The sequence below is a fragment of the Acinonyx jubatus genome, chromosome B4, assembly GCF_027475565.1.
Source record: "Acinonyx jubatus isolate Ajub_Pintada_27869175 chromosome B4, VMU_Ajub_asm_v1.0, whole genome shotgun sequence".
NCBI lineage: Eukaryota > Metazoa > Chordata > Mammalia > Carnivora > Felidae > Acinonyx > Acinonyx jubatus.
Window position 1 is genome coordinate 32,472,438 of NC_069387.1, and position 72,089 is coordinate 32,544,526.

The window sequence follows — 72,089 nt, forward strand, 5'->3', positions numbered from 1 at the left end:
ACTGTAGATTCATCCATGATGGTTCCATTGCCCTAATCTACTGGGGCCACTCCCTCTTTCTCCCACTGTTCTGCCTAGGAAAATGTTTGTTTTGAATTGTGGGACTGAAGTCTCATATTTAGCCCAAAAGAGTATATATTCTTTTGCAGACTCTTGTTCTGTGTCTTTCCCCCTACAAAGTCTAAAAGTCAAGTTTTGGGTATGCTTCATTCTGTTTTTAGAAGGACATGGAGTAGCTTTTTTTTTTTCTTCATTTTTTAGCATACACAAAACAGATGTTCTAGCAGATGCAAATATTAGGAAGTGGGACTTACTGGAATGACATTAGAGTTAAGAAATAGCTCTAAATTTGAAAAAGTAGTTTAAACATTTAAGTTTCAGGGGTTTTCAGAACATTCAAAGACTTGAGTATTTGAGCTATCATCTATCAGTTCAATTGATTGCCCCAAAAGACAATTAAATGAATCTGAAAATTACAACTTCATTCACTATAAAAAATTTGTCTGTGTTTTTGGGTATCCAGAATATGATTCTTGTTAGCTGTCTTTAATTTTATTAGCACCTTCCAAAGTATTGAAATCTGATCCATATTAATTAATTAATTTTAATTATAATACTCGATTGCAAATGAAATCTTTGCAGATAAAAAGGAACTCATACTAAAAAATGGCATGGAATCAATAGAGAAGTGCTTATTATAACTTAGAAAAAAAAAGCCATAGGGTTGCCTGATGAGTGTTTTAGTCTTGAACACAGTTTCTTTTCTTTCTGTAACTAGAGTTCATTAGACAGATGAATTTTCCCCCTGATTACAACACCCGCAAAAGGGCCAAAGCAGAGAGAAAATCCACCTTTGCTTGGTTTCAAATTAATCTGAAACACTTTAGGCCTCAGTAGGTGCCCAAGGCACATTCTGCACCCATGTTATTTTTAGTTTAACGCTATTCTTCTTTACTGGCAGCAAGATTGAAAACTGTCATGACTCTGAGCAAACCTGGTTATTTCAGAATACAGGCTTTCACAGCATTTCCCTCTAATGGCCCAGATTAGAAAAGAAAGGTTGTTTATACGTTTAAAAGGCCAAGGTCTCCTGCACCATCAAAGCAGTGGCTTGTGGTTTTAGAGCAATACAACTTCCTGCTGTGTGTAATGGGTGAGCGCCTATAGACTGCGCTTGAGCTGGGCTGCCACTGGGCACTGATGCTAATTGGCGTTCTGTGAGGGACACTCAAGCAGTGTATGAGCCTTAGCACTTTGTTTCATTTGGAGTGAAATATACTGTAAGTAACAAAGGACACACACACCTTCAATGACATCTATCTGGACTTTTTTTTCAGTGGATGGACTCATAGATCAAATGCCATTATGTCACCTCTCCCATTTCTGTATAAATGGCAACCGTTTATAATGTTTTAAGTAATAATAATAAAATAGTTCTTTGAGCTTCGCCCTTTGAAAAGTTTTATTAGAGAGAAAATATGTTGAATTTATTTTATTAATCAAAATTTCACTTTAAGAAACTGTAAACAGGAGAGCATATATAGGTATAAACACCTCCTCCCACTGTCTGATGACCTTTCTGACATTATGGGCAACCTGGTGCTCTATTATGGCAGTTCCTCAACCCCCACACCCTCTGACTCCTATGGTTTATTCACTAGTGGATAGGGTTAGTTACCTGTGTGTTTAGTTATTGCTCTGTAATTCATGCTCTGCTTATATCCTTAAAATAACCATGTGTTAATAATGATCTCATGCATATGGAATGAAATAAGAGTACCCTTCTCAATGAATGAGAGCATCCTGTGACATTCATGAAAGACTTTTGTCTGAAGAAAGGAGGTAAAATCATAAAACAAAAAAGATACTGTCATTAATGTGAATCTTAATCAACTCGTAGAGTTAAGGTGTTCCTTCTGTATGAGACAAGAGTAGAACTGAAAAAGCTATGATTGGAAACGAAAGCTGGGCTATAAATATAGCTTCACTTATGATATCATTAAAAATAATGATACTATAATATTAAAACAATTTATAGTCATTTATTTCACATTTAATACTAATAATTGATCTTTTTCTATGAAGTAGGACTCTGGGTAAGTGACTTACTCTTTCTGAGCCTTAACATCTTTATGTGCAAGAGACAGAATGGATTCTAAGGCACATTCCAATTAAAACGATTGTGATGGTTCTATCATTTGTGTGGTGTCAAAAATATTCCTCTAATATTGGAGTCTTATTAAAGCCAAGAATTATAATAATCTTTGAGACAAGGCAACAAAATAATTTAAGATTCACTTTTTTTCCACACCAGTGAGATAAACCCAGCTAATTACTCACCTAGTATCAATAAATTTGACCAATTTAAAAAGCTGTTGCTCCACTCATCTTTGCTTTCACATTTAAAAAAAAATTGAAGTGCTCACCTCAAATTAAAATTGCCTTAAATTCATACATATTTTAAATTAGTCATATAGCATTTTTTTAGGAAAATGAAGAAGCATGCCATTAAATTTAGAAATTGTTACTGTTGGGGAACACCTGAGTGGCCCAGTCCATTAAGCTTCAGACTTTGGCTTGGGTCATGATCCCATGGTTCATGAGTTTGAGCCCCACGACAGGCTCTGTGCTGACAGCTCAGAGCTTGGAGCCTGCTTTGGATTCTGTGTCTCCCTCTCTCTCTGCCTCTCCCCAACTCACGCTTTCTCTCTCTCTCTCTCTCTCTCTCTCTCTTTCTCTCTCTCAAAATGAATAAACATTAAAAGAAGAGAAATTGTTACTCTCAGGATTAAATCTATAATGTTTACAAAACGTTTTGCATAATTATTATAATAGCAATAACTTTTCATCATTTTCCATCTGGGCTTTCCATTCTAGAAATTTAAAAACTGACCCATTCAATTCCCTGCTTTTTCCCTGCATTCTAAGTGTGATTAGGATTGGGAGACTTCAGCACTGATTGCAGCGTTTGTCCTGTATGATCTGCATTTTCAGCAAGTTTCCTTCCCTGTCCTCTACTTTCTACCAATGAACAAATGATTTTAAGATATACAGATTTCTGGGGCACCTGGGTGTTTCAGCTGCTTAAGCATCCAATTTCGGCTCTGGTCATGCTCTCATGTTTAGTGGGTTAGAGCCCCTCCCCCCCCCCCAAAAGTCAGGCTCTGTGCTGATAGCTCAGAGCCTGGAGCCTGCTTTGGATTCTGTGTCTCCCAATTTCTCTCTGCTGCGCCCATGCTCATGGCTTCTCTCTCTGTCTCTGTCTCTCTCTCTTTTTCAGAAATAAATAAACATTAAAAACATTTAAAAAAAGACATAGATTTCCTTATGGAAAATTTCTGGGCATATATTAATAAGGATTATATATAGTGTATCTTGGGGGCAAGTTAAGGCTGGGTAATTAAACAGAAGTAAAAAGAGGTTAAGTAACTCCATTAGTGGCACACAGATACTAAGTGGTGGGGTATGGATTTAAACTCCACTCTGGGTACTGGTCTATAACTTAAGATCCTCTTAGATTCCATTTTGATTTAGATATCAAAGTAAGAAGAGTATTTAGACATCATATTTATTACTGCATAGCCTCATGTATCTGTGCATATGTGTATCTTGAAGTAAGCTCACTACAAATTATAAAGATTCCTGATTGCCATTCAGGAATCTACATGAATATACATAACTCACTCACCAGAAAAGATGTGTGTGTGCACTATACATGGATACAACCCATGTCACTAAGTCACTCTGTGTCATGATAAAATCCCAGCTCCTTATGATGCTTTTCCAGTAAATATGGGATGCCCTGTCACCTCCCATATACACAGATTGCTCCAGTGTTCCCCAACTCTCCCTATCTTCCTATGTAACCTTATCTCTCTTACCCTTAAATTTTAAAAAGTTCTACGCATTACTAGTTTCATTTTCCTGTTTTTGCACTGATACCAACCACTGTTGTCTGACTTAGCCCTTACTCTTCCACTGAAAATGCTCTCAAGAAGATCAAAAGAATGTACAGTTGTCTTCTCTAACTCCATCTCTTTTAACATTTGACACTCTTGACTTTGCTCCCCATGCTTTCAAATGTGAATTTGGTGACATAATTCTCCATTTGTTTAGCCTTTACCTTTCTGGGCCCTCCTTCTTATTCTACCCAGTACATTCATATCTCAGTGCTAAAGAGAACAAAGACTGATTTTTCAGTTAGGTTGTATAATCATTGTGTTGTCTCATTCTCTTCTGGTTGCCTGGCAGTCAGGGCAGTCTCTCTGAAGCATGCAGGTCACAGTGGCAGAGGGAAAAGTAAGCCCAGCCTGGCCAGCTTTACTGACCAGTAAACCTTCTGTCATTTCATTTATATCACATTTCATTGGCCAAAGTTAGTCACGTGACTGTGCCTGACTCCATTAGGCATGGAAATACCATCCTCATTCTGGCAGTGGAGGGAAAACAGATACCAGTGGGGAATATCACCACCTCCAAGCTCTCCTTTTATCCACTTACTTATTGTTGGCGTTTCCTGCCCTAGATCTCTTTTATTACGTGTATGATCCTTATGGTAGTTTATCCACAGTTAGATTTTGGAATCCTCCTAGAAACTGATAAGTCTAAAATCTCTATCTACAGCGGCACCTGGGGGGCTCAGTTGGTTAAGTGTCCAACTCCGGCTCAGGTCATTATCTCATGGTTTGTGAATTTGAGCCCCGCATCGGGCTCCAGCTCAGAGCCTGGACCCTGCTTCAGATTCTTTCTCTCCCCCTCTCCCTCTTGTGCTACATCCAAATTTTGGTGATCCAAGGGATAACTCTTAGGGTTGTGTGGTAGAGTGAGAAAGTAGGATGAGACTGAAATAGAGATGAGCAGGAAGGATATGGGAAGATTCCAAGATAATACAAATAAAGTTTTCATATATTTGGCAGGCTCACTTTGTAGCTGAAAGTGTCATATACTAGTTCTGTTTATCTGTAAAATGGTAATAATAACAATTTCTACTTCACAGATGGTTCTGAGGATTGAGTTAATATATGTAAAATGCTGAGAATGGTTGACTTATATAATCATTTTTTACCTTAGAATTTTCACATGAGAGGAAGCGTGGGTATTAGTTATTCTAACCCTCTACTTCTACAGATGAGGAAAATAAGGTCAAGAAAAAAGCAAAGTTTGGCACAAAGTTGACAGCTAGCTAGTGGGTGGACCAGGTCTAGTGTTCAGCTTTCCCAGTGCTCCACTTATCCTCATTTAGGGATACCATACTGCCATTTTTATGTGAACTATATGTAAACCAATGTTATCCAGTCATAGCCTAGATTTTCTCCTGATTTTACTCCACTGCTATAATCTGACATGTCTCATAAGTGCTACTCCAAAGAAGAGTCATATGCTGGAGAATTTGCATTCTCTTGAGAGAAGCCAAGATATTGTGGCAGGATTTGGCCTATTGGTTTAATTTGGAAAGTTGCACATAACTTTCTGGTATGCCACAAATTAAAGTAGAATTACTATAATTTAGTTCCTAAGAGTACTATGTGAAATCAAATTATGTTGCATTACTATTGCTGTAGCTGTCCTTAAAAAATATTTTTTTACACCAATAGCAATATATGGAGAAATTCAGACCCAGTCAAATGCAGCCAGAGTTTCTGTTTGTCATAAGTAGAGAAGAATGTCTTGAATGTAATAAGTTGTTTGGGCAGATCTGTTTTTGTCTGCTGTGACCAACTGTCCATTATATCTGTGTCCATTATGGACAGCATACAATTTAAGAGCAGTGGTTTGTGAAGAATGAAGCAAATGCCAAAATTGTGAGGGAAACCCAAGTTATTCTGTTAACCAAATACATCTTAAAATACTTTTAATTTTTCAAGAACCTACTAATCTCTGCATACTTGGCTTTACAATGTTACAAAATAAAAATACTTTATTCAGCTAAAATATATACTTCATAGGGGAAAAAGATTTTTCCCCTCAGGAATACTTAACTTAAAAATTAAATTTTGTGTTGAGAAGATTTCAGAGAAATATATTCCTTTGTTTTTCATATAATTATAGGTGATAGAGAGGTTTATTTAAGACAGTATCTCATCTTTCTGTGAAAGCATAGAAAACTTATGTAAAGTGTAAAAGAATGACAAAGAGAAAGTGCTTTTGAGGGAGGGGAGGTGAGAGCAGGAGAGAGAAGTGACATTTCCCAAGACAAGGATGAGTTCAGATGTCTGCACGTTCCTCAAGTTTTGGAGACCTGTGTTTATATGTCACACCACATTTAGGTTCAGGTCCTCAGGGCAGTGGCTGAATGAAGCATCTAAGAAGGGCAGCCCCAAGGTACCTGGACTCAGCCTCAGCAAAAATTCCAGTGGCCATTATCACACAGGAACAGCAGAAGTGTTAGACTTCACTGAGTCCTGCAGGCTTGGACAAGGGCACAGTAGAAGTGATCACTATGGCCCAGAGATCACAAGGTCCTTTGTATATGTTTTACTCTGCTTTGCACACCTGGATTTTTTTTTTAATGTTGTAATACTACAAAGGGATCCCCATAATGACTGAGGTTGAAATTCCCTTTTGCCTAAGATGGGCTTGGAATTATATTTCTAGGGAAAAACTAGCTCAATGGAGAGCATATATAGAAGACAAACAGATGTCTGCAAAATAGATGACTCAAAAAATATATATCTAATATGTTTTACCATCTTTAAGTTATCTAACAGTTTTGTTGAGTTTGATTAATTAGTAATTGACTGAAGAAATTAAATAAAAAAAGTATAGATCTGTTAAAAAGTTAATTCAGAATGTTGAAAATATAGGTATGCTTAGATTTATTTTTAATATTTTATCAAATTTATTAAAGTATAAATATAAATATAAACTAAATATAATACAATTCACCATTTTAAATGTATAAGTTATGAGTTTTAATTTAAAAAATGTACAGCTATAACACCACCACAATCAAGGCATACAACATTTCCATCACTACTCCAAAATTTTTACCTGTCCTTTGGTAGCCAGTTCTTTTGCTTAACCCTAGCCCAGGGTAACCACTGATATGCTCTGCATTACTACAATTTTCTCTTCTTTACAATTTCCAGGATATAGTCTTTTATGTGACTTCTATCACTTAGCATATTAATGTTTTTGAGATTCATTAATGCTATTGCACTTATCAGTAGTTTTGCAAGGAACTATAAATAGTTTGGAATTTTACTATGCTTGCAGGTAAGTGTGCCACAGTTTCACAGGATTCTAACAGAAGACACTAGACTGCTGAGTCAGAGACTTTATTATTCATGGCACAGCAGGAAGTTTGAGCTTCCTCATGTTCTTTTTCACGTCTAAGTCCTCTGTGTCATAGGGGAAGACCCATGAGCTTATGAATCTGCCAGCAAATCTGCTAGCAAACTTGCCTCGTTTTATTTTTTTTAATATGAAATTTATTGCCATATTGGTTTCCATACAACACCCAGTGCTCATCCCAACAGCTGTCTTCCTCAATACCCATCACCCACTCTCCCCGCCCTCCCACCCCCCATCAACCCTCAGTTTGTTCTCAGTTTTTAAGAGTCTCTTATGTTTTGGCTCCCTCCCTCTCTAACCTTTTTTTTTTCTTCCCCTCCCCCATGGTCTTCTGTTAAGTTCTCAGGATCCACATAAGAGTGAAAACATATGGTATCTGTCTTTCTCTGTATGACTTATTTCACTTAGCATAACACTCTCCAGTTTCATCCACGTTGCTACAAAAGGCCATATTTCATTCTTTCTCATTGCCACGTAGTATTCCATTGTGTATATAAACCACATTTTCCTTATCCATTCATCAGTTGATGGACATTTAGTCTCTTTCCATACTTTGGCTATGGTTGAAAGTGCTGCTGTAAACATTGGGGTACAAGTGCCCCTATGCATCAGTACTCCTGTATCCCTTGGGTAAATTCCTAGAAGTGCTATTGCTGAGTCATAGGGTAGATCTATTTTTAATTTTTTGAGGAACCGCCACACTGTTTTCCAGAGTGGCTGCACCAGTTTGCATTCCACCAACAGTGCAAGAGGGTTCCCATTTATCCACATCCTCTCCAGCATCTATAGTCTCCTGATTTGTTCATTTTAGCCATTCTGGCGTGAGGTGGTATCTGAGTGTGGTTTTGATTTGTATTTCCCTGATGAGGGACGACGTTGAAAATCTTTTCATGTGTGTGTTGGCCATCTGGATGTCTTCTTTAGAGAAGTGTCTATTCATGTTTTCCGCCCATTTCTTCACTGGATTATTTGTTTTTTGGGTGTGGAGTTTGGTGAGTTCTTTATAGATTTTGGATAAAGCCCTTTGTCCGACACGTCATTTGCAAATATCTTTTCCCATTCCATTGGTTGCCTTTTAGACAAAATGGATAAAGGACCTGAATGTGAGTCAGGAAACCATCAAAACCCTAGAGGAGAAAGGAGGAAAAAAACCTCTCTGACCTCTGCCGCAGCAATTTCTTACTTGACACACCCAAAAGCAAAGGAATTAAAAACTTGCCTCGTTTTAACATCATCTTCATTATGCTAGTCAGGAAAAAGCCGCACAATACAGACACTGTCTCTGTTCTCCCAAGCTTTTTGCACACAACCATCCTTTAAATGACAATCTGGAAAAAGTTGCCACTGGAAGTGTAGAAACCTTATTTGATGGAGAACTGTCATCAAACAGTATTGCTGTATACTACTTCACTCTGTGGATTTACAACAATATATTTATCCATTCACCAGTCAATGAGCATTTTGGTTGTTTGAGGGTTTGGCTAATAAAGCTATTTTAAATATTCATGTAAATTTTTTGTGTAGACATATGTTTCATTTCTACTGGTAAACTTGTAGATGTGGTATTTCTGTGTCATAGAGTAACTACATATATAATTTTTTGAGAAAGTACCAAAATAATTTACAAAGTGGTTATCATTCTGCACTTCCAGCAGCAAAGTACAAGAGTTCAATTGTACATCTAAGTCAATGTTTTAATTTAAACTACTCTGTGTATGAATTAGTATCTTATTGTTGTTTTAATTTGTATTTTTAAGGAATAAAAATGTTGAATATCTTTTTATATTATTTGCTATTTTTTACCTTATTTGGTTAAGTTTTCATTCAAATCTTTCTTTTTAAGAATCTAGTTAATTGTCTTAACATTGAGTTGTAATTGTTGACAAAGACTCTCTTTGACCAGACTTTAGGTAGATTCTTCTGGTCCTCTTTTTGTTTTTTTATTTTGTTTTGGCTTTGGTTTTTCTTTTTCTTTTTCTTTTTTAAATTTTGATCTGTTTCACACATTAGATTTATTTGAAGAACATCTTCCCATGTTTAGAAATTTGGGGAAAAAAGAATCCCTGGACCAGTTGGTCCCTAGAGTGCTAACATCCTGTAGGTCCTGTGTTCAAACTCATAGGACCTTCCACCTGGCAGGGCCTCCCACAAGCCTTCCCAGAACACAATAGAAGACACTGGGAAAGGAAGAGTGTGGAGCATGGGCTCAGCAGCTGCATCACCCTAGACTCTCCTCTGTACCCATGGGGAGGAACAGCATTCCCAACAGGGTGGCCTCTAGGTGAGGCTTCCTTTTCTCTGTGGCTTGCAGTGCCTGGCCCCACACCTGCACACTCAGGAGCCCTACATCTCCATCCAGTCCCCACTGTTCAGGATGTGCTGTAGCAGACCATGTCCAGCATCTGGTCCTTCTCCTGCACAATGTTATAGGAGTCCATGTAGTGCTCCCACTGCTCTTCCACCTTGTCATGTAAGAAACCAATCTTGAGAATGAATGCTCTCCACACTGGTAACCTTATCAGCCATAGTGAGGTCCTCCATGACGTCCTCAAGCAGGAGGATGTTGGTTTTGTCCAGAAGCTGCTGGAAGTACCTGGAGTTCTTACAAATGGAGCTGTTTTTGTTGTATGTGTGTATGAGCCGACTCCTTGAATCCCTGTCCAAAACTGTCTTCGTCAAAGTCCATGTAGTTAGACACAATGTGGATGCTGGGGCGGAACACCTTTATTTGTCAGATAATCTCCTCCATGGTATCACCAATGCCTGCCAAAAAGGAAAAAAAAGGGAATGTAGTTTTGGTAAAGGGTGTTAAAGAAAGTCTTGTATCCCTCCCTAAGCGCTGCATTGTACTGTAAACACCTGGGCGATCTGAAACTTCTAAATCTTCTGCTGGCACGGGAGATCCTGTGCTTTGGCCCACCATTCCACCATATGAGGTAACTTTGATGATCAGCGTAGGTCAGTCTCAACCGGGTAATAGTGGGGAGGGCACACTTTGAGTTCCTTCCAGGACTGCTCACTGATAATCTTGCTGTTATCTAAAATGTCATAAGAAGGGAGGGCATCACTTTCCATTATACGCAAATGTGCTCCAGATCATGTGACAATCAGAAATGACCTGTAAATGGTCTCCTCTGCCCCTGTAGAAGGAGCCCACAATCTCCTGAACCATTCGAACTGCTGCCTCAGGAGGGTGGCCTTTAGCAGGATCCTCACCTGTCCAGAGATCCAAAACAAACACTGACCCTGGCACCATGCTGGGTCCAGCAAAGTCCGGGATGGCTGGGAAGCACGGCAAGTCCTGGCCAGGGTGGGGAGGGTGGGCAGATGAAGGGGACCCGGGCCTGGCCCAGGTCACCTACTAGAGGAGATGGCAAGGCAGGGCCTAAGACGGCCTGATGGGGCCTTGAGGTGCCATGGGATTGCAGCCTGCATCACGCTGGATGCTTCCTGGTGCCTCACCTCCTCTTCCATGGCACTCCCTCTTTTTGATCAGGCCTCATCACTAGGTCATATCTTCAGCCTTCCCAGTCCAGTTGTGGTAAGAATGTTGGTAAATTAGTTGACAGAGAATTCTGTATCTTTGGTATCTGATCACCCCTGATATCTAATCAAATTCCTTATCCTCCATTCTTGAAGTCTAAGCCCTTGGTCTGCCTTCAGCAAGAATCTTGTACAGTCAGTTTAGCAAGCATCCCCCTACCCTTGATATCCCCTCATAAGTGATTTTCAGATCTCTTTCAGCTGTAATAGTCCTAACACCATCTGAAATAGTCCTGAATAAAGTCCTCCCTACTGTTTTAATAAGTAGTATATAAACAAGTGGCAAAATAGATACAGTCAGTAATCTGATGTATATTTTGAAAATATTTTCTCCAAGTCCTTGCCTTGCATTTTAATTTTTTATAATTGTCTTCTGCAGTACAGCTTTTAGTTTTATTGAACTAAATAAATGTATAGAATTTATATAAAATAATATATAACAAATATAAATATAATATACAAATTTATATATAAGTTAAACTAAATTTTAGTTTTATCCATTTTATGAATATTTCTCACATAGTTCAAGCTCTTTGTGTCCTGTTAGAAATCTTTGCCTAACTCAAAGTCTCAAAGACGTTCTCCTGTTTTTTATAATTTTTTTAAAATATAATTCATTGTCAAATTGGTTTCCTTCAGCTCTAATTTAGGTTTAAAATAGTTCTGTATTTAATTTTCATATACAATATAAGGTAATATTCAAGATTCTTCCCTTTTTGATATGAATATCCAGTTGCTTCATCAGTATTTATTGAAAGACTTTTCTCTCATTTTTGAAAGGCTTTAATGCTGGTATCAAAAATCAAGTAATTATATCAGTGTGGGTCTATTTTTGGGCTTTGTATTGCTCCATTTTTCTTTTTCTTTTTTTTTTTTTTTTTTTTTGTCTTTACATTAGTATTGCACTGTCTTGGTTATTGTAGCATTCCAGTAAATTTTTCAAGTTTTTATTTTAATTCCAGTTAGTTAATACACAGTGTAATATTAGTTTCAAGTGTACAATATAGTGATTCATCACTTCCATACGTAACCTGGAGCTCATCATGACAAGTGCCCTCCTCAGTCCCCATCACCTATGTAACCCATACTTCCACCTTCCCTCTGGTAGCCATCAATTTGTTCTCTATAGTTGAGTCTGTTTATTGGTTTATTTCTTCCTTTTTTCCTTGTTCGTTTTGTTTCTTAAATTCCACACATGAGTGAAATCATATTGGTATTTGTCGTGTTGTGATTGACTTGTTTTTAGTAAGTGTTGATAGCAGGTACTGGAAGTCTCCAAATTTGCTCTCTCTTTCTTTCTCTCTTTTTTCTGGCTATTCTAGGTTCAGTGAATTTCCATAAAAATATTAAATCACCTTATCATATTTCCAAATTGTGATTGTATTGAATCTATGGATCAATTTTGGGAAGATTTGGCATTTTAATAATATTGAGTGCTCTGTTCTATTAGTGTGTTATATCCCTTTAATTAAGCCTTCTTTAATTCCTGTCAGGAATGTTTTGTATTTTTCTACATTCCACCATATGAAATATATATATATATATATATATATATATATATATATATATATATATCTTACATAAATTTTGTTAAAGCCATATATGAGCTTTTCATTTTTGATGTCATTGTAAATAGTATTTTTCATTTATCTCATTTTTTATGATATATGGAAATAAATTGATTTTTGTTACCTATGACTTTGCTAAACTCCCAATAGTTGGTTTATAGATCCCTTATGCCTTTCTAATTAGACAATAATGTTTGCATACAAGAAAGTTTTATTTCTTCCTTTTCTATCCATATTTTTTTTGTTGCTGTCATTCATTGCTTTATTACACTCTCTGGGTCCTTCACTATAAATATGAGTGGAGCAGATGGAAGGGACACTCTTACCTTGTTATCAGTCTTCAGGGGTCAAAGCAGTCACTGTTAAGTAAGATTTTATTTCATTCCATTAAGAAATATTGAAATTTGTACTAGGATGCAATTACTTACAGATTATTTCAATTCTGTTAAGACTTGCTTATTAACATTATCTGGGGTATGGCATATACATAGCAGTCTCTACTCTTGGACTAACTTTCCCCACTACAATGGTCACACCCTTTTGAGGGATCTTTCTAATGCCCCACATATTATGATGTTTCTTTACTCTGGCCAAAGAAACACAAATTGTCCCGATCCCTGTGTTAGTTCTAAAAATTGTTTGGTTGAATACTTTCTGGATGTTCTTTCTGAACTTATGGTGATTCCAGACATCGACTTAAGTCAGTATGTAATCAAAGACACAGAGGATTCCTTAGCCAATGTCTGGAACTGTGTGAGTGTGTGTTTGTGTATCCGTGTGTGTGTGTGCATGTGCATACATTGTCTCTATTTTCTAGTATTCTGTCTCATAATTTCTAACTGCATCAGCTTCACTGAACTGTGTCTGTCTCCTCAACTTAACAAGGCATCCTATCTCTACTTGGGCTCTCCCTCCCTGCCTTGTAGCCTGAAAACTACCTTTAGGAAGTAAGCTTGTTCCCGTGTCCTTTTCCTCCTGTGCTGTATTATGTCTAACGTATATCCATTGTTTCTTCATATATAGTCAAACTTCCTTATTCACAAATTCCATTATATAATTCACCTGCTTGCTAAAATATATTTGTAACGCCAAAATTGATACTAGCAGTGTTTTTACACCATTTGTAGTCATGTTCAGAGTAGGGGAAAGTTTGAGCGGTCCAACGTGCACTTTTCCCAGTGGAAGACCAAGAGTACACTCTGCCTTCTCCTTTCAGTTCTCACATTCACAAGCAAGTGTTCTTTTCCCAGTCTATTGAGTGTCATAATTTTGCATTTTTTTTTTTGGTTGGTGATTTTATTTTTTAAAATGGCCCTTGAACATGGTGTTGAAACACTATCTAAAGTTCCTAAAAACAGGAAGGCTGTGATGTGTCTTAAGGAGAAAATATATGTCTTAGGTAAGCTTCATTCAGGCATGAGTTATATTGCTGTTGGCTGTGAGTTCAAGACTAATAAATTGAAGTGTATATTAAGTAAGATTTCGTGAAACAGAAACACACAGAAAGCTAGGTTTCATACTGATAGGTTGATGAAAACGTAATCAGAGTCTCTGGTTTGTTTCCTTTTTCATTACAGAAAATACAACTATATTTGTCTGTGGCGTGTGTGAATATACATATATACACATGTATTAAGAAAGTTTATTTCTGCGTCTCCTGGGTGGCTCACTCGGTTAAGTGTCCCATTTCAGCTCAGGTCATGATCTCCTGGTTCGTGAGTTCAAGCCCCGCACCGGCCTCTGCGCTGGCAGCTCTGTGCTGGAAGTTCAGAGCCTGGAGTCTGCTTCAGATTCTTTATCTCTCTCTCTGCCCCTCCTCCGTTCACACTCTGTCTCCTTTCTCTCTCAAAAATAAATGAACATTTAAAAAAAGTTTATTTCTAAAGAAAAAAACATGCATTTACATTTCAGACAAGACCTCTTCTCCCCCACCCCCAAATTAATACTAAGTAACTTCTTGAAAACATACAACCTTTGTATCTTGTTCTAAATGTGCACTTGGCATGTTGTTATATTTCTAATTTCTTGACACATTAGTAATTAGGCTCTACACTGGGCACTTCTAGTATCTATCATCAAATTCCATAATGGTCACAATCTTCAGACATTGCTATGTTAATTGTCTGTATTTAGGTGTCTGTGTAATTAGATGTTTTTCTACCTTGTCTTCTTGAGAACAGGGCCTTGTATTTACTAAGCACTAGCTTTGGTGCACCTGAGTGGTTCAGTCGGTTAAGCGCCCAACTTTGGCTCAGGTCATGATCTCACTGTTTGTGGGTTTGAGCCCTGCATGAGACTCTGTGCTGACAGCTCAGAGCCTGGAGCCTGCTTCAGATTCTGTGTTTCCTTCTATCTCGCCCCCCCCCCCCCCACTTGTGCTCTATCTGTCTCTCTGTCTCAAAAATACACATTAAAAAAAGGTTTTTAAATAAAAAATAATTAAAAAACCCACTAGCTTTCCCCTAACATCTAAAAAAAGTGACTTTTTAAATGGGTAATATCTATACAACCAAAATTCACTCACATACATACACTGTGCCACATTCCTAAAAGGCTTGTAAGACCGGTATATGTATATATATTGAAATCAGGGATGACCTTACATGCATACAGAATACAGGTAAAAAGTGTACTATTTTGTGAGAAGAACCCTTTCCACACAGTCTGAAATCCTACTATTAATCACTCATGTATTTAAGTTAGTTATGTTATTTAAAAAAAAGTAATAAATAGATAAATAACCATTTATTATGTAAAACTTTGTAACTTAGCAGTATGACAGATACAGTATTGTGCTTAACTACATGTTCTAATTTACAAAGAAGGTTCTGTTCAAATAGTCTATTTTTGGGGGGCACCTGGGCGGCTCAGTCAGTTAAGCGTCCAACTTCTTCTCAGGTCATGATCTCGTGGCCCATGGGTTTGAGCCCCGCATTGGGCTCTGTGCTGATAGATCAGAGGCTGGAGCCTGCTTTGGATTCTGTGTCTACCTTTCTCTCTGCCCCTCCACCACTCTTGCACACACTCTCTCTCTGTCTCTCTCTCTCTGTCTCTCTCAAAAATAAACATTAAAACAATTTAGTCATTTTTTAAATAAGTTGTTTACTAGGTGATTTATTTCAGTGTTTGTTTCAGAAAATAAGGTTGCCGTATGCCCATGCAAAGGCCCCAAAGAATTACAACAGTCATTTCCCCTCTACATGTGAAATGCAATTAGATATTTGAAGAAACTGAAATTTGAAAGTAAAGATAAACAAACTGAGGTTTGGTGGAGGGAAGAGGATGGGGGGTGGGCTGAATAGGTGATGGGCATTAAGGAGGGCACTTGTTATGATGAGCACTGAGGGTTTTATTGAAGTGATGAATCACTAAATTCTACTCCTGAAACCAATATTACACTATATATTAACTAATAGAATTTAAACAAAAACATTAAAAAATAAAAGAAAGTAAAGGTAAATAGCAAGAGTGGGTTGCTAATTGAGAAAGGAGGCACTTCAGGACATTCAGAAGACCAAGGATTCAGAAAGGCAAGGATACAGGGGTGAGGTGAACCAGGAAGTGAAAAAAAAAAAAACCAACATTTTGAAAAGCATCTAGAAAAGCCATAATGACATTTTTACTAGACTCAAACCAAGTATGTAATTGTCTAACAGATCCCGATTTTTGCCTCTTCACATATTTGACAATGGAATTAACTCTATAACTTATGCTTCTAAGTTAAACAATTTCCAGGGTGTCCTGAAATATGCTGTTGGAAACTTGCTTAATATTTTGTTGGCCTTATGCCATGTGGTGGCAAAGTGTGTCAGCCACAAGGTTTATGTATCCTTTACCAAAAGTATGCAGAGATTATGTGATTCCTTTGATGGTATCGCTCTTGTGGTATAGGAATGTGCTACAGAAAGAAGCAAGGGTGCTTTGTACAGCTTTCTTTATTCACTTGAGCACAAAAGACTTTACAATAACTATGTGGCATTTTTAAAATACCCTGAATTTAAACATCCTAAGTGAGCATCTCAGATTCCTGGTTTAGGTGTGTCCTGAAATAAGGCCTCTCACTCATCTGTTTTCATGCTTTCTCACTGTCCTGAGAGATAAGCTACTTAACTGGTGGTGGCATTGACTGCTGCTAGAGTAAGTCAATTTAGTTGATATTCTCAGCCTGGCATATAGGTAATATATTGAGAAGAGCATCAGATTTCTATTTAAAAAAAAAAATTTCACTGGAGTCCAATTTTGCAACTAATTGAAGGCATGAACATGGGGAAGTTCATGGCAATTCTCAGGAAACTGTTACTACTTTTTTAATTAGTCCACCTCTTTTCATTTCCACTGTTCCTAGTCCATTAGCCATAAAATTTTTTTACCTAGATTAATATGGTGGTCTTTTAACTGATTTCCCACCTTCTGTCTTCTGCCCCATTGGTTGTTCAGGTAGAAGTCAAAATGATTTCTCTAACATTTACTTATGTTTGTCTCACTTTCCCTCTGATAAAGTCTGGCCAAATCTTGATCTGATTCCTGATTAGATCTTCTGCCTCATCTCTGGACACTTCCTCATCATCAATGTGTTCCAATTAAGCTGATCTTTAGTTCCAGGTCTGAACTCCTTCCTAATCTAGAACTATATTTTAAAATATCTATTGGATATTTCTTCCCTGAACTCTCATAGGCATCTTTTTCTTTTATTGTATTTTTTTAAAATTGTGTTAAGAACAGTTAACATGTGATCCACCCTCTTAATAAAGTTTTAAATCCTTTAGGCATCTTCCCCCCCTCCCCATAGACATCCTAAACTTACATAGTCCAAAGCTGAAGTCTTTAGTAGTTTTTTTCACGGATGCATTGTATTTCCATCTCTACTATTCATTCATCCAGTGACTCTCTAAGTTGGAAACTTCAAACTGAGTTTTGAAAAACTCTTCTGCACCCAATCTACCATTTAATTATCCCAATTATCACCGGAAGATTTTTTTAATGTTTATTTATTTTTGAGATGGCGGGGGGCAGAGAGGGAGGGAGACACAGAATCTGAAGCAGGTTTGTGAGGCTCAAACCCACCAACCATGAGATCATGGCCTGAGTAAAAGTCTGATGCTTAACCCACTGAGCCACCCAGGCAGCCCTCCCAGATGATTCTTGATTCAATTTTCCCTCACGTTATTTTACATTTTCTATGTTTACATCTATCTCCCACTGCATCTGTAGGCTCTTTGAAGGCAGGATCTATTGAGCACTGAGATCTATCCCTGACACTAGTGTAAACTCCATCAACAGTTGTTGAATGGCTCCATACATATACATAGGAAAGACTTGGTAGCACTCACTCTGTTCTATGTAATTTATCAGTTGCAACTTTATCTCTTTTATAGGATGTGAACTCTGAGCCAGCCTTATTCTACCACAGAGTATAAGTCCAGCAATGTTTTAAATGATAAATAAATTTAGAATCTACTAATCATAGATCATTATATTTCTCTTTTACTACAACATGTAAGAATCTTTTTCTTATTTATGAAGCAATAAGCTTTGAGTTTCCATCATCAATAATAGCCAAAATTTAAAAACCCACAAATTTTTGGGTGCTTGGGTGGCTCAGTTTGTTAAGTGTCCGACTTCGGCTCAGGTCATGATCTCGCGGTTTGTGTGTTTGAGCCCCGCATTGGGCTCTGTGCTGACAGCTGGGAGCCTGGAGCCTGCTTTGGATTCTGTGTCTCCTTCTCTTTCTGCCTATCCCCCAATTGTGCTCTTTGTCTCTCTCTCAAAAATAAATAAATAAATGTAAAAAAATTTTTTTAAAAACCACAAATTTTAAAACCAATAGTACAAAGAAACACCTTCAATATCGTGAACTAAAAAAAAAAACCTTTACAAAGTAAGATTTGTATTGCAATCATACTTTATAAATTTAAGGCATATTTCTGCATATATGTATAGAGATACTTTGATGACTGGTCTTGAAGTACTAGCAGTGAGTATCTTTTTGTTGTATGTTTTTATTTTATGGTTTTTTGGGGATACATTTCTTTATTTAAAAATTTTCTTATGAGTACATATAGATTTTCCACAAACAATGCTATTGAAATATATATTGTATCCCTTTAATTAGTAATGTACTTAACAAACTCCTGAAAAAATCTCTTTTGTCCATTACTCTTTGTAATGTAAAAGAAGTAGAGTTGATGATTGTCCAATATTTTAAGTAGTGTTCTTTCATCAGGAGTGTGAATGGATTGTAGTTTAACAGTTAGCAGAGTAAAAGATGAAGTTGGAAATTGAGTGTTAAATGTGAGTGGCTCAGAAGATAGGTGTGTATGTGTTTGTGTTCCGATGGGTGCATTTGTAATGCATAAAAGAGTGAGAATGAAGGAAAGTAAAAGTGTTGACAAGTGTTTCTCCTTTTCTGAAATTCCAATGATGCTGACACCCTTGTCTGAACAAATAACACTTGTATTAAAAACAGAAAAGAGAAGAACAGACCAAATTTGTTTGGCGAGAGTAAATCGGTTTATAGGACAGGATGGGAATCTATCAATCTACCTAGAATTTCTTTTTCCTTCTCTCTATACTTTTATAAAAATTTGGTTTAATGAAAAGGCCATAAGATATTGACCTAAAGGGGCGAGTAAATCTGAAAATGTATGCAAATGTACATACACCCAATTAAAATGAAGATTTTTTTTTAACAGAGATTGCTATTTTTAGTAAGAATAAAGTTTGTGCTTTAGGAGTTATGTCAAGTATGTCAAGGTAAATATATATGGAGCAAGTTGTAAACTACCTCGAATTTTTTTGACAGAAGATAGAAGTAGAGGCTCACCAGAAATAACACCCATCAAATTAAAAACTAAGGGTTAAGCAGTTAAGAAATATGCCCAGGCTGTGAAAGATAATGTTACTCACAGGAATTATACTTTCTATCTTCTCTTCTGTGGTAATTTCTCTGTAATCAGGATTATTTAATTTCTCATGGCTATTAAATTTCATTTCGAATTGTTTTGGATAATAGTGTAATTTTTTAAAAATAATTTGTGCTTTTCATGGGAAAAATATTGCCTAGTTTCCTGTAGCTTTGGTACAATGGCAATTTAAAAGCATGATATTAAAACCCCTAACTCATAGCACAATTGCTTTTGCTGAATTTAGTGGGGGCCCAGGAATGGGAGAGAATTTTCCAAGCCCTCGTTTAGTATTTTCTTTGTGAGAATCCCTAGCAAGAAGTACCTATACTTAGTAACAAGAATAGTTACAAATTCTCCTTACAAATTAGATAAAATTATCCTATTGATTTTGAACCATGTAATGGACATTTCCCTTTTTTCTTTTGTACTTGCAAGCTTCGAGTCAAATATTCAGCCTCTCCTTGGTGCTGCTAAATGGTTCATGACTACATCTCTAGGGAAAACAGAAAAGTTATGATTTGCAGTATTTACCAATTTCTGAGGTACAAATTCTTCCACTAAAGCTGATTTTAAGCTACAAACATAATGTCATGACAGGTGGAACTGGGAAGAAATGTGCACAGTTGGATTTTTAAACTGGTATGAACCAGTTCCAGGGTACTGCTGGGCCCATGCATGATATTTATGCCCTATTCATATGCTATTTATACCTTTTTTTTAGCTCCTCCTTTTTGTACCCTTGTTTTTTTGCTTGTGTTGTTTATTTATTTATTTTTTTGTATAATTTATTGTCAAGTTAACTAACATACAGTGTATACAGTGTGCTCTTGGCTTTAGGAGTGGATTCCCACAATTCATCATTTACACACAACACCCAGTGCTCATCCCAATGAGTGCTCTCCTCAATACCCATCACTCATTTTCCTCACCCTCTCCTACCTTTCCACCCTCAGCTTGTTCTCTGTATTTTTTACTCTTTTTTAATTTTTTAATGTTTATTTTTGAGAGAAAGAGACAGAGCATGAGTGGGAGAGGGGCAGAGACAGAGGGAGTCATAGAATTGGAAGTAGGCTTCAGGCTCTGAGCTATCAGCACACAGCCTGACACAGGGCTCGGACTCAGGAGTGGTGAGATCATGACCTGACCTGAAGTTGAACACTAACCGACTAGACCACCTGAGCACTCCTAGTTTGTTCTCTGTATTTAAAAGTCTCTTATGGTTTGCTTCCCTTTCCATTTGTAAGTATTATTTTTCTTTCCCTTCCCCCATAGTCTTCTGTTAAATTTCTCAACTTCCACATATGAGTGAAAATATATGATATCTTTCTTTCTCTGACTGACTTATTTCACTTAGCATAATATCCTCCAGTTCTATTCAAGTTGTTGCAATTGTAAGATTTCATTCTTTTTTATTGCTGAGCAGTACTCCATTATATATATGTACTACATCTTCTTGGCACAAAAACAGACACATAGACCAATGGAATAGAATAGAGAACCCAGAATTGGACCCACAAATATATGGCCAACTAATCTTCAACAAAGTAGGAAAGAGTATCCAGTGGAAAAAAGACAGTCTCTTTAGCAAATGGTGCTGGGAGAACTAGACAGCAACATTCAGAAGAATGAAACTGGACCACTTTCTTACACCATACACAAAAATAAATTCAAAATGGATGAAAGACCTAAATGTGAGACAGGAAACCGTTAATATCCTAGAAGAGAAAACAGACAACAACCTCTTTGACCTTGGCCACAGCAACTTCTTACTTAACACATCTCCAAAAGCAAGGGAAACCAAAGTAAAAATGAACTATTGGGACCTCATCAAAATAAAAAAGCTTCTGCACAGAGAAGGAAACAATCAACAAAACTAAAAGGCAACCAATGGAATGGAAGAAGATATTTGCAAATTACATATTGGATAAAAGGTTAGTATCCAAAATCTGTAAAGAACTTACCAAACTCAACTCCTGAAAAACAAATAATCCAGTGAAGAAATGGGCAGAAGACATGAATAGACATTTTTGCAAAAAAGACATGGCCAACAGACCCATGAAAAAATGATCAATATCACTCATCATGACGGAAATACAAATCAAAACTATATTCACATTTTTATCACAAAATTAAATCAACTTCAATTCTTTATGGTGTCAGATAAAATACAAAAAATACCAAATGACTCATTAGTAGGGAGATGCATTTTGGACACAACTTTTGTGATACCTGCCAAATCTAGCTTTCATCTTTGGTTTTATTAGCAATAATTACAACTGGAAGATTAGTTCCCAAGAAAGATTCTCTGGAACTTGTCTTCAGCTCTTTCTTCAAAACAGAATAATGTAATTAAATTTACAAATCACTGTTCACAAAAATGCCATGTACATTAACTTATCTTCTTGCAAAAGTCTTATGAGTCATAATGGGAAGATACTACTATCCTCACTGTGTGGATGGCAATACTTCAAAAGTCTAAATGCTTTACTAAAATCATATACTGTGTAAGCAGCAGAAGCTCCAGCCACGTTTTTACTCCATTAAGTCCCTAAAAAACAAATTACATTTCCTACTGTTCTCTCTTAGGAGATCAGGGTACACTAGATACTATTTTGGGTATAGTTAGTTTTCATGGTAAATGAAAAACATTTATTGCTGCAAAGTTGTAAACATTACTAGGATTTTGAACCTGAAGATAATAATGATATACCTAGCTTTTAAATTGCTATGGATACTGTTGCTTTTAAATTATAAAATAATTGCAATTCCCATGTATACTGTTGCTTTTAAACTATAAAAGGATTGCTTCGGGGCGCCTGGGTGGCTCAGTGGGTTAAGCGGCCGACTTCGGCTCAGGTCATGATCTCGCGGTCCGTGGGTTCGAACCCCGCGTCGGGCTCTGTGCTGACAGCTCAGAGCCTGGAGCCTGTCTCAGATTCTGTGTCTCCCTCTCTCTGACCCTCCCCCGTTCATGCCCTGTCTCTCTCTGTCTCAAAAATAAATAAACGTTAAAAAAATTAAAAAAAAAACTATAAAAGGATTGCTTTGAGGAGAATCATAATGCTAAGTATCCTATTGTGGGGTGATTTATCATGGCAAAGAATGACTGCTAACATACTTGATAATTGAATAGTGGGAAAGTATATCTGATATATTGTAAAAGGCTGATAAATTCTGCGTAACTCATGTGAGCTGTGAAATCTGTATATGAAATGTAGTAAATGAGTAGGAGAGCATTCAGATATAACATCTTGACTTAGTTACCTCTTAACAAAAAGCAAATCTTAGTGCTCTCTATAGGGAACTCTGAAGAATTTTGTGCTGCACCTTCCAGGCCACTGGAGCTTAATGGCCAGAGAACTACTGTGATGTGAACTGCAGAACTGCATTTTCAAGTGTGTTTACAGCACCAGTATTGATTGCTTGATTCTGTCCAACTACCCCTTGCAATAAACAACCCAGCTAGAGTGTGCACTGTTGGGAAGCACCGATGCATTATTTAACAGTAACTAATCAATATAAAAACAAGCCTCCCCTTTGTTACAGCAGTACTATTGATAGACTGCTTCTCCATTTTAATTTTTTATTATTTTGCATTGATTTCTGAAACTCAATTCTGTATCTTACTTTTCTTACATCAGTAACTGTGAGCTGAGCCCTACCTGACTAGAAATCTAACATCCCTTTTGAATCACAAATTACCCAACTTCATTAAGAAACAATTAGTTGAGAGTTAAAAAAAAATCATTCAACTTTGCTCTAATCAAATTTAATGAGTGTGGCAAATTAAGTACAGGATTTGAGGGAAGATGCATATTAGAAAAATCTGAAAAGACAAGATTTTTGTTGCTGCATATATTTTAGGGAGTAAGCTCTCAAGTGAATGTGGGAGGAAATTCAGTCATGTAACTACTATTAATAGTAATAGAGATTTGTCTTCTAATCCTGCTATATCAGTGGAAGAATAGGGTCCTTAGTTCTCTTCTTCCTTTCTTTCTTCCTCCCTTCCTCCCTTTCTCTTTCTTTCCCTCTCTCTTCCCTCCTTCTTTCCTTCCTGCCTTCCTTCCTTTTCTTTTCTTTCATTTTCTTTCTGTTTCTTTCTCTCTTTCTTTCTTTCACTTTCTTTCTTTCCTCCCTTTCCTTTCCTTTCCTATCCTTCTCCTTTCCTTTTTAAATTTTGGCTGAATTGTCTAGAATAAAACATTAATAACAGCTACTTTGATCTTTTTTGCACCTGAGTGCTAACACTTAATCAGCCAAACATAGAATAAGATCTTATCATCTGTTTATATAAACAGTATAAGAGGGGGAGTCAGATGTGAGCAGGCACACAGATAGGTATAGATGTGTGCAGCTATGTGAAATGTCCTGAAAATAAGCAGAAACATTGGCTAGTCCATTCATTTGACACAATGTGTTTGGTTATCCCTTTTTGCCTGTTATAAAGCAATAAAAATAATATACAATTGGGCTTTCAGATAATTTATAGAGGTTAAAAATATATGTACTAAAGATATTTCTTTTTGATTAGTTATGTTCATCAATACATATTTGTTGTTTAATATGTATTTTCTGATTACAAAATAAATTCAAAATTTTTGCAAAAAATTAAAAAAATACACAAGTAGGAAGAAAATACTAATTGCCCCATACTTCTACTTACCTAATAAAAACTGTTAAGTTATTCAAACTTTTGTGTGCACAGCCTGCAAATCATTCTCTTTTTCTTTTCTCTCCCTGTATATTATTAACTTATTTACCTGGAGTGTAAATTATACAGAATATCATGTCTAATCCCTGTGTAATTTTGCACAAGGTAACAGCAGCCAGGTTATAATTATTTTACTAACGTTTTATTTTTGTCACTGCTATTTAAAAAGACACTTTAGCATGGCATACTATACTAATATTGAATTGTATGTTTGCTCTAAGTGTTAAATTATTGTTAATTTAGTAAGTGACACAGGGCTGTTAATATTTATTCACCATTACAGTATCAAAAATTCCAAAGCCAAATTATTAAATACAAAGAATGAAAACAAACAGAATTGGAAGTTTTAGCTCTGGATAATTGAGAGCAGGAAACTAAGAGATCAGAAACAAAAGGCTCATGAAACTAGGACAGTTTAAGCTTACAAATAAAAATAAGCTACAGAAAGAGAAATCAAAAGTCCCCACAGAAAGGGAAAAGAATCTAGGTGTAGATTTCCACGTTGTACTTATGATGTCTATATCCTTATTTTCTTTCAGCAATATTCAGTGTTTATTGAGCACTAGCAATATGCCCAAGCATCAGAATTGTTTGCTAGAGATCTGAGAGTTAGATTTAAGTGCAGTCCCTGTAAAGTACATAGCATTTTAGGACTTGCCTTTTAAATCTCATGTTGACTTAATTTTACATGCTCACCCTCATTTTTTTCTTCTCAGTCTCCTTTGAGAAATCAACAAGTTCATCTATATATTTATGGCTATATCATTGTAAGATGTTTAAAATAATGTCTGGATTGAGGCTAAGTGAGGAAACCATAAGATATAGCTGTGCTAGAAACTGAGGAGAATAGGATATCAAAAAAAGGATGGTTTTGATTCTCCATAAGAATAAGCGTCTAGTAAAAAACTCCTTACTAAAAGAAAAAAAGCCCCTAATAAGTGTTACACCATGGAGAGGGAAGTGGTGGCAAAATTACTGACTTATGACCTCGCAATGTGCCTTGTGGACCTAACCTGCCTAGATCATCTGAAGGTACCTAATAGTCATCATTGCCAGTTAGCATTTTAGGGGCAGAATTTGGTCATTTGGTTTTTATCTCCGGAAGAGCTTAACATATTTAGTTACTTAAGGAATTTCAACAACGTTTACATTTTTTAATTGAAAGAATTACCACAAAAATTGGAAATGTAAACAATTAGAAACATGATGCTTCTATTTAGAAATTATCAAATGAATCATCAAAGCTAAGTTTAAATGACCTGAGTAGAGTTCTTTAACTTAGAGTTTTAAAAAAAGAAAATCAATCAGTTGAAATGAGCCAAAACTTATAGGCAAAACTATTAATCTTAGACAAATGTATAATTAATTATTACATGTATGAAATATATGTGGCTTCGTTCAATACTTTCTCACTAAGCAGTGGGACCACTTATTAACTGCATGCGTCTAGATTAAACTTCAACACAGCTCAATCCTTTTATGAGTTTTCCTTTCATTGAGTTTCATGTTTTTCTCTGCTGGTTGGCAGTAGTGACATCTTGATTAAAATTGCTTTTGTTTTTGTTTTTTTTTTTTAAGTCTGTAAGGCATAATATACATAAGGTAAGGTGCACAGTCTTAGATGTACATCTCAATATATTTTTACCCCTATGTGACACTTGTAAGAACCCTTGTAATTATTTTTGAATTAATATATAAAACATGCCCAGCACCCCAGAAGGCTCTTTTTGTGCTCTATTCCATTAGCACTCCCTAATAGTAACTGCTATTCTGACTCTTAGTCCCATGAAATAATTTTACCTATTGTTAAAATTTATATCAATGGAATCATATGATAAGCACTTTTCAGTTTTTAAGAGTCTCTTATGGTTGATGGGGGGTGGGAGGGAAGGGAAAATGGGTGATGGGCATTGAGGAGGGCACCTGTTGGGATGAGCACTGGGTGTTGTATGGAAACCAATTTGACAATAAATTTCATATTTAAAAAATAAAATAAAATATTACAGGTAAAAAAAAAAGGAATCATATGATAAGCACTTTTTACTTGTTCGGCTTCTTTCACCCAGTATAATTTTTGAAATCCATCCATGTTGTGTGTAATCCATCTGTGTTGTTCATTCTTTCTTGTACCTGTGCAGTAGTTCTATATATTATTCTATATATTAATTTTATACTGTACAGTTTTCATACATCCTAGTGATAGACAGTTGAGTTGTTTTCAAATGTTATGATGGAGCTTCCATGAAGATTCACCAATATTTGGTATTGTCAGGTTTTGTTTTGTTGTAATTTTACTCATTCTGCTGAGTATGTAATGGTATTTCACTCTAGTATTAATGTGTATGTTTCTGATGACTAATGATGTTGAGAATCCATTCATATGTTTATTGGTCATTGGGATGTTCTTTTCTGTCATATGCCTGATTAACTCATTTGCCCGTTTTTCCATTAGGTTGTCTTAATGATTTCTGTAAGTTCAGTATTCAACTGTTACAGAGCTAGAATTTAATGTTTCACCATAAATTTTCTCTACTCTCTATATTGTTGCTATTTCTGCTACTACTGCACTTGTTTCATGGTCTCTATTCTTCTTTGCTGTTTAATATTTTTCCCTCCTGTTGTGATTTGCCATACACTCTGGGTCATATGACTTTTATTACCAACATCAGAGCCCGGGGGCAGTGACCTTCTTGTCAAATTCCAAGTTTTGGGGTTCTTTGGTAGCACCAATGACTTTACTGCTGATAACTTATTTTTGAAATCACTGGTTCCATTAGTTACACTGATCCATATCACCAATAACCAACTTTCAGATGGACCAACATATCTCTTAGATTCTCCCAGAATTCCAGGTCTCAATATTATGAGCCTCAATACTGTTGACAAAGCAGTATTAATTTTAGACAGTGAGAAATAGCTTCCAGCAAGAGTCCAATGGAAAAGTTAGCCATAGTTAAACAACATAGCGTTTTAGTAACTTCTTTCTCATCTCTCATATTTTAGGGACCCTTTCTGTTATGGGTCATTCACAGATTTTCTAGGACATATATCAAAGGGTTCTTAAAACAGGAAAGATTAATGACAGGAGGGCTTGCCTATAATATGAAAATAACATTTATTATCTTGAATATACAAAGCATACATTTATTAATGAAAAAGCTGAGACTTCACTGGTATAAAATTGCTAAAGTCAGTTTGACAGGATTTTATTCATGTATGACTAGCTTCAGAAGTATGGTTTCTACACCTTAAGAAACAATCTACTCTCTACTGCCTAGACATTTGTTCTTATATCTCTCATAATATTTAAAGCATTTACCATAATTGACTTTTAATATGATTGTCACCAAGACACCAAGGATATGCCTTATGCTCCCCTTTTTCACAGGGTCCAGATCCTCAAGAAAATTTGTTGACTGAAAACAATGGTTATAATTTAAACACCAAAGGACATATCTTAGGTTGTAATAAATTTCTGCATCTCTAAAATTATGGAAAATTTTGCTCTGAATGGGCAGAATCAGAGATAGCTAAAATGTTTCTAGCACTATTTATTTACTAGGCATTCCACTAAGGCTTAATCTGCATGAAATCCTAACAATAAACTTAGTAGTAATTATTATTATTATTCTCATTTTTAAAGATACAGATATGAAATAGAACATATCATACCTTCTGGTATTACCTTCTGGTAAGGCTAAAAGCAAAGTAGGGAAGAAAGTATACCAGAAACATGGTTCAATTCATCTTGGAAAAACAGATGCTGAGATGGGTAGAACTGTATAGGAAGCCAACTAAGATAGGCAGGAGAACCAGGATTGATGCACTTACTTGCATGTGACTGCCTGGGGTTAACTCTCTGCTCTGCCACTTAACTATTTACAAAACTCTTCAAGTGACTTAACCTTTCTGTGTTCTATATGTTTGTCAACCACATAGGGTTTTTATGAAGATTAATATGAGTGTATATAGAAAGATAGTATCTGGCATATGGTTAGCACTACTTAAGTCTGGACAATTTATTATTATTAGCATTAGTATTACTTTAAAAATAGCACTTATTCAAATTTATAGGTTTTTGTATACTCATCAAAGAAACTGTCTCTTTCTTTCTCTCTCACTCTTTTCTTTTATTTAGAGGGAGAGAGAGCACAAACAAGGGAGAGGGGCAGAAGGAGAGAGATTCAGGGCTCTCAATCCCATGACCCTGGGATCATGACTTGAGCCGAAGTAAAGAGTCTCATGTTTAACTGACTGAGCCACTCAGACACCCCATAACTTATCTCATTTTTATATTTGTTCTTTTGCCCTGACTTTCTATGGTATAGGCTAAATTTATTTGGAATTAAAAAATTATTTTAGGATCATCTATTTGATTTTATTATTTACAAAATTGTTTTTAATGTTTATTTCTGAGACAGAGAGAGACAGAGCATGAGTGGGGGAGGGGCAGAGAGAGAGGGAGACACAGAATCTAAACCAGGCTCCAGCCTCTGAGCTATCAGCAGAGAGCCCTACATGGGACTCGAACTCACAAACCGCGAGTTCATGACCTGAGCCGAAGTCAGACGCTTAACTGACTGAGCCCCCAGGCACCCCTAGGATCATCTATTTTAATGTTCTCATTCTAGTGTGAGAAAATAAGGCTCAGATAGGTGAGTGATTTGGCTGCAGCCACATAATGCCATGTGTCTGTGCTCAGGTCTCAGCTTGTGATGATTGGAAAGAGCAGAAGTAGTAAATGCACACCGTATAGATAGGAAACAAAAACTCTAACAGTCATAGTCCTTAATTTTCTTAAAATGATCTTATTTCAAATGTCTGTTCAGTTGTAAGCCTGGCTGCCATGTCCTATGTCTGAATTTCAAGGCTCCTCCTTTTTATATATCATAACATAACTCACAGAGTTGCATATGGGATAGCCTATTTAAAAAATATATATATCTAGGGTCTATGTCATGCATATTGACTTTTATTTTCATATTTATAAACTGAAGAGTAATTTGAAAAAAAATTGCAGTCTGATTAAAATATGTTCTTTGCTTAGCCTAAATGCATAATCCTCAAGTAATAATAACAATAAAGAGGAAAAGACAGAAATAGAAAATATGAAATCACTTTGATGAAAAACACCCACCTAAAGGGGCCTGTATTATTTCATAATTCATTACAAGAAGGTTAACATATAAAATACTTTTTTTGCTACTACTTTACATTCATGTCACATTTTTCTTAATTCTAGCAAAGGTATATTTCAGTATCCCCACTTCATAGTCTGGGAAAATGAGGAAGCATAGAAAGCTTATTCAGGTTTGAGTTTTACTTCAAATGTAAACTATGTATTAGTTTATCAGAATTTTAATATGGAATATAAGATATAATAGAAGTATATCAAATATTTCACAAGCCAGAAGTGAAGTATATGTTTAAGAAGGTTTTGGCATATTTCTTCAGCTCATTTTGCATTACTGTCTTATTTACCTTCTATTTTTCTAAGGTTTTATTGTTTCAAAGTTTAACACTATTAAAATAAGATTATGCAGTTATATAGATAGAACTTTTTTTGCTGTTATTATCTCCCCACTTGATTTCCTTTTTCCTCCTCCTTCTCCAGAAGCTATAAAATATTTCTAAAAACTTATGGATTACCAATGAAAGCCATTATCCAATTACCAAGCCAGCTGATTTCCTAAATAAGTGCTTAGCTAATGTATTCCAATAAGAAATCTAATCAGATAAACATAGCTAAATTTTCTCTAAAATGTTCACTACAATACTCACTTAGGAAGTAAGAGTATTGGTAAATACACATATTGTGAGGAGACAGGATTTATTGTTTAGTATACCTCAAACTGCTTCATAGATAATGGACCTTTAGTGGAAAAAAACAAAAACAAAAAAAAAAAAAAAAAGAAACTTACCAGGTTTTCTTTAGCTCCTTTCTATAAGCTCTCTTTTTTTGGAAACAATATGGATAAGGTTTCAGTGTTGTAATGAGGCCATCAACCTACCTCCATACTGGGTGGTCATCAGTTTTCACTATTGGAGTCAAGATATCTTATTGCATAAGGAAGACTGAGAACATATAAAACAGAAAAACAAAGATAGTAACTTTTTCACTTTCTAGATACATATATACCTTCTCCCTTTCCAGAAAGAATACAAAAAGGAAGTTAATATCCCTTCTTCTTCCACTAAAAGTAAACTTTTAAACGAACCTATTTATTTCTTTTCTCAAACTCATGTATTTGATGGCTCCTTTTAGCCATGGAGGTCATATATTCCTTTAAGAGTATAGATTTAGAACATCTTTCTAGCCAAATGTTATTGGCAGGTACCATTGTAATTAAAGCAACAATGGTCAAATTACAGAATATGCTAGGAACAGAAACAATGCTCCAAAAATTATAATTCCCTAGCTCTGGTTGTATTCTAAAGCACATTGAATCATATTTTGGACAAAGAGTTGATTACAATGTGATTTTTATCTGTCAGAATAATACCCCCCAATAGAATCTTAGCAAAATTGAATGTTTTAGGCTCTAGGCAATTCAATATTTACATGCATAGCTAATTGGCTGGTAGCTGTGGACAAGGTTATACTTTCTTTAGGGAATTTCTGTATTTCATAGGCATTTGAAATTCTCGTCCCCAATTCTTTTCTCACAGTGATTTTAAAGAGTCAGTGGGACAACTATCCTCTCAAAACATAAGGGGACAATGAGACACACAACTCATTCAGTGTCACCAAGTGAATTCAGACAAAAGTGAGGGCAGAATGGAATGGCTCAACTCGATGCATGACTGTTCTTCTTTCCCTTATCCACATACACACAAAAAACTTTTCAATAGGTTTAATCATAAAATTTGACCTAAAAGCACTAGCAATTATCCATGGTCAGGGAATAGCACACTTAACATAAAAGTGGCCTGTAACAAACTAATTATTTTACCTCAATTTCCTTTCTTTGCTTATGTAATAAAGACTAATATACAATAAAATTAGAAAAGTGGACAAGAGGAAGGAAATTCAGAAGTCAAGTTTGTGCAAATAACCATCTCTTGAATAATTAAAAGTTGGCTGTGATTAGAAGCAAGGACAATGTAGTCTTTACCAGCAAACATTTAAAGGAAAGACACAGTAACTAAAATGTATGTTACAAAGCTAATTCCTTACTGGTAGAAGCTTAATTTGAACAAATTAATCTGCTTTAACTTATATTATTTTAAAAGCCAATTGGCATTCCATATCTGTGAGTATCAGAGAGTCCTGTGAATTTGAACAATATGGTTCTACTGCAGGCTTTGTCAGCTAGTGATTCCAAACAAGACTTCAGTCTTTGCCTTGCTCTGAAAACTTCCTTTTTCCACTAGCGTTACTGTGCTTGCCAAGAGTGACATAACCTTGAAATTATTTGTTACATTTTCCAATGAACAAACCCAGCTTGTTAAGGAAATGGGCAGTCTATATCATTAGCAAAGAGTACAATAGTGGACTCAGAATTCATTCTTGACTGGTGGGCCCTGAGTATTACTTGTTTCTGGGAAATCTCCCTGACTTTAGAAACAATCCAGTGTTTTAACTGTGCTAGTAGAGATGGGTTAGCTTCTCAAAGTTGTTAGGAAAGTGTGCCACCTCCTGCACCACATGAGAGCTGAAGTTCAATACATCTCAATCCAAATAACATTTACACTCATCTTAAATGCACTTGCCATATATTAGATGTCTTTCTTTGAACTGGGTTTGTTGGCAATGAAATAAAATCTTGAGAGTAACTATTATTTATATTCTGATTATAAAATTAATATAGTTCTATTGCAGACAATTTAAAAGTACTTTATAGAATTAAATAGAAAAACAAATCACTCTTACCAGCCAAACATACAACAGTGAATGCACACATTCGTATAATTATTGACCTAGAAATAATGATCATATATGTGATTTGATTCAGGATAATAGGAATATTTATAAAATGATATAACACTTGTTGGCTTCACAATATTTACAGATTTAAACAGAAGAACCAATCCATTAATAATTTCTATATTTTCAGATAATGTTCTATCTGGCCGACAGATTAATCTGTAATAAAAAATACCGTAATAGAAAATCTTGATTCGGAGAAGAACTGATGTGTGAAATTAACTTAACTTATAGGAAGTAGGTGCTTTCTGTTTTCCTTTAAAATGTACATTATATTGTAGCTTTTGAAGTTAATCTGTTTTTAAATAGATAATAGTTGCATGTTTCCTATATGGAAAACTATATAAGAAGATATATTTTGAAAACACTTGTTTCCATTCTTATCTCTGCCCATCTTGTTATACCTCATACACCCCCAAAAAATGACCTTTATTACTTTTGAATGTATGTTTTTAGTTTTGTTTATGCATATTATGCAAACATGAATATGTTTTCTTATATTCTACTGCTTTATGCAAATAGAAGCTTACTATATTGACCTGAATATTCTTGCAGCTCCTTCAGGACTTTCCATATAAGTGTATAGAGAACTTCAGTTGTATATTCATGTATTCAGAACTTCTATTTTTATGTAAGTAGAAAAAACAAACCACTCTTACCAGCCAAACATACAACAGTGAATGTACACATGGATATATTTATCAAACTAGAAGTAATGATCATATATGTGATTTGATTCAGGATAATAGGAATATTTATAAAATGACATAACACTTGTTGGCCTCACAATATTTACAGACTTAAACAGAAGGACCAATCCATTAATAATTTCCATATTTGCAGATAATGTTCTATCTGTCAGACTGTCAAGGAATGCTGTATTTTAAGTAGTTTCTTACAAAAATATAATCTTTATGAAATTTTAACATTTCATTATTATAAACAGTGCTGCCATGATAACCTTGTGCAAATGTTATTTTGTACTTTTGTAGATATACATTTAGGATAGATTCCCTGGAGTGTAATCACTGGGTCAAAGAGTAAATTCATTTGTAATTTTGAAAGATACCTTTCATAGGAATTTTAACATTTGCAATATCACCAGAAATGAAAGTGTCTGTTTTCCTTCAGCCAAGCAAACATTCTACATTATCAAATATTCATTGACATTTTTGTGATTCTGATAGATAAGACATTTTATTTCATTTTAGTTTGCATTAAAATTTTAACAGAGACTGCATATCTTTCTTAAATGATTGCAAACATTGTCTACCTTTTCTGGAAAATTATTTGTTCTGATCTCTGCCTGTTTTTCTATGGGTTCTTCCTTTTCTCAATTTGTAGAGTTCATTGTACATTAGAGAAATTAACCCCTTATAATATCAGTTGTAATTTTTTATTATTCTCTTTTTATTTACATGTACTATTTGTTTTGAAGTGCGAGTTTTTATTTTTGCTTTGTTTTGTATCTTGTTTTGTTTTATTTTAGTTTGTTTATGCACTTATTTTGGATTTTTGTGATCAGATTTATCAGTCTATTTTATCCACAACCTAAATTCAATCTTTCTTAACCAAAATTCTGTAAAGTAAAATATATGAAACTTTAAATATTATCTTCTTCAAAAAGTATCCACTTAAAAGAAGGCTCTTTTGACAAAAGATAATGCTATCTCAACCTGAAGAGAAGCACTGCAAATTTCTAAGTTATTTAAAGTGTAATATCATGGGGGCGCCTGGGTGGCTCAGTCGGTTGAGCGTCCGACTTCGGCTCGGGTCATGATCTCGTGGTCCATAGGTTCGAGCCCCGCGTGGGGCTCTGTGCTGACTGCTCAGAGCCTGGAGCCTGTTTCCATTCTGTGTCTTCCGATCTCTCTGACCCTCCCCCATTCATGCTCTGTCTCTCTCTGTCTCAAAAATAAATAAACGTTAAAAAAATAAAAAAAAATAAAGTGTAATATCATGTTTCCTCTTAAATGGAAATGTTAACACTAAAAACCCATGGGATCTGACTTTCTCAATGTCTAATCCCACATATACAGTATGAGGGTTTTTATGATCATGAATATTTGATGAATTTATACACTTTTGCATGATGGATATATAGATCTCAACAATAATTCTAAGTAGGCTAAGATAGCTCTGTTGGAAGATTAACACAACTCAAAATTTCTTACATTGAATTAACTGCAGAAAGCCATCTGAGGAAATATGTGGATATATGGCTCGTGTGTTCATAGTAGAGAGGCTAAAAAATATAGAAATGACATTCATATGTGTTAGTTTAATGTTTACATCACTTTATGTTCAATATACAAATAGTAATAACATGAAGTCAGTAACAATTTGGAACATTTCTGTTTGCTCTGGACAGGTGATACAGTAGTGTGTGCTGATATTTGTGATAACAATCAAGAGTTTGTTTATTCAACATCAGCTACCTTGGGTTAAAGTCTGAACATGTCTTAAACTCTGCATATCAGGAGTGTTTAGGACAACTCAATCATTTATTTAACTAGTACTGATACTACTCCCTGGCAGGTGGATTCAGAGCTAAGCTCCAAGGCTCCAATTCTAATTGGAGAAATCTCTGATAAATTCTCACAGCATTCCATTTGGATACGTATTGCTGTTCTGCTATGAACGTTCTCTACCCCACTCCCACATAATGACCCTGTTAGTATAATCCTGTCCTACAAGAACTGCTGTGGTAGACATGGAGTTAGATTTTTCTTTCTTAGTCTCAGAGGAGATAGCCTACCATTTCAGTTTCCTATTTTGCGGGAATAATGGAGGAGGCAAAGAGATGATAAGTACTGACAGTTAGCCAAGTTGTATATTCTTCTTACATGAAAATGCTCATCCTAGAAACATTGTCTTAGTTCTACGCTTTAAATTACTTGAGTAAAGCATGTCTGCCACAGATGCTATCCCTGGGTCTCCTTTATCATTCTGAAGCAGGCTTACTCATTCTTTTTCCATAAAAACCCTCCACTAACTCTTTAATACGTGTGAAAGATATCCACTAACATAAACATTATCCTACAAACATTTGTTTCCAACCGTGGATACTTTATGTCTTCACTTCATTTAACAAACATAATTATAACCTTTGCTTACTCTATTTTCTTGTTTGCCTTTGCAAATCTTGTTACTCATTCATCAGTTTGTTCATCAATTCATCAATTAAACATTTAGTTTGTATGCGCTATATCCTAAGCATTACTAGGTTCTGTGACTACTTGGAAAATAAGACACTGCCCTTCAGATGTTCATAGACAGTGGAGAAAATATCCATACAAAGACAAAATAATACAATCTTGTGACAGAGAGGTGGTTGTTAGTTTTTCAAAGTCATGTTGTATTATTGGGTTGAAGTAAGCTGTTACATAATAATGAGCTATTCTGAAATCATTGAAAACCAACCAAAATATGACATAAGCTAGTTTATAGGGATCAGACGTGGTTTGCTGCTACTAGACACTTTTCTGGGTCTTTCATGAGGTCACTGCAGGACTGCAGGCAGTTTGGGGAATGGATCTTTTATTCTTGGCATGCTGGGAATCCTCCCTAATATGAAGACTTGTTCTTACTTACCAGGTGTATCTAAACATTATCACATTTTTATCTCTGCTTTTGAACATTTAACATTTCTCTTCCTGAAACACCTAGGCCACTTGTTCTTTTTTTTAAAAAAAAAAGTTTTATTGCAGTGTAGTTAATATACAGTGTTATATTTGCTCTTAGTGTACAATATAGTGATTCAACAGTTCCATATCATACTTAGTGGTCACCATGGTAAGTGTACTTTTAAATCCAGTTCACCTATTTCACTTATCCCTCACTCCCCTCCCCTCTGGTAAACCTCAGTTTCTTCTCTATAGTTAAGAGTCTGTTCTTTGGTCTCTCTCTCTCTCTTTTTTTTTTTTCCTTTTTCCTTTGTTCATTTGTTTTGTTTCTTAAATTCCACATATGAGTGAAATAATATGACATTTGTCATTCTCTGACTGGCTTATTTCACATACATTATACTCTCCAGATCTATCCATGTTGTTGCAAATGGAAAGATTTCATTCCTTCTTATGACTGAATAATATTCCATTGTATGTATATACTACTTCTTTATTCATTCATTAGTCAATGGACACTTGGGCTGCTTCCGTATCTTGGCTATTGTCAATAATGCTGCTATAAACATAGGGATGCATGTATCACTTCGAATTAGTGTTTTTGTATTTTTTGGTTAAATTCCCAGCTATGTAATATAACTTAAAGTCTTGGGGTGCCTGGGTGGCTCAGTCAGTTAAGTGGTCGACTCGGTTTCAGCTCAGGTAATGATGTCAGGGTTTGTGAGTTCCAGCCCCACATTGGGCTTCCTGCTGATGGTGCAGAACTTGCTTGGGATTCTCATCTCCCTCTCTCTCTGCCCCACCCCCACTGGTGCTGTCTCTGTCTCTCTCAAAATAAATAAACTTATAACAAACAAATAAATAAATAATTTAAAGTCTGGAATTATGATGCCTCCAGGCATCTGAATTGGCAAAGAAGAAGTAAAACTTTCACTATTTTTTTTCTAGATTGCTTTGGTTCCTCAGGGGTATTTTTGAAGTTCCATCCACATTTTAAGACTGTGTTAGTGCTATGAAAAATGCTATTGGTATTTTGATAGGGTTTGCATTTAATTGCTTTGGATAGTATGGGCATTTTAACAATATTTCTTCTTCCAATCCATGAGTATGGGATATGTTTCCATTTGTTTGTGTCATCTTCAATTTCTTTCATTAATGTTTTATAGTTTTCAGAGTACAGGTCTTTTGCCTCCTTGGTTAAGTTTATTCTTAGTTTTGTTTGTTTGTTTGTTTGTTTGCTTTTTACTGTTTTTGTGTGTGTGTGTAATTGTAAATAGGATTGTTTTCTTCCTTTTTTAAAAGTGTTTATTTATTTTTAAGAGAGAGTAAGAGAGAGACAGGGCATGAGTGGGGGAGGCCCAAGAGAAAGGGAGACACAGAATCCAAGGCAGGTTCCAGGCTCTGAGCTATCAGCACAGAGCCTGATTCAGGGCTCCAACCTGTGAACCTCAAGATCATGACCTGAGTGGAAGTCGGTCGCTTAACCCACTGAGCCATCCAGGCACCCTTAAATGGAATTGTTTTCTTAATTTCTCTTTCTCCTGCTTCATTGCTAGTGTATAGTAATACAATATATTTCTGTACATTGATTTCATATCCTGCAACCTTACTTAATTCATTTATCAGTTCTAGTAGTTTTGGGTACAGTCTTTAGGATTTTATATATATAGTATCATATAATCTGAAAATAGTGAAAGTTTTACTTCTTCTTTGCCAATTCAGATGCCTTTTATTTCTTTTTGTTGTCTGGTTGCTGAGGCTAAGACTTCTAGTACTGTACTGAATAAAAATGGTGAGAATGGACACACTGTCTTGTTCTTGACCTTAGGGGAAAAGCTCTCATTTTCTTCCCATTGAATATGATATTAGTTGTGTGTTTTTCGTACAAAGCTTTTATTATGTTGAGGTATAGTCCCTTCCTCTAAACCTACTTTGTTAAGGGTTTTTATCATGAACGGATGTTGCAGTTTGCCAAATGCTTTTTCTGTCTCTATTGAAATGATCATGTTTTTTGCCATTTCTTTTATTGATGTGGTGTATCACATTGGTTGATTTGTGAATGTTGAACCACTCTTGCATCCCAGGAATAATTCCTAGTTGATCATGGTGAATAATTTTTTCATGTTGTTGGATTTCGTTTACTAATATTTTGTTGGAGATTTTTGCTGCTATGCTTTTCATGGATATTGGCCTGTAGTTTTCTTTATTTGTGGTGTCTTTTCTGGTTTTGATATCAGTGTAATGCTGGCCTCATAGAGTGATTTTGGAAGTTTTCCTTCCTCTTCTATTTTTTGGAATAGTTTTAAAAGAATAGGTCTTAACTCTCCTTTATTTTTTTTAAATATTTATTTATTTTTGAGACAGAGAGAGACAGAGCATGAACAGGGGAGGGTCAGAGGGAGGGAAACACAGAATCTGAAACAGGCTCCAGGCTCCGAGCTGTCAGCACAGAGCCTGACGCGGGGCTCGAACCCACGGACCGCGAGATCATGACCTGAGCCGAAGTCGGCCGCCTAACCGACTGAGCCACCCAGGCGCCCCTCTTAACTCTTCTTTAAATGATGGATAGAATTTGCATGTGAAGCCATCTGGTCCTAGACTTTTGTTTTTTTGGGAGGTTTTGATTACCTATTAAATTTCCTTGCTGGTTCTAAATCTGTTCAAATTTTCTATTTCATCCTGTTTTAGTTTTGGTGGGTTAAATGTGCCTTGAAATGTATCCATTTCTTCTAGGTTGTCCCATTTGTTAGCACGTAATTTTTCATAATATTCTCTTACAATTTTTTCTTATTCAGTGGTGTTGGTTGTTATTTATCCTCTTTCATTTCTGATTTTGTTTGAGTCCCTCTTTCACTATTTTTGTTTGTTTGTTTGTTTGTTTGTTTGTTTGTTTAGTGGATCTAACTAGAGATTTGCTCATTTTGTGGGTCATTTCAGAGATTCAGCTCTTGGGTTCCTTAATTTCTATATCATTTATTTCTGTTCTAATCTTTATTATTTCCTTACTTCTGCTGTTTTTTGGTTTTGTTTGTTTTACTTTTTCTAGGTCCTTTAGGTATAAGCTTAGGTTGTTTAATATTTTTCTTGCTTCTTGAGGTAGGCTTGTGTTGTTGTAAATGTCTGTCTTAGAACTGCTTTTGCTTCATGCCCCAAATTTTGGAACTGTTGTGTTTCCTTTTTATTTGTCTCCATGTAATTTTTACTTCTTCTTTGATTTCTTGGTTGATGCATGCATTGTGTAGTAGCACGGTATTTAACCTCCGTGTATTTGTGGTTTTTCTAGATTTTTTTCATGTGGTTGATTTCTAGTTTCAAAGCTTTGTGTTCAGAAACAATGCATGGCATGACTTATCTTTTTTTAATTTGTTGAGATTTGCTTTTTGTCCTAATATGTGACCTATTCTGGAAAATATTCCATGTGCACTTGAAAAGAAAGTGTACTCTGCTCTTTTAGGATAAAATATTCTGAATATATATGTTAAATCCATCTCTCCCAGTGTATCAGTCAAAATCATTGTTTCCTTGTTGATTTTCCATATAGATGATCTGTTCATTGATATAAGCAGGGTGTTAAAAGTCCCTTACTATTATTGTAATACTATCAGTTACTTACTTTATTTTTCTTACTAAATGTTTTATGTATTTGGTGTTTCATGTAGGGGGCATATTTACAATTGTTATATCTTCTTGATGGAGTGTACCCCTAATGATTATATAGTATACTTCTCTGTCTCTTGTTACAGTCTTTGTTTTAATATCTATATTAGTCTAATATAATATTGCTACCCCAGCTTTCTTTTGACATCCATTTGCATGATAAATGTTTCTGTGGCCCCTCCCTTTTAACTTCATGTATTGCTAGATCTGAATGAGTTTCTTGTAAGCAGCATATAGATGTGTCTTGTTTTTTTATCCATTTCATCAACCTATGTCTTTTGATTGGAGTGGTTAGTCTGTTTCTTTCAAAGTAATTATTGATAGATATGTATTTATTGGCATTTTCTTTCTTGTTTTGTGGTTATTTTTGTGGTGTGTGGTTATATTTTGTTTCTTGGATTCTTCTCTTGCTGTCTCATGGTTTTCTGGTATTCTTTAGTGATGTATTTGGAGTCCTTTCTCTTCTCTTTATTTTTTGTATATCTATTTCTAGTTTTGATTTGTGGTTACAATTAGCGTGTTTTTTTTTTAAGAAAATGAGAGAGAGAGAGAATGAGAGAGAAAGGGGAGGGAACGAGAGAGAACCCCAAGCAGTCTCCAAGCTCAGCACGGAACCTGAAGTAGGGCTCAATCCCAGGGTCATGGGATCATGACCTGAGCTGAAATCAAGAGTCAGACACTCAGCCAACTGAGCCACCCAGATTCTCCCCATTAGATTTGTATATAACATCTTCTGCATACAGCAGTCTATATTAAGTTGATGGTCGCTTAAGTTTGAACCCAATCTTTACTGCTCTTCTGCCCACAGCTTTAGGTATATGGTGTCATAATTTATACCCTTTCATTTTGTGGGCCCATTGACTGATTTTTACTGATATATTTATTTGTACTGCTTTTGTGTTTCCTACTTTTCATACTTTCACTTATCATCTTTCCTTTCCACTCAAAGAATCCCCTTTACATTCCTTCTAGGACTAGTTTAGTGGTTATGAACTCTTAATTTTTGTTTGTCTGGGAAACTCCTTATCTCTCTTTCTATTCTGAATGATATCCTTGCTGGGTGGAGTATTCTTGGCTGCAGACTTTTGCCTTTCTTCACTTTGAATAGATCATGCCACTCCCTTCTGGCTTGCAAAATTTCTGCTGAAAAATCCACTGAGAGCTTTATGAGGTTTCCCTTGTATGCAACTGTCTTCTTTTCTCTTGCTGCTCTTAAAATTCTCTCTTAGTCACTACTTTTTTTTTTCATTTTAATTACTATGTGCTTTGTAAACCTCCTTAGGTTGATTTTCTGGGGGAATATCTGTGCCTCCTGGTCTGGATATCTATTTCCTTCCCCAGATTACAGAAGTTTTCAGCTATTATTTATTCACATAAGTTTTCTGCCCCCTTTTCTCTCTCTTCTTCTTCTGAGATCCCTATAATGCCAATATTGTTATGTTTAATGGAGTTACCTAGTTCCTTAAGTCTCCTCTTGTTTGCATAATTTTTTTCTATCATCTGTTGAGCTTTATTACATTCTATTACTCTCTCCTCCAGGTTGCTAATTTGTTTATCTGTTTCCTCTAACTTGCTGTTATTCCATCTATTGTATTTTTAATATCAGTTATTGGGTTTTCATCTTTGACTGGTTCTTTTTTTATTTCTTAGTTAAGAGTCATGCTGATTTCCACCACTCTTTTTGTCAAGTCCAATGTGTATCTTTATGATCATTACTTTAAATTCTCTATCAAACATATTACTTATCTCCATTTCACTTAAGTCATTTGCTCTAGTTTTGTCCTGTTCTTTCATTTTAGATGTATTCCTCTGTCTCTTCATTTGTCTTAACTCTGTGTGTTTGTTTCTGTGTGTTAGGAAAGTCACTTATGTCTGCTGCTCTTAGAAACATAATGTAATGGCATTATTCATAAGACTTCCTGTAGTGTGTTACAGTAGTGTCCCCTGTTCACTAGAACCTAGTGTTTCTCAGGTGTTGCTTATGTGTGTTGCAAGAGCCTTGTTGTTGTGTCTTTCCTACTTTTTCTTCCAGTCTATTCATCTGTAGTGGCTCTTGTTGCCAATGTGGACAGTGTTTCGTACCTTTGGTTTTAGTGAATGAGTCTTTGGTGTTAGTGAACCAGTCTGGGCCACCTTGGGCTTGAATTGAGTCATCCCAGGCCTTTGCCAGAGATGTAGTAGCACTGAACTGCTGGACACTTTCTCTGTGTTGTCACCTGAGATGTTTCAGTCAGACAACTGTCTGCCCTCAACCTATTGCTGAGACTGCTGTCTGATTGGTGTGTGGTTTTCGTTTCCTCACCCCAGGGCAGTAGTCAGTTTGGAGTATTGCTGACCCTTATTGTGGCTGTTTGCACACTGCCAGGCTGTGGCTCTGGTTTGAACCAAATGGTAAAGGATGTTCTGCCACTGCCAGGACTGGCCAGCCATGGTAGGGTGCACAGTGTTAATAAGGTATGTGCTGGTCTGTTTGGGAAGTGAACACTGCTGGTAGTGCCACCAGAACTGGGGCTGGCCTGTGCAGTTCTGTAATGTGTGAGTGTGCAGGTGTGGGAGCAATTCTAAGAAGGTGCATGTTGGTCTTCTGCTGTCCCACAGCTGGTGCTGCCACCACTGTCACTGGGACTGAGGCCTGCAAAGTGCATGGGTCAATAGAGGTGGTTTTAGCAAGGTTTTTGGCCATGTTCTGGGAGAAGAGACCAGCAGTGCCAAAACTGAAGCAAGTGTGACTGGAAAGGGTGGATCTGCTGAAGTGTGTGTGGGGGGATGGTTTGGTGTAAGCAAGTTTGGTAGCAAATGTCAACAGAGCACTGGTTCTGGCAGTTGGCTCTGTTTATTCTGGGGGATGGAAGGAGGGAAATATTGCCTACCAGCTCCTTTGTTCCTGAATGTGTCCCTCAGGAAACTTTATCTCTCCAGGATCTGTTCTGAGATTAGTAACTAACTCTCCCTGTCATATGCCCCAGGCTGTTTTCAAACTGTTGCATTGCAGAGGTTTGTTTGTCTTGCTGTCTTTAAGGGCAGGAACTTGAGTTCCTATTGCCCTCAGGCTCTCCCAGAGCTGAGTCTGCTGAGTTTAAAAATTCCTTGGCTTAAATCTCATTTGTTGTAAAAATTTAGGAAGCCTTGCCCTTCTAGTTTTTATTTTTATTTTATTTTATTTTTTAGTGTTTATTTGTTTATTTTGAGAGAATGTGTGAGAGAGCAGCAGAGGGGCAGAGAGAGAGAATCCTAAGTAGGCTCCATGCTCAGCAGGGCTAGATCTTACAATGCCAAGATCATGACCTATACCACTATCAAGAGTCAAATGCCCAGGCAACCCCCTACCCCTCCAGTTTTTAAAGCCAAATGTTACGGAGATTCATCTTTCCTTTGTGGACTTCCTGGTGTGGCAATTTGTTTCTTTTACTTCCCTGAGATCATGGGTCCCTCCCTCCCATGGATGTTCCTTGTCCATTTAGGTCTTCACAGCATCTCTCTTCTCTACCTGTAGTTGTGGAGTTTATTCTGCCCACCTTCAGACCATTTTCTGGATTATTTACAGTGATGTGAGTGTTATCTAGTTGTATCCATGGGATTAGGTGAGCTTAGGATCATCCTACTCCATCATCTTCTGGGAACTCCATCCACTTGTTCTTGGTATTCATTTTGTACCTAATGATTGACTGATAGCTGTCTTATTTTACTGTGTTATATATTGTTCTCATCCCTTGGAGGACAACATGTTATAATGGAAAGACCAAGGTCTTAGGTGCTCATGATATAGGCATTGAATTGATCATGCTCAATGAATCACACCCTGGTTTTAATTCTGGTTCTGTCACTAGCCACATGACTTTGGGTAACCTAAAACTAAGGTGTCCTTTCCTTCATTATTATTATTATCATCTTTATTAATATTATAATATTAATAATAATAATTAGGGTTTTTATTGCCAAGGATAAAATGCATCTATTCAAGGCATTCCAATTGGTACTTTGCATGTATTTTCTCATTTTTAAGATGCTACATCTTTTGATAAAAATCACATATTAACTTCTATCAGTGGAGTGTATAGTACATGCCTGGTAAACGTTCTATATATATTGTTTTATTTAATACTCACAATAATCTTATGAGATAGATGTTCTACTTTCATTTCATGGATGAAAAATTGTAAGCATAGATAATGTAACTTACTTTCCCTAAGTGACTTATTCATCAAGAAAGCTCAATTAAAGCTGAGGTATAGCTGATACCAAAGCATACTCAAGTTTATGAAAAGTAATTTTATTTATAAAACTAATATACATGTACATTTAAAATATTAAAAGAGTGAAGATGAGATTAAATGAAAATTAAAGGTCTTGACTCAGTTTCCTTCCTCAGAGGGATACACTATCATGCTACATATTCTATGTGCCTGAACAAGCATGCACCCACCCCCGTATACATGCACAAATATTGTATATCTCACAAATGAACATAAGTATGTTCAACAAGTTGCTTTTTCCCCACTGAATGTATCTCCAAGTATGTATGTATTTGTGTGTATATATATATATGTATGCGTATATATATATATATATACGCATACATATATCTGCTTTGTTCCTTTTAACATATGCATCATAGTTCTCTACTGATTGAATATAACTTATATAATCAATTTTCTAATAATGGAAGTTTAGGTTGTTTTAAGTTTCATTCACATTTCAAACAATGCTGCACTGACCACTTTTAATGTATGCATTTTTGTATAATTGTGTATCTCCCTGGAAATGTATACTCCTAACAGCAGTTTGTGAGTTAATATTTCTTATAAATCCTGGAATAAATTATTTAAATTTACCAAACTGGAAAGCTGAAAAGTGAACTAGGGTGTGGTATATGTATATGTATGTAAGTGTATGTGTGTGTGTGTGTGTGTGTGTGTGTGTGTGTGTATTCAGCCATGAAAGCCTTCAGTAAAAGGTAACATTGAATCAAATGTTTGAAGGTGATTGGGGAGCCAGTCTGTGAGGATTTCCTGGGGAAGAGTTGCCAGACAGAGTGAATAGCAGCTGCAGTGGCTCTGAGACAGGAACATAATTGCATAAACAGGGTGTAGTAAGGTCATCATGGTTGAGATTGTGCAGGAGAGGAGGAAGGTAGAAGGAGGTGAACTCTGCAAAGTGAAAGTTTTAATTGGGCAGGGCTTCATAGGCTACCCTAAGGACTTTCACTTGTGCTAAGTGAAGAAGATAATCATTGGAGGGTTTTAAACCAAGAGTGACCCACCTGACTTGGGTTGTATCTGAGCTTTCTGGTTGTCATGTTACATACGGCATGTACTGAGTAAAGGAGGAAGGAGGAATACTAGTTATGATGCTATTGAAATCGGAGAGAAGTGATATTGGCATATATAACTGTAGAATAGGGGAGTAGATAAGAACAGGTAAGTTTCTGGATGTATTTTGTATGATCAAGATACCAGGATATACTGACAGATTAGACAGAAGTTATGAAAGAAAGAAGTGTCAAAGAGAGAGAGGCAAACCAAGTAACAGACTATTAATTATAGAGAAAAATGTGATGTTTACCAGAGAGGAAGTGTTTGGGGGGATGGGAGAAATAGGTGATGGAGATTAAGGAGTGGACTTGTTCTGATGAGCACAGAGTATGGTATAGAAGTGTTGAATTGCTATATTGTACACTTGAAACTAATGTTACACTGTATTTAACTAATAGGAATTTAGGTTAAAGTTTTTAAAAATTTAAATAAATAAATAAATAAATAAATAAAAAGAAAGAAAGAAGAATCAAAATGATATCAAGGTACTTGATCCAAGCAACTAAAAGAGATGAGGAAGACAGTAAGAAAGTCATGTTTGTAGGGGAGATTTGGCATATTAAATCTCATGTTTATATTAGATATCTAATTGATGATGTTCTTACATACTGGAGTTCAGGAGAGAGGCCTGGGTTGGAGATATGAATCCAGGTGATGAAGTTTTTAGGTGATGATGAGGTTCATGGGGTTTGGAGCCTATGGCCAAGATTTCTTGAAGACATCTCTGGTGAAAAATGTGATTTTATTAAAGCACAGGGACAGGACTCCTAGGCAGAAAGAGTTGCACTGGGGTTGTATAGAGTGGCTCCTTATATACTATGGGGCTGGGGGAAGTAAAGTCAAAAGGGAAGTTTCCAAAGAGATTTTCATATGCTAAAGGCTCACAGATTACAGAAGGCCTAGCTATTGTCAAGCTACAGTTGTTTTCTCCTCTAGCAAAGCATTAACTTTAAGAGAGTAGGGAGTTCCTGGAGAAATGTTATACTCTGTATTTGCCTCAAGTAATTGTCAGTGGGCTACAGGTTATAAGGAAATTTAAATTTACCTGCCATTTCCTTCTTGCCTTTGTTTCCCACATCACTATGGAGCCATGATGTTGGGGCTCCAGGAAACTGACTCTACAGGTTTCTGCAGTTTAGGCCATTGTTAAAATAGTCTTTTTCTTGTAATTTATTAAGATATTTGTAAACTGATGGAGACTATATCAGTTTAACCATTTGTTTTCTGTCCTTTCCTTTGTCGTTGGGCAGCCAGGTGTGCCTGACAAATATCACATATATTCCACATGGGGTGGTGGTGGTAATGCTAACTTGCACTTTGCCCTCAGCCTGCCTTATGCTCCCTCATCACAGGCATCAATAGCACAGAGATTTTATCAGTTAAAACCTTGAAAAGATAATACATCACCCATGATATACATAGTAATAAAGAAAAGAAGACTGAGATTATATAATGCAAATAGTTTTGGTTTTTGTTTTTGACTCGGTTTATATTATTTTTGCCCAAGTTTTAATATTGTCTCTATACTTCAACAAAGTAAGATTTTTATTTTCATTTACAAACAAAAAAACAGCAGTAACAACAATAATGAATTTGAGGCTCAAAGAGATGATTTACCATACTCAAAGCCTCATAGCTAATATGTGGGGTCTGGACTAGCTTCTCCGTGTTCTTCAAAGGCCCAAGATCTTCATTGAGACCAACAGTCTCCTTATGTGGCTTCTTTTGTTACTTCTAGGGGAAAAATGTAACTTACTTTGGCCAAAACATGATCAATGAGAAAATAATAGATTTTCTTTTCTTTTTTTTTTAAGCTTATTTTTTTTGAGACAGAAAGAGAGCACAAACAGGGAAGGGACAGAGAGGAGAGACAGAATCCCAAGCAGGCTCCAAACCATCAGTGCAGAGCCCTATGTGGTACTCAAACTCACAAACTGTGAGTTCATGATGTGAACTGAGATCGAGAGTCAGATGCTTAACCAACTGTGCCACCCAGGTGATCCAAGAATAGATTTTTGTGAGCTACACCTATGCTTGAGTGTCCCATTGGATTTGATTGGCATCATTGCCTCTGATGGAATGATTCACAGTCAAAAAATATTGTATACTTTGTTCCAGACAAAAGGCTAGATCCTTCAACATTCATTAATTTAAATAAGTCTACAATACCCTCTGAATGAGAATTCCTATATTCCCTTCTTTGAGCAGTAAATAGAGGGAAAGGGGTCAAATCTAAGCCTTTAACAGATGCTTACATGTTTATTAATTCCAGAGTATGCAGATTCTCCTTACTGTGGACTCGACAGAGCTTGGCCTTTAATTTAGTCAGGAAGTCCCAGTTCCCTCATTTGTATGCCTCATAGGCATATACATGGAATTCATCATGAACATTTCATATCTTCTAGAACACTATTTTGCTCAGTAAATAATATATCAGTCAAGGTTAACTGAGTTGCCCAAGGTCATGCAATAAATTGGTAGTGCTGTGGCAGAGAAATAAACTCTATACATGTCTCCTGACCCCAAGCCCTGACTCTATTTCCATGGCCCAACTATTCCTGTAGTTGCCAGAATTTGAAACACACATTTCACTTTTTTAGAAAATACCACTTGAAGTTAGAAATGCTTGAATAGTCCATAAAGGCCATGGTGGGATCTTTTAGCTTGTTACAAATATTCCCTTCCAACTGGCATATTAAGGAAATCTTGCCATCTGTGCTATTTAGATAGGGTCTAGTTGTGAATAGCTATTTTGACTCTGTCCCTGAGGAAGGTGAGCAGATCACTTCTGGGGAATGAATTAATCACTTTAAATCTGTTTTCTGATGAAGCCAATGTGTAACACAGGAGGGAGCCTCTAATGATGTGCTTAACCCCTCAGCCCAATAGACTGGCCAAGCCTTTTTCCAGGCCTTGAGGGATTGAATAGCATTAGAAATAGATGAACAATGGGCTATTCTGAATCCCCTGCAGGACTAATTGGTCACACAACAGAATGCTCTGTCAGTAAGCTAGCATTTATTGAGCATCTACAGAGCAAAAAAAGAGCATTATAGACTCATAGCTTTTCATAAGCCTAAACCCACACTTAACTAGTTAAGGCACTTTTTATAACCTGCTTTATTAAGCCTAAGGTATCTGAAAATTTGGTATTAGAATAGTTGTGCTTTATTATTTAAATGTGTAATTGTTTTGAAAATTTCCAAGCTTGTGTCAAATTATTTGATTTTATGGGACACTCCTTTATAATTGAATTTTTCTTCAAATTTTAATTCATTGTATATTGAATTCCTTGTAGGTTCTTTAGATACTCCAACATGCTTAAAGATCTCCCATTGACATTACACTTCATCTAACTGAAATTCCATGTCTTTTTGTTATCAGTAAAGAGTTAAATCCATCATTTTTTAGTTGAAAAAACTGCATTGATTTCAGGAATAACTATTTCTTTTTAAAAATACAGCATCGTTTCAGTTTGAGCTGATTTTCTCAATATACTGAGAGCTAAGAGCAGTGTGTATTATGGTGCCATATCTGAGAACATAATCTGATTTCCTGCAGTTAAAAACATGAATATGGGGAATCACTCTAAATGGTGCTTCTTTTTCTAAAGTTAGGTTTTCAGAAGGAAAAAGCAAGTAGTATCATGTATGCAGGATTTAAACCTCAAGGTCTATGATTGAAAAAATTCCTCACAAAAAATTAAGAAAAAATTTAAAAGAAATATTATTTCTGTCTATGTGTAGTTCAGAATACTAATAATACAAAATACAACTCTATTTATGTATATGATAGGATCATATAATAGAGTCTTAGAAGCAGAATATAATGTATGATTGTCAATTTAATCTCTCCATTTTAGAGATGAGAAAAGCAAGATGCAGTGCAATAATAATAACTGCAACTAAATTTTATTGAGCACTTACTATATTACTGCTATAAGCATATTACATATATTAGCTCATTTCATTATGTCACAGTGCTATAAAGTCAATAACATTATAATTACAGATGGGAAAATCAGAAATGGAGGAATTAGGGAACTTGCCTGAACCACACAGTGAGACAGACTTTAGTTTTGAATCTAGACAGTTGGCCTTTAGAGTCCTTGCTCTTAATCACCACACACACACACACACACACACACACACACACACACACAGTTAATATAATCCAGATGTCTTCAGTTTGTGTCCCAGTCCTCTAGACTTCCAGGGTCTCTCTTCCCTTTAATATTAAACAAAAGCAGGCTTGACACCTCCCTAATCTCATGTACCACAGAACAAAGGTTGATTTAAAAGAGTTAACATTTTTTTGAATAAGTACATTCCAGTGTTTTTCCAAAATTTTTGGATTCCTTGGAACTTAAATAGCCATAGTCATCATAATTCTAACAATGTCAATTTCACTCATGACTGGTCCCCTGCTAACTTTTCTTCATTCTCTACCTAAATTGATCCTTTTAAGATTAAAGAGAGATTCAAGGTGTTATCTTAAACATAAAGTCATTTTTAGGAAATGTAAAATGACACAATTACAAAAAATGACTGCATACTGCTGCTTTTAATTATCATTTCTTACGTTCTATCTCTGCTTTGTCTTTTCTTCCTCCTCTCCTAGCCTACTTTGTGACAAGCTCTTCTTTCTGAACCATGTGTAATTAGCGTGTGTGTGTGTGTGTGTGTGTGTGTGTAATTATCTCCTACTTTATAATAGGAATATCTGATAAATCGATCTCATAATAGGACTGGAATGTAGAAGGTATTATAGTTCTTTTTATCTCTGCTTTTATCTGCTGGCTCTTTGCCTGATGAAAATGAACAAGATATTTTCCCCTTCCTGAATACAAGCAGAATTCTGACATTTGCAATTACAAGTGGTGCCACGCCTGTAGCACCTGTAGCTAGTACCCATCCATCTTTTTTTCCATCTTTGCCTCTCTTCTGCAGTCCACTGCCAGTTGGAGTTCTAGGATCTCCCTTGTCCCTACCAAATAATTATTTCATGGCCAAGCTCAGGCACCTCCATATTGGTGGAGAGTTTGCCTTTAAAAAGCTGACCCACCAATGAGAATGGAATAGTTTCTCACAGTGAACTCAATAACATTTGGGAAGTTTATTTCTGGCATCACAGGTAACTGGAATGAAGTCTAGAACTGAAGTCACTGGCTCTGAGAGGGCATGCATATTTGTTGTAGTGATACCTTCTTTTATCTATGGGAAAGACGCAACTCAAGATAGTACTACCTGAGATAAATTATGTCCATTTTTATTAGACCAACCTTTTATTGACTTCAGTGGAGGTATGAACATATATTTTATTGAAGGATCAAGAATGCATCCTGAAGCAGAATGTAGTAAAAACACAAGTACTTGTAATCTATGTGACTACTTATTTACCATGTAAGTAAGAATGTGAAGTTTCATTTAGACCTTTGCAGGTGGCCCTACTTGGATGTGTTGATCCTTTTCAGATTTCATATAGGCATCCTCCTATTTGTACTAATCCCAACTGGTCCTGGTAGTCAAATTATCTTCTACAGGAAGTGTATATCACAGGAGATATGAGTCTAGGATTTCTGACCCTTTCTGAGACATGTAACATTTGTTTTTGTAGGCCTGAACCCTTTGTTAATATAAAGTTTATTCTGTTTATATTTTGATGGTGCTGTCTGAAATAAAGTTGGAAAAGCCAGCTACCGGTTTTACTTGTCATCACTCTTTACTCCACAGAATTATTTTTTCCTGAAGAAATCCCAAACTACTCATCTAGCAGGAAAGTATATTCCTTTGTTCACATAATTTGATTCAATTTCTTGTTTAATGGCAGCACTAGGATTATTGTGCCTACAGATATTTCATTCTTCCTTAAGCATGAAAGATCATCTGTTGCTCAGGAACTTGGGCTCACAGATTCAAGTTTTTTGCTGAATGAAAAGCAAGTGTGTTTCAGTTCATCCCATAAGGTATACATATGTGTTAACATGTGACAAACACACATACATATACCCACATTCATATATATATATGCAAGAATTTATATCCTAGAAATTTACATTTCTAATTTTATATTCAGAGACATGAAATTTGATTTCCTTGTGCAAGAACAATTTGGTGAAAAATCAGAAATATGTAATATAGCAAGGGAAATTCAACCTCATAAAAAAGAAAACTAAAGGAATTCAGTAAAGTTGCAGGATGTAAAATCAGTTTACAAAAGTTAGTTACATGTTTACATACTAAAAATAAACTATCAAAAACTAATAAAGAAAACAACATCATTTACAGTGGTATCAAAAATACCTAGATAAATTGAACCAAGTATGTGAAAGATCTGTACCCTAAAAACTATAAGATATTGATAAAAGAAATTGAAGAAGACACATATAAAGAGAAATATATTCCATGTTAATAGACTGGAAAAATTAATATTGTTAGTATGTCAGTACTGCACAAAGTGATCTACAGATACAATGTAATCTCTATAAAAAATCTAATTACATTTTTCACATAAATAGAAAAAAAATCTTAAAATTTCTAGGAACCACACACACACACACACACACACACAAACACACACACACAAAGACCAAAGCAGTCGTGAGAGTAAACAAAACAAAACAAACAATGCTGGAACATCAGACTTCCTGATTTCACACCATATTACAAAACTATAGTTATCAAAACAGAATGGTATTGGCATAAAAACAGACACGTAGATCACTGGAACAAAATAGCCTAGAAATCAACTGATGTATATATGTTTAATAATTTTTTTAAAAAGAGTAAGAATATAGAATGAAGAAAGAACAGTTTTTTTCAACTAATGGTGTTAGGAAAACTGGAAAGTCCCTGCAAAAGAATGAAACTGGACCCTTATCTTAACCATTCATAAAAATCTACTCAAAATTGATTAAAGTCTTGAACGTTGATCTGAAACTGTGAAATGTTTGTAAGAAAACACAGGGTATAAGTTCCTTGACATTGGTCTTGGCAAGGAATTATTAGATTTGACACCAAAAGCAAAGGCAACAAAAACCGGAATAAATAAGGGATTATATAGAACCAAAAAGCTTCTGCACAACAAAGGATGCCATCAAGAAAATGAAAATGTAACCTATGAACTGAGAGAAAATATTTATAAATCACATACTTGATAAGGGCCTAATATCCAAAATATACAAGGAATTGATACAATTCAATAGCAATAAATAAATAATCTAATTAAAATGGTCAAAGGACCTGCATAGACTTTTTTTTTCAAAGAAAGCATAAAAATGGCCAATAGGTACATGGAAAAGTGCTCAACATCACGACTTATCAGGGAAATGCAAATCAAAACCAAAATAAGATATCACCGCACACCTATTAATATGTCTATTATGAAAAAGACAAGAGATAGCAAATGCATCCACGGATGGGGAGAAAAGAACCCTTGTACAATGTTGATGGGAACTTAAAATGGTATAACCATTATGGAAAACAGTATGGAGTTCCCTCAAGAAATTAAAAATAGGGGCACCTTGGTGGCTCAGTCAGTTAAGCCTCTGACTCTTGATTTCGGCTCAGGTCATGATCTCACGGTTATGAGATGGAACTCCATGTGGGGCTCCATGCTAGGGGTGGAACCTGCTTAAGATTTTCTTTCTCCTTATTCCTCTGCCCCTCCCTCTCATGCACACATGTTCCTTCTCTCTGTCTCAAATTAAATAAATAAATAAACTGCTAAAAAAAAAGAAATTAAAAATAGAACTATATGATCCAGCAATTATGCTTTTTGTATACATCTAAAGGAAATGGAATTATTATTTCAAAGAGATATCTCTGCTCCCATGTTCACTGCAACATTATTCACAATAGCCAAGCTATGGAAACAAGTGTCCATTGTTGGATAAATGGATAAAGGGAGTTAAAAAAAGATAAATAATGTGAAGTGATGAATGTGTTAATTAACTTGATGGGGAATAATGCTTTCATAAAGTACGCATATACCAAAACATCTATATATACTATATAGTATATATAAATTCTATATTTCAATATAGAATATAAAAATATTATTTAACCTTAAAAAATAAGTAAATATTGCCATTCACAATATGAAAGATCTTCAAAAGCATTATTATAGTGAAATAAGCCAGACAGAGAAAGACAAATAATACATGGTATCACTTATATTTGTGCATATGGAATCTAAAAAAAGAAGAAAAATCTGAACTCATAGAAACAGAGTAGGGTGGTGGTTGTCAGGGTCTTGGTGGTGGTGAAATAGAAGTTGAGAAAGGGGTACAATCTTTCAGGTATAAGGTAAATAAGGTCTGAGGATTTAATGTATCATACAGGTAGTACTATAGTTGATGAAATTATATTGTACAATTGAAATTTGCTAACAGAATAGACTTAAAAAAGATAAATAATGTGAAGTGATGAATGTGTTAACTAACTTGATGAAGAATAATGCTTTCATAACGTACACGTATACCAAAACATCACGTTGTATATTTTATATTTAATTTTATGTGTCAATTATACCTTAGAATAGCTGGAAAAAACACCAATGCCTCCATCACAAATAAACAACATAGATATTAGAAACCTAGAAAATAGATGACTGCCAACACAAAGCTTAATGCTTTTGAAAAATTTTGGAGGTGTGGCTATAAGCACTACTTTTTTTTTTTCTGTTGTTACTGGCTGTTTGGAGTTTATTTTCCATCTGGTGCCAGGTACACAGTGCCAGGACATCAAGGAAGGCTTGCGTGTGGCTTGGATAGTAAAGAGTGGGGTTCTCTAAACTTCTTTCTGGTGTTTTGTGTTTTGATATAAAAGAACCCAATTGCTTCTACTTGCTGCAGCCTGCCTAGTCTGCAGGGAGGGGAGGGAAGGAGCGCTGATGAACCAGCCTAGTGCCTCCTGAAACTTGGTGGCTGGTGGTGGCCACCAAGAACTGGGGCCCTGTGTTGGCTATGCCAAATTGGCCAGTAGTCTATTTCCTCATGGCTTACAGAGCAAAGTCACAGGCAACCATGCCATTGGAGGCCTGGGGAGATTCCTAGGTTCCTGGGGATTCCAACACTATAGCCATGGACTAGAGGGTGGACTTCCTAAAAAAGAAGCTTGTCCACCAGTGACCCAAGTGGGCCTTGTGGAAACCGGGATGGTGAGGGAAGACTTCCCCAATATACTCTGCACTTCAGCAGGAGCTGTTACTGGAAGTGGAACCCAGGTGGCACTGGTGATAGTCAAGGGGGACCACAAGCTGACCACTGAAGGTGAAGGTTGACTTGCTGTAGCTAGTGAGCTGGTGGAAACTTCGGGAGTGACCCCTTGTGGGCCTTGGTAAGCAATCACAGGTGAGGGACTGGGACACTTGGCCACAGAGCCCATTTGCAGAGGGGACCGTGGAAGGCTGCTCCACAACCAGGGTGCGTGTGGGGTCAAACACTAGTTTTCAATAATCCAAAAACAATGGGAGTATTTTTTTTACTAAAATGTTAAATTATATCAAATTACTTGTTTTGAGCAACAAATTGCTAGTTTTAGGCAGTGATATCAAATAACCTTGACTTACCATATGTTATATGATTCCTTAGGTGATACTGAAGAATTATTCTGGATAATTACCTAATAAGCCTTTATTCATAGAAACAGAGATACTCTTAAATTTTTTAATGAGGATAATTACCCATCCAGAGTTAAAATAGCCTACAAGTTCTTTCTCTCCAAAATTTCTTAGCACAATGAGTAAACTTTGAAGCCCAGGGTAGGAAGTTTTCTCAATTAGAAGCAAGCTGATCACAAGACTCCCCATTTCTTGTCATCCCATTTCTCCAATAGTTACTTAAAAATTTTTTTTTAACATTTATTCATTTTTGAGAGACAGAGGGAGACAGAGCATGAGTGGGGGAGGAGCAGAGAGAGAGGGAGACACAGAATCTGAAGCAGGCTCCAGGCTCTGAGCTGTCAGCACAGAACCCACAAACTGCAAGATCATGACCTGAGCTGAAGTCGGACGTTGAACCAACTGAGCCACCCAGGAGCCCCCAATAGTTACTTTTAAAAATCTCAACTCTCTTAACGGAATATGATCTAGAGCTCCAAAAGTTACATGAGAAAACCATTAATTCATTCCTTTACTTGAAAAATATTCATTGCCTACTTATGATGTGCTAAACTCAGGCTGAGGTATTGCAGTTACAGGAGTAAACAAAGAAAAGAATAAAACCATCAACAATAAAACCACCTGCTACAGCATGTTTCCATGGTCAAAGAACTTTGTATTGTCTTGTTTTAATTTAGAAACTTTTTGTTCTGTTTCTCATTAATCTGAAGGGCACTGCTAGTCTGGAGAATGAATTTTTTTCACTCTTGGGAGATGCACCTGTAGGAAGTAAAGAAGGCAAGATGAGCTAAGGGAGAAGCTGTCCTGCCATACAGACGCAACTGAGACCCAGCCCATTCTACACCAAACTCAGAGCCGATGGCCATTCCAAGTTAATGCAAGAAACCCTGGACTTAGTATCCCAACATCATATAGCCATTGATCACTGTATTCATTTCTTTTCTAAAGAAGACTTAATAAAAGGGAATAAATATGTAATTTTATAAATTCTAGTCTTTATTTAAAAGATTCAGTAAACAAACAAAAGGCAGAATCAGTCCTATAAATATAGAAAACAAACTGAGGGTTGCCAGAGGAGGGAGTTGGAAGGATGGGCAAAATGGGTGAAGGAGAGTGGGAGATACAAGCTTCCAGTAATCAAACGAATAGTCATGGAACTAAAAGTCCCAGTGTGAGAAATTTAGTCAATGATATTGTCATAGTGTTGCATGGTGACAGATGGTAGCTACACTTGTGGTGAGCATAACATAACATATACACTTGTTGAATCATTATGTTGTACACCTGAAACTAATGTAACATTGTGTGTCAACTATATAATAATAATAATAATAATAATAATAATAATAATTTTTAAATAGGTATAAGAAATAAATAAAAGAAATATTTATGTATTTTTTGTGATTTATCAATTTGTGTTCCACATATATTCTTTAATAAAAAATACACATGATTATGAAACAATTCTAATTATATTTTTTAGTCATTAGTCATATTTTTTTTTACCTTTTTCTGTAATTAAGACTTCTGGAGTTCAGCTGCTTTTGCTGATCCTTCTCTTTCTCCTCTGTGGCTTCTTGCAGCTCAATTTCCCTGGGAACAGCACTGACCCATTCATTTGTTTACTAGTGGAGAGAGTTATCTGACAGGTTCCCTGCACAAAATGAGCTGCTCTCTTGTCAGGAGACTGTTTGGTCCTGGTAGGTTTATGATACAAGCCTTGCCAACTGTTGAATAAATATCAAATAATGAAAGTTCAAAGTATAAACACATGTGAAAACATGCAAGGCTATACTATATGAACCCTTGAAATTTAAATGGCTCTTGAATAATTTTATGACATTTGGAAAAATTTTATTAAGCATGAATTGCAAGCATTGAATTTTTAACTTTGCTTTTCTATTTTCTCTGAAAAGTAATTGGAGTAATTTTTCTGACAAATCTCCCACTATTTCCCTTTGATTTTTTTTTGATTTTTGATTTTCCTTATCTATTCTGTCAGATTCTCAATGATGTCTCAATGCCTAAACCTTCCCTCTCCTGAGGAAATGTATAGGAAGAAAGAAAGAAAGAAAGAAAGAAAGAAAGAAAGAAAGAAAGAGAGGAAAGAAAGAGAGAGGGAGGGTGGAAAGAAGGAAGGAAGGAAGGAAGGAAGGAAGGAAGGAAGGAAGGGAAAGAAAGAAAGATTGAGGGAGGTGGAAGGAAGGGAGGAAGAAAAGAAGGAAAAATGGAAGGAAGGCAAAAAGAATGAAGCAAATGAAAATTTAGAGGATACCTTAATAGTGAGGAAAAGAGTAAAATCTAAACTGGATACTTGGAACCCATGCCTTGAGTGGACATTTGAGGATCTTTTCCTGTTTTCTCTACTTTTCACCTACTGCTTGAAATTCATGTTTTTCTATGTGCCTCTAATAGTGATATTTTGAGGAAATTAAACATTGCTTATGAACATGGGAGGTCAGGAGATTCATCCTTGACAAAATTTCAACAACACTTTTGTTTCACTTTTGAATGTTGAATACATCTTGTCCTTTTCTTTGCTTAGTTGTCAATGCCAATAAGCAAATGATGAATAAAGTGGAAGATACAAGCCCAAATATTCATACCAGAAAAGGTTGTTTAAGTGGTTAACATTACATCTCGTTCCAATTTCTTGCCTTAATTTTTTAAACAAATTTCTTTGTAGGATTTGTGACCCAGGAATAAAAAAAAAATTAAGTCAAGTAATACATACCAGAAACTATATCTAGTATCCCTTTTATTTTCCAGAAAGTTGGCCTTTGAGTTTTTACTTAACCTTTGCATTCATAGTGAAATGTAAAATATTTTCTAAAAGAGTCTAGGGGCTACTTTAATATCAATTAAAACTATGGCAATTAGATCTCATATTTAGCACAACAAACAAAATAGAACAATTTGTGACTATTATTCTATGTCAGGCACTAAGTATTTTATATTTATTAAATTATTTATTTATAATAACAATTTACAAAGTGGGTAGTAAAATTAAACCAAGGCACAGGGAGAAAACTTACTTGCTTTAGGTAACACACTTAATAAATGGTAGTTAAAATAAGAGCATAAACAGTCTAATATAAGTAGGAGTTCTGTTCCCCCTAAAAAACAAAGCAAAACATATTTTAATGGCTGTTAGTAAAGTCCACTGTATCTTTCCACTCCACCATCTTTTCTATCACACTTCCCATACTGTCAGGCTACACTGACATAATCCTGGACATTCTGGGGATCTAAGAAGTTGAATTGAAGATACTTTTAATTTTGGGTTTAGTGACAACTACTGTGGTGCACAGTGATGTTAGTACTAGCTCTGCTGGTGTAATAATGAGTTCTCATAACTTTATTCCAAACTCTGCCAGTTCACTTCACATTGTAACACAAAAGTGCAAGGACAGATCATTGTGCAATGTAACATGTTCAGGAGTGTCCAATGATGCACAACCCTAAAGTATGCCATAAGCAGAAGAAACAGGTTTAAAATGTATGTAGACAGAATTTTGATCAACCATACCAGAAGAAAGGCTAATTTATCTATGTTCATACAGAAAATTGAATAAAAAATAAAGAAATCAGCAATCAAAGAGTAAAAAACATATGGGGGAAAAGTATTATGAATATTTCAATTAGAAAATAAAGCTTGCTGCTTTTTTTAGATTTTATATGTTCATAAACTTTAGTAAAATTACAGCTTGTGGTTATTTCTTTTTACTTTAAAAATAAGTACTTACTTTCATGCCATTTTTGTAGTCCTAACTCTGTGCTTTTTATTAATTTTTTTAAGATGCATTTATTTTTGAGAGACAGAGCATGAGAAGAGGAGGAGCAAAGAGAGAGGGAGACACAGAATCCAAAGCAGGCTCCAGGCTCTGAGCTGTCAGCACAGAGTCTGACCCAGGGCTCGAACTCATCAACCATGAGATCATGACCTGAGCTAAAGTTGGACACTTAACCTACTGAGCCACTCAGATACCTCAATTCTGCATGTTTTTTTTTTAAAGTTTATTCATTTATTCTGAGAGACAGAGCAAGCATGAGCTGGGGGAGGGTCAGAGAGACAGGTGAGACTGAATCCCAAGCAGGGTCCACGCTGTCAGTAGGAAGCTTGACTTGGGGCTAAATCTCACAGTTCATGAGTCAAAACTCAGATGCTTAACCAACTGAGCCACCCAGGAACCCCAATTCTGTGGTTTTTTTTAGAGTTCCAAATCTGTAGTAACTTCAGATTGGTAAGATTAAGTATAAATTTCCTGTTATTTGTCTTTCTCAGTCAGACTTAATTCACTTAGCATAATACCCTTTAGAAGACAAATACCATATGATTTCACTCATATGTGAAATCTAAAAAAACAAACAAACAAACAAACAAAAACATAGCAAATAAAAAGCGGAATCAGACCTATGTATACAGAAAACAAGCTGATGGTTGTCAGAGGGTAGCAGAGCAGGAGAATAAGCAAAATGAGTGAAACGGAATGGGAGATACAGGTTTCCAGTTATGGAATGAGTAAGTCACAGGAACAAAAGGCACAGTATACGGAATATAGTCAATGATATCCTAACAGTGTTGTATAATGACAGATGGTAGCTACACTTGTGGTGAACATAGTATGATGTATAAACCTGTTGAATCACTATGTTGTATACCTGAAACTACTATAACTTTGCATATCACCTATATTCAAATAAAATTATAAAAAATAAGTTTTCTCAGAAGATAGACATGTACTTATGCACATATTTTTATAGCACATGACACAAGATAATTATTAATTTTTGGATCTCTTACTCCTTTTCCTTTAAAAATATTTCTTAATGAGATAATGGAGTTTCTTTAACTGACTAGCTCCAGGAAGAATCTAGAAGAAACTCTTTAAAGGTGAATCTTTCAATCTTACAAAAACTAATTCCTTAATTACCTAATATATTCTGATAATCTTAATGTTTTACAGTGGATATCTGGGATTTAGAGATATCCAGATAGTGTCCAGATAGTGACACCATGCCTAAGAAGTAAGAAGTAAATAAGAGTAAGAAGAGATACAACTATGTGGTGTTATGGTCTATATAGCAAGTAGTCAACAGATATATCTAAGTGTTAAACTATTTGGAAAAGACTATGAAATCTTATTATCTTTTCTTGGCTGTTTTAATAGGCTCTATATTGGTCCATACATTTTTGGAATGGCCTGGAATTATATTTATTCATTCAAGTAATTATTATGTGTCTATTTGTCAGGATGTCCCTGGAAACACAGTAGAGGTGACGGCCATCTTGCCAGTGGAAAATCCCCCAATGGAAGGTCCCTAACAGCGCGCCAGAACGAATTGAAGGTCAACCAATCACCAAACGACAGCACAACCTGGCGAGAAAAAGCCCACCCGGACCTAAACCCAGAAGCGCTGCAGCTTAAAAACCCTGTCCCACCACACGCGGGCGCAACTTCCCTGACTCCTCTCTCTCCCTCTGAGTAACGGAACCTCACCGGAGACCTTAGCTCCCAATAAAACCTTTGACTGCTAAAATTTTTTGCTTCTGACTCTTATCTTTACTCTGCCTTACACCTGGCCCTAACACTATTATTTACAGGTATTCTCCCGGGTTCTAGTTACACATCAGTGAGCAATCAGACAAGGTATCTTTTGTACTAGAACTAATGTTCCAGAAAAGAATGTAGGGAGTCAAAAATCTTCCTTTAAGTGGGGATCAGAGACAGGCTCCAGGCTCCATGGGCTCAAAGATCCTATGCATAGCCTACTTAAAACACTCTTAAATGACTATCTGTATATTAAGCAAGAAGCCACCCCCCAGAATGTTCAAATAAAGATGTATACACATTGTCATCAAAATCAGTGTAGCAACAACAAAATCTTGCCTGGGTCAATGAAGGATGATATGTTGTAAATGTTGTACTTTGCTTCACCTAACTCCCTCCCAGAATTCTTTGCACTTTTGAGGTTGCTATAGTTTCATGGTCTTATATTGAAGACATCTCAGATCCTATACAAAATTTTAGTTTTATTCCTATAACTCATAAATGAGACTGAGACTCTATATTTCTCACCTTATCACTTTTTTCTGTATTATCTAACAGATAAACTGAGGTAGCACACTATCCATTTTAAGACTAAAATCAACTGCAAAGGGAAATTTCCAACATCCAGAATACTGAGATAATAACTACCACAGACTGAAATAACACAGTCTGTTGTCTGATGCCAGCCTCCAGTCCTTCACAAGGGATACTCCTTGGTGATACACAATGTACTTTCTGCCATGGCTCCCATGGGTAAACTCAGGAAGTGTAGAAGTCATAAGGAAATTTACTGAAATCATTAATAGTGGAGCAAAGTGAGAGTTACAGGATAAATCTAAATTGTTTGAGTTGCATGTATGTATTATCCACCCTCATGCAATGTATTATCTTACTGATGATATTATTAATAGAAGTATGCATGTGGTATTGATGAATCACTGGTGGTGTATAATGTAATTCTTTTTAAAATTTAAGTTCTTAATGATGAAGTAATTCTTGAAAGCAATACAAATGGAAGGAGGGAAGGAAGGGAGAAAAAGAAGAAAACTAGCCTAATAGACAATTAAGGAAATACAATTTAAACAATAAGAGATACCATGTTTTACCTTTCAAATTGTTGAAGAATTTAAACACACACACCGTGTTGTAGTTAGTTATTACTGTGTAAAAAAACCATCCCAAATTTAGTGGGGATCATCAACAATTTTTTGTTATAAATAAATAAATAAATAAATAAATAAATAAATAAATAAAGTTATTAAAAAGAAACCAAAATTTTGCAGTTCTTATGCTAATTTGTTGGGGCAAAATATGTTTTGCCCCCATACCTTATAATGCTGTTGTCAAAGGCAGTTTAGATAAATAGTAGATATGATAGATCAATTGATAGATGATAGATTTATACGTAACCATATGTATGAGGTACATTACATATGTCACATATATATGACATATTATATATAACACATTATATAACATATAATATATGACATATGTATGTCATAATATGTCATATACATTATATATAACATTCAAACATCTATATGTATATAGAGATATAGATAGATGATTATGTGTATATATATATATGACATATATACATATATATATCCATCTATATATACCTTAAATACTGCAACAGCTTCCTAACTGGTTCCTCTGACAATTTTGCCCACTTCAATCCATGCTTCAAACTATATCCAGCTACAAAGAACTTTTGAAAATGAAAGTTTTATCACATCATTTCCCTGTTTAAAATCCTTCATTATTACTGTTAGAGTACAGCACACATTTCTTTCCATAGCTTGCATGCTCTGATAGAATCTGGTTCCTGCTTACCCTTTTGCTTCTGTCTTTTCCCACTATACCCACCATCACACATAAATAATCCATGCTTTAAATATTCTTCAACCTGTAGATTTGTTTTACTTGGCCTATAGTCATTTAAAAATATTTTTCATTGTTACTAATGTTTACAAACTAGAAGATTTTATATTAAAAATGTCTGCATTTTCAGATTTTCTTAAGATAGGACACAGTTTGCCAATATTAGGTTTGCATTTCTAGTATATCCTTTGGATGAGCAAGGGATTTATAGATTGCAACAGTGATCATTACTCTTGATGGTCCCTTGCCAACTCTTTTCACTAATATACGCTACATTCTTAGCACCTAAACACATAGAAGTTTGTGAGTCCTGCCAAAAGTGATATATTTAAACTGGATAATATACAAAATTACTCTACCTCTTCACCTGAATGTTTTGGCATCATGTAGAAGAAACATAAACATTACACAGATCTTCTCTTGGCTAAGAAAGCAGAATTTAAATAAGTTCCTCGATTCGAAAGAAATGTAAGGTTTATAAATTAAATTCAGTGTTTAGCCATTCTTCTGTGTACTTCTTACGGTCTTAGAAGTTCTGCTTTTCAACGGAGTAATTTATTATAAACTTTCCTCTGCTTGCTAATTGTTTCATGGCTGTTAGTTTCGGTCCCTCTACCAGACTCCACACTTATTGAATGCAGAGGCCATGGCAAGATACTTATACTTAGAAAAACTCTCAATTGGGGCACCTGGGTGGCTCAGTCAATTGAGTGTCTGACTTCAGCTCAGGTCATGATCTCATGGCTAGTGGGTTTGAGCCCCGCTTAGGGCTCTTTGCTGACAGCTCAGAGCCTGAAGCTGCATCGGATTCTGTGTCTCCCTCTCTCTCTGCCCCTCCCTCCCTCTCTCAAAAATAAATAAATGTGAAAAAAAATTACAAAAAGAAAAACTCTCAATAAATTCTAGTTTATAATTTGATAAAATCTATTATTCTAGGCATTGGATAGATATTCTGGGAGAATGATATCCTTGTCATTGACAAGACTGATTTAGAAAGTCAGCCAGTGCTATATTAACTCTTTGGGAAAGGTCAATTTTTACTCCCATAAAGGAGGAGAGATTAGAATAAGTCTTTATAGTCTGCAAACCAAATTTGCCTTCCTGCATTTATTTTTCAACCTAGAAGTTTCTCAAGATAAAAATAGGACCATAGATTTTCCCCTTCCATGAAGAAAAAACCCAAATGAAAAGCTCCCAGTAGGTTCCCTGTCTACCTCTTTCTGTCACCATTATTTGCATGCCAAAGGGAAGCCCGCAGGCATACAGGCCTTCTCTGGGGATGAGTGCTGGGCAGAACAGGAGACTGACAGCTTGTGGTCAGGGCACAGAGAAAGACTGGCTCTGCAAGTACCCAGGCACTGCCATTGGGTTCCTTGGGAGAGGCAGGATCCGAGGGTAGGCCAAAAGCTGGAGGTCAGGGCAGTTGCCAGTTTCAAAGTCTAAATGCAGAGCTAAGGAAAATTAGGAGAAGTAACTTGTTGATGTCATATTAAAATAATTAAGTGATTCTTCTTTGTGTCTTACTTCCCCGCTGACACAGGTTATTATAATTTTATAATCATTTTCTTATCTTAAATGAAGATGTGTTTAAGAGCCAGGTGACAGTTTTCAAACGGATGTATAACATTTCTATAGACAATATGAAGGATCTCTTTGTAATTACCACTTGAGAAAAATTATTTGTCAAAATTATAGGTAGGTAAATTGTCAAAGGCATTTGAACTCAGGATGAGAATGCAAATGGCAGTTTCCAGTGTAAATCTTCCTCACTAGAACAATATCTTCCTTTTCACATTACCTTGCATGAACATACTGACCTGTAACAACATATTTATTACTAACAAAGTCCTGCCAAAATTCAGAACAAATGGAGAAAATGATGAGAGCAGAGCCAGATATTTTAGTGATAATTGGTAATGGGTGATATAAATTATATAATTTCCATAAACAATCTAAAATTTAATAAATAAACTCATTTCAGTTGTTATTCTCTTTCTGCAATAAGTATGGCTAAATAATAAACTAGATTAAATGTTTTTCTTCTAGAATAATCTCTCAAAATAGATACAATCAAAAACTGACTGACAAAAATGCATATGTACATTCTGTCTTAAAGATATACACACATATATATACACTTACATCTGATAGGGTTTGATGAGAGAAAGAAGTATATTGACTGGCAGTAAGTTGCAAGCAAGAAAAGGAAAGGAAAAAACAGAAAAGGAAGAAAAGACTTAGCTCAGGGTTTGCCAGCATTGGCACTACTGACATTGAAAACTGGATAATTACTTGAGGGGGCACTATCCCAAGCATTGTAGGATGTTTAGCAAAAGTTTTTGTCTCTACCTACCAGATACCAATAGCACACCCTTCTTCCAAGTTGTGACAATAAAAAATACTGTGAGGCATATTCTCCATCACTAAAATGGCAACACAGGGGACCCCAGCCTCTGTCCCTCTACAAAGAGCAATACTTAGACAGCTACCAATGAACAAAAACAGCCTGGGAGAACTCTAATCTGCCTAAGACACTTCAGCAACACAGTGGAAAAACAAAAACAAAAAGCCTGAAGATAACTACACAAGAAGAGAAAAAAGATACCTTTGTTTTTAATACATTATCTCATTCTCACAAGAGGAAACTTACTAGCTAGAAAGAGTTCCCCTTGCCAATAAAGGGGTGGGGAAAGTGTCCATCTTCTCCAGCCTTTTGGAGAGAATCCATTTCATTTTCACCCCACCCAGACCTGAAAAGTTGAAACATAGAGATGGCTGAGAATAAGGAAAAAAAGCAGGAGGTACCAATAATAGCCATACAACAAGAGCAGTGAGCAAATGCAGCAGATTTCATCACTGAAAAGAACCAATGCCAGAACAGCCACAAAAGACCCACTGCTGATTTCTCCAGCTCTCATACAACAGGTATAAGCAGTTGCTGACACCAGCTGCCTGAGTACCTCACAACATCCTCCCTCCCCTCCTCCTGCAGAAGCCCAGAAAGTGGACTGGAGCCATCCCAAGCCTCTGAGGTTGCACGGTGCAAGATGCCAGCTTAGACTCCTAAGGCTGACCTCCACCACCATGCTTGTGCTTCAGGCTAGCTCACCCCAACCCTGAAGATGCGTACTTGCATATGCTGGCCTGGCCTGACACCTATCACCAGTTTCCACTGCAGTGTACATTAAATGCGGGTAGTGAGAGAAAAGATTGTTCAGCCATAGAATAGCACACTAACAGACTGCACCCTCACAGGTACATGTGGGCCTGCATCAGGCTCTGTCTTTTGCCACTGGCCTACACCACTGCAGTTGACATCAGCTAGCCCTTCCAGTTGTTTACATGCTTGCCCCCAGCCCAGCCCAACCCCCATCATCAGGCTCTACTGTCATGTGCCCATGGCAAAACCCAGCAGCCGTGGTAGTGCGTGCTGACCTCCAGGGCTTCCAGAGCTGTCAGTGAACCCACTGTTGTCTCCATGCCTGGTTCCCATGACTACCTATGTATCTGCAAGTAGCCCTGCCAGTGCACATACACCTGATGATGGCCACCAGAGCCAAGTGTGTGCACCCCACAAGTTCTAGCCACCACTATAGCCTGCTCTGGTCCCATTGCACACCTCCACAGTGCTTGAAAAGAACCACACAGTTGTCAATGCTATAGAAACCATTGTCTGAAACTCAGAGACATCATGCCCCTCATCCTCAGGATCCGAACAACCACGTGTCCTCACACAAGGTTATCCTGTACCACTCAACACAGGGTCACAGTGTGCTCCAGCATGCGCTGTATCTAAGTGAAAGTCTTTCTTATTGAAGTCAATCTAAATATGGAAGAGGTTACTGTTTCTTGAAACATGCAGACATAGCAAGGCTATGCGGGTCATAAAGAAAAGTAAACCTCCAGTAACTGGCCTCAAAGAAATGGAGATCCAGGAATCAAATGATAAAGATATCAAAATTATTTTTCCTTCCTTTTTCTTATTAAAGTTTATTTATTTATTTTGATAGAGAGAGAGCATGAGTGCACATGCAGGGGAGGGGCAGAGAGAGAGAATCTCAAGCAAGCTTTGTGCTGTCAGTGAGGAGCCTGATTCAGTGCTCAAATTCACAAACCATGAGATCACGACCTGAGCCAAAATCCAGAAGCAGATACTTAACCAACTAAGCCACCCAGGTGCCCTTAAAATAATTTTTCTAAAAACAATCAGAGAGCCACAAGAGAACAGATGCATAATTTAACATTATCTAGAAAACAACACAAGAACAAAATGAGGAGTTCAAAAAGGAGAACCAAACAGAAATTGCTAAAGTCCTAGAAACATGCAACCTTCTAAGACTGAATCAAGAAGAAATCAAAAGTCTTAACAGAGCAATAATAAGTAAGGACATCAAATCAGTAATAACTGCCCCCCACCCCTGCCAAAGTCGAGGAACAGAAGTCTTCTGGGATGACTTCTACCAAGCATTTAAGGAAGAATTAGTGCCAATCTTTCTCAATCTCTTCCAAATACTGAAGAACAGGGCAGACTCCCAAATTCATCTTCGAGGTTAGCATTGCCTTGATTACCAAAGCTAGTTAAGAGCACTGAAAGAAAAAAAATAAATAAAAATAAAAAACTTACAGGAACATTTTCTTGATGAATATCAATGCAAAAGTTCTCAACAAAATATTAGCAAACATAATTTAAGCACATTAAAAAATCATACATGATGACCAAATGAGATTTAGCCCTGGGATACAAAGACGGTTCAATATACAAAAATCAATAAATGTGATAAACCACATTAATACAATGAAAGATAAAAGCTTTATGAGCATCTTGATGGATGCAGAAAAAAATTGACAAAATTCAACATCATTTTATGATAAAAAACACTCATCAAATTGGCTGTATAAGAAATATACCTCAACACAATACAGGCCATTTATGACCAGCCCATAGCTGAAATAATACTCAATGGTATCATGTTCATTGAAAGCTTTTTTCCTAAGACTAGGAACAAGACAATGGTCCAACTCTCACTACTTTTATCCACCATGGTGCTAGAAATTATAACCAGAGCAATCGGCAAGGAAAAGAAATAAGATGTAATCAATCTGAAAAGGAAAAAATAAAATTTTCTGTTTGTAGATGATTTAAAACATAGAAAATTTTAAATATTCCACCACAAAGCTGTTAAAACTAATCAATGAATTCAGAAAAGTTGCTGGCTAGAAAATCAACATACAGAAATAAGTTGCTTTTAAAACACTAACAATGAAATTTCTGAAAAGAAACTTTTAAAAATCCCATTTACAATATCATCAAAAACAATAAAATACTTTGAAATAAATCTAACCAAGTAGGTAAATATTTGCCTACTGAAAACTATAAAACATTGATGGAAGAAATTTAAGAATACACAAATGGATAGGTATCCTGTGTTCATGGATCATTAAAACTTTTTAAATGTCAATACTAATCATAGTCATTTATAGATTAATTGTAATCACTATAAAAATTTCAACGGCATTTTTCACAGGTAGAAAAAAATATCCTAAAAGTTGTATGGAACCAAAAAGAACTGTATTGCCAATGCAACCCTAAAAAGAAGAACAAAACTGGAGGTATCACACTTCCTGATTTTAGCTACAGTACAAAACAGAAGAGTATGTAATCAGAAGAGTATGTTAGTGGCATAACAGTAAACACATACAAAATGGAACAAAATCAAGACCCTTGAAATAAACTCTTGCATAGACAGTCAACTATTTGTTAAGGGAACCAAGTGTCTTTCTCAGTGTAGAGAAGATACTGTCTTCATAAATGCTGTTGGGAAAAGTGGATAATCCAATGCAAAAGAATGAAATTGGTCCCCTATCTTATTCCACTCACAAAAATTAACTCAAAATCGATTGAAAGACTTAATAAACAAGAACTGAAACTGTAAAACTCCTAGAAGAAAACATAGTAAAAAACCTTGACATTAATCTTGTCAGACTTTTTTTGATATGATATCAAAAGCACAAAAGCAAAAATTAATAAGTAAGACCACATCAAACTGAAAAGGTTCTGAACAGGTGAAGAAACATTCACCAAAATATAAAAGCAACCAATGGAATGGAAATATTTGCAAACCATCTATCTGATAAGAAGTTAATATACAACATATGTAAGAGACTCATAAAACTCAATAGCAAAAAACCAAACAATTTGATTTAAAAAGGGCAAAAGAACTAAACAGACATTTTCCAAGGAAGGCATATAAATGGCAAATAGGTACATGAAGATATGTTCACATCATTTATCATCAGGGAAATGTAAAAACCACAGTGAAATGTCACCTCACACCTTTTAGAATGGCTATCATCAAAAAGAAAAGAGACAACACATTTTGGTGAGAATGTGGAGAAAAATGAACCCTTGTGTACTTTGTGGGAATTTAAATTGGTACAACAACTGTGGAAAACAGTATGGAGATTCCTCAAAAAATTAAAAATAGAACTACCATATGATCTAACAATTCTATTTCTAGGTATATATCTAAAGAAAATGAAAACAGGATATCAAAGAGATATCTGCATCCCATGTTTATTGCAACATTATTCACAATAGCCATGATATGTAAACAACCTACATGACCATCAACAAATAAATGAATAATGAAGATGTACAACAGAATATTATGCAGCCATTAGAAGGAAGGAAATGCTGTCATTTGCAACAACATGGATGGAACTTGAGATCATTGTGCTAACAAAAATAAGTCAGATAGATAAAGACAAACACTGTATGATATCACTTATATGTGGAATCTAAACGAGCCAATCTCATAGAAACAGTGTAGAGTAATGGTTACCAGGTGGTTAAATGTTCTCACCACAAAAACGAAATAATTATGTCATATGATGTTGGTGTTACCTAACGTTATGTAGTAATCAGTTTGCAGTATGTAAGTGTTATCAGATCAACATGTGCATCTTAAACTTACACAATATTATATGTCAATTATATCTCAATATAACTGGAATAAATTGTCTCCAGACATTGCTTAATGGGGTCAAAATTACCTATACTAAGAAGGACTGGCTTAAATGATCCAGTTTGAACCTTGTATTGTCCCTTGTGGGGACAGAATGGTTTTTACTGAATTTCAAATTAAAGCTTGATGCCATTGGAATGTTGTTATGGACTGATCTCATTCTTTATATTTAAGAAGACCCTTGAGAGAATTGTTTTATTTAGAATGAGGAATAGTGGTACTTACCATCAGCAATCGATTTGCTTGTCTCATATGAACCTAGTAATTGTGTGATTGGTCAGTTATTTTAAATCATTCTTAGTGCATATATATAAAGCTCAAAGTCATGTATTTTTGCATATGCCCCATTATTAGCTAACATTCTTTTAAGTTAATCATTTTCATTCATTTCCAATTTTTATTTTTGTTAAAATTAATAATTCTTAAAAGTCATGGCACAAAATGAAATGAATGGTGGGCTGCAAAATATAATTTTTCTTATGGAGAATTTTCCAGCTTTGGATCAAAAGAACAATCAAATGTACCCTCCTTTCTTATTTGCACATATGTATCTCTCAATTGATCATAACTGCATACTGCAAGGACACATATGGTTAATAACCCAAACCATATCTTATCAAATGTAGGTGATGTTGGTGATTTACCTTCCTTTGTTCTTTTCTTTCCTTTGTTCTTTCTTTAAACTAGGAAATTACTTACTAAATATTGTAGTGCAAAATTTACTCTTTTTCCAATATTCCACATTTTTTCTAATACTAGCAGTTTATTTGTTTCTGTTTTTGTTTTTTATTTTTGTTTTTGTTTTTTTTTAGGGGGGAGATTCCTCCTACAGAGAAATCATGGGGTTCTAATGAGGATTCTCAGTACTTAATTACTACTGATCAGATCAGGAGTAGCATCTAACCAAAAGAAACAAATAAAAATCTTGGCCTGAAGCAAAGACGTTAGTTCCTGTCTTGTGATGAAGTAGTGAATTGTGGGGCAAGTTGTTCTTGGTAGACACAGAGACATGGAAATGTTCTACCTTATGGTGATTCCATTCCTGTTCCTGCTTGCCCATAAGTTCAGCTCTACCTATGCTCTTTCTATGGATACATAGGATGGTACCTCAATGGGCATTCTAAATGATTACCAATGAAATATTAGACTGACTAGTCCTCAGCTATTTTACAATTCAGCTAAGCAGACAGAACATGCATGCTAAATTTTACAGTAATGGCTATTAAAAAAATCCAACAGGTTTCTGAAATGACCACTGTGGGAGATTTTCATTGGAGGTATCTCTTTAGGGATCAATTAAGAATGGGTAAGATTTAGAAGATTTAAAACTTTGAAAGAGAAATGTAAATATCCCCTGTGTAAAGGAGGTTTTAAGATCCAATGAGCATTACAGGACATTTAATAAAAGGCCTTAAAAGTCAAGCAAAGGCATCTGAACATAGAAAAGTATTGGTTTGTGAAAAAAAAAATTGCATGATAGAAACATTGTAAGAATATGTATATTCATTCCTTTCATATTCTGTCCTTTACAGTCTTTGAATTTTTCTACTTTCTATTTAACTATCTTGCATTCACTACTCTTGTATATTGCTGTGTCCAAACTGTTTTAAATCCATCCCAATGAGTTCTTAATAAGTTCTTAACATCGTGTAATTTATTTCTCAGTTTTACAATTTTCATTCAATTACTTTTTATAAACTCCAACTCTTTGTTGAAAATTCCCAACAGAGGAGGGAAATCTTCCAGATTCGTTCTAGGAGACCAGCATTATCCTGATACCAAAACCAGATAAGGACACTACAGGAAGAAGAAGAAGAAGAAGAAGAAGAAGAAGAAGAAGAAGAAGAAGAAGAAGAAGAAAAAGAAAGAAAGAAAGAAAAGAAGAAAGAAAAGAAGAAAGAAAAGAAAAAAGAAAACTAAAGGTCAAATCTTTGATGAACATAGATGAAAAAAATCCTTAACAAAATACTAACAAACTGAATGTAACAATACATTTTTTTAAAAGTTACTTGCCAAAATTAAATGTGATTTATTCCAAGGATGCAAGTGTGGTTCAATGTTCACAAAGCAATTAACATGATATATTATATTAATAAAAGAAAGGATAAAAATTACATGATTATCTCAATACATGGAGAAAAGCATTTGACAAATACAACATGTATTCTCAACAAAGAAGGGTTAGTGGGAACATACCTTAAAATAATAAAGGCCATGTATGAAAAACTCATAAGTAACATTATACTCAGTGCATCAATCCACACTTATTTGGTCATTTAATGTGTGACAAAAGAATATATATATATATATATATATATATATATATATATATATATATATATATGTATATATATATATATATACATACAATGAGGTAAAGATAGTTGCTTCAATAAGTGGTGCAGGGAAAACTGAAAAGTTGAATGCAAAAGAAGGAAATTGGACTTTCTTACACCATACATAAAAATAAACTCAAAATAGATTAAAACCTAAATGTGAGACCTAGAAACATAAAACTCTTAGAAGAAAACATAGGCAGTGATTTCTTTGACATTGGGCTTTAGCAACATTTTTCTAGCTATGTATCTTCAGGTAAGGGAAACAAATATACATTAAACTATTGGGATTACACCAAAATAAAAAGATTTTCACAGCAAAGGAAACCGTCAACAAAACAGTAATACAACCTACTGAATGGGATAAGATATTTGCAAATGATATATCTAATAAGGAGTTAATATCCAATACATATAAAGAACTTCTACAACTCAACACCAAAAAAAAATAATAATCTGCTTTAAAAATACACTTAAAAATTAAGAGACAAATAGACATTTTTCCAAAGAAGACATTCAGATGGCCAACAGATACATGAAAAGATGATCAACATCACTATCAGGGAAATGAAAATCAAACCCACAATGAAAGAAATCACCTTAAACCTGTTAGAATGGCTAAAAAAAAAACCAAAAACAAAAACAAAAAAAAACCCAGAAGAAATAACAAGTGTTGGCAAGGGTGTGGAGAAAAAGGAACCCTCATGCACTACTGGTGGGAATGCAAGCCACTATGGAAAGCAGTATGGAAGTTCCTCATAAAATTAAAAATATAATTACCGTATGATCCAGTAATTTCACTACTGGGTGTTTACCAAAAGAAAATGAAAACCTGGGGATCCTGGGTGGCTTAGTTGGTTAGGCATCCGACTTTGGGTTAGGTCATAATCTCACTGTTCATGGGTTTGAACCCCATGTCAGGCTCTGTGCTGACAGCTCAGAGTCTGGAGCCTGCTTCAGATTCTGTGTTTCCTAATCTCTCTGTCTTTCCCCTGCCTGCACTCTGCCTCTCTCTCAAAAATAAATAAAACATTAAAAAATTTAAAAAAAGAAAATTAAAAAACTAATTCAAAAAGATGTATGCACCCCTATGTTTATTGCAGCATAATTTACAATAGCTAAGCTA

The 72,089-nt window shown here is 35.6% G+C and overlaps 1 pseudogene; it reads right to left on the reverse strand.

The window, feature by feature from the left end:
* Positions 1 to 9,627: 9,627 nt before the first annotated feature.
* Positions 9,628 to 41,660, reverse strand: LOC106980815 (7-methylguanosine phosphate-specific 5'-nucleotidase-like; annotated as a pseudogene).
* Between the last annotated feature and the right edge of the window lie 30,429 nt (positions 41,661 to 72,089).